This window comes from Magnolia sinica, chromosome 10, assembly GCF_029962835.1.
Source record: "Magnolia sinica isolate HGM2019 chromosome 10, MsV1, whole genome shotgun sequence".
NCBI classification, from domain to species: domain Eukaryota; kingdom Viridiplantae; phylum Streptophyta; class Magnoliopsida; order Magnoliales; family Magnoliaceae; genus Magnolia; species Magnolia sinica.
This window is the reverse complement of record NC_080582.1, coordinates 75,164,345-75,225,292: the sequence shown is the minus strand read 5'-3', so window position 1 is coordinate 75,225,292 and position 60,948 is coordinate 75,164,345. Positions and strand designations below refer to the sequence as shown.

General features: G+C 40.8%; 2 protein-coding genes and 2 long non-coding RNA genes across 6 annotated transcripts; all 4 read left to right on the top strand.

Moving 5' to 3' along the window:
- The first annotated feature begins 16,953 nt into the window (after positions 1-16,953).
- On the top strand, positions 16,954-21,887 carry LOC131217015 (pentatricopeptide repeat-containing protein At4g14850). 2 transcript variants are annotated; one of them, XR_009157156.1, is made up of 3 exons: positions 16,954-18,758; positions 19,956-21,244; positions 21,435-21,887. XR_009157156.1 is itself a non-coding variant. In XM_058211698.1 (2 exons), exons 1-2 carry the CDS (start codon positions 17,152-17,154, stop codon positions 20,419-20,421), a joined length of 2,073 nt encoding a protein of 690 aa, XP_058067681.1. In that variant the 5' UTR covers positions 16,954-17,151; the 3' UTR covers positions 20,422-21,887. The 2 variants fall into 2 exon arrangements, 1 of the variants encoding a protein (XP_058067681.1); XM_058211698.1 differs by having other exon boundaries at positions 19,956-21,887.
- An 821-nt stretch (positions 21,888-22,708) lies between these two features.
- On the top strand, positions 22,709-24,732 carry LOC131257541 (uncharacterized). Of its 2 annotated transcripts, XR_009177486.1 has the most exons (5): positions 22,709-22,822; positions 22,865-23,132; positions 23,412-23,600; positions 23,663-23,749; positions 24,649-24,732. It is a non-coding gene; the product is annotated as an uncharacterized LOC131257541 (long non-coding RNA). The 2 variants fall into 2 exon arrangements; XR_009177485.1 differs by lacking the exon at positions 24,649-24,732 and having other exon boundaries at positions 23,663-24,141.
- A 1,217-nt stretch (positions 24,733-25,949) lies between these two features.
- Positions 25,950-27,134, top strand: LOC131217014 (uncharacterized). The gene is made up of 3 exons (XR_009157155.1): positions 25,950-26,059; positions 26,530-26,603; positions 26,848-27,134. It is a non-coding gene; the product is annotated as an uncharacterized LOC131217014 (long non-coding RNA).
- A 4,948-nt stretch (positions 27,135-32,082) lies between these two features.
- LOC131217013 (uncharacterized) lies at positions 32,083-33,816 on the top strand. The gene is made up of 6 exons (XM_058211696.1): positions 32,083-32,212; positions 32,313-32,405; positions 32,481-32,588; positions 32,691-33,086; positions 33,188-33,469; positions 33,580-33,816. The coding sequence occupies exons 1-6, from the start codon at positions 32,162-32,164 to the stop codon at positions 33,598-33,600; spliced, it is 951 nt and encodes a 316-aa protein (XP_058067679.1). The 5' UTR covers positions 32,083-32,161; the 3' UTR covers positions 33,601-33,816.
- Positions 33,817-60,948: the final 27,132 nt, after the last annotated feature.

Sequence of the window (60,948 nt, the reverse complement as noted above, 5' to 3'; positions counted from 1 at the left end):
TTTTTGAAAAAAATTCAAATTGGATAATGAAAATGGAAAGCACCGTCGAACATTGCCATCACCGTTAGGAAATACAAAAGATTTTTTTTTTTAATAATAAAAACTGGCTATGTGGCAGTCTATCAGGCTGGACTAATGAGACTCTTGGAGTCAGCAAGTCTCTGACTCCCGGAAACAGAGGATTCGGACTCTTTTTGAAAATATGCTTTTGGTATTTTGCGGCCAACACGATGTTTTTGTCTTGGAAACGGATTGGCTACTCCTCCCGCCACCGGCCAATGGTGGGTGGTCTGCTCTGTGGACCCTCACCATGATGTATTTGTTTCATCCATGCCATCCATCTATTTTTCTAGAACATTTTAACATAGAGACCAAAAATAAGGTATATTCTAATCTCAAGTGAACCACATTACAGAAACGATGTTGAATGCATGTCGACCATTAAAAGCTTTTTGGGCCATAAAAGTTGTGAATCAAGCTAATATTTCATTTTTTTCTTCATCGAGTCTGTATGACCTAATCAATGATTGGATGTCAAATAAACGGTACAATGGGCCTTGGTAGGATTTTAATGGTGGATATCCAATCGCTATTGTTTTCTGTGGTGTGGTCCACCGAGATTTATATCCATCTCATTTTTGTCACGCCCCAAACCCGAAAATCGGATTCACAAATCTCGATCGCCGAATCCAGTGCCAACAACCTCCGTAGTACTCCATTCTCGCCTCCCAGCGACATTACGTTCCGATCTTGGGATCCTACAAGGAGGATTTTCCAACGTACATTTATCTCATAGGAAGCATAACCACAAGTTTACCTAAATCACAAAGGCAACATCATCATCACATATCCACTAATATAAACATTTGAATACAGTGCTAAAAGGGAAATACATATGACAAAACCAAAGCTCTAGAGGTCCGCTACATGCTCCAAGCTTAACGCTGCTGCAACCTGATGCCACCTACGGGCATCTATTGTGCATAAGCTTATAAAAAGCTTAGAGGGTGGTGAAAATGTGTGCACAAGATAAGTACCAAGCACATAGATACAACGCCGTAATCATACAATATCGAAAATATTGGTAAGTTCATGAATCATACGATATCAGAGTAAGCGGAAATGAGTCAATCAATATCAGAATACACGATACAGATCAAATATGCAAATAAGGAGTCATAAAGAGCTAAATATCAGATGTCGATGATGCAATGCAATATATAACTCCCGATGAGTTCACGTATAGCGTTCGCCATACGTAGACAATATAAATGCAGAAACACAATAATCCAAAATGCCATATGCCGCGGATGTAATGCAATATGCGATGCGAATAAAATGACCAAGCTGGAGTGTGAAGCTAGGATGATAGTATGTAGTATCACAGGCTATGAGGTCTATTATAAGGGACTTCTATCCAAACCGGTCTCATACCTAATTTGGATAGTCAGACTCATTGTGGTAAACTCCTAATCTCAAGTTAGTCGTGAACCCCAACCAAAATCCTCGCCATTGCGAAGGTACATGTAACAAATAGTTGCACACCACCAGCCCGAGTGGATAGTGAATAAAGGAATGAATGAGTATGCAATTCCTGCTCTACAAATCAGTATTGTACATCTCTGGGATCATCACCAAGGTCTAGTATACTCTACATGCAATCGCCGCTCACTGACGCACGACCATGCAAGTGGAAGAGACCTCACCGATAGCGGACCCACCAATACCTATCCCATGTCAATAGCGGACCCATTCATGAGCTGGTCAAACTTAGCCTAGCTATGGCCCCTACCCACGGGCGGGTAAGGCCATACCCCCTCCTAACTAACCACAACACAGTGAGAGACGAGGCCTCCCGGTATTCTGCACTTAGGCGCTCATGTATCCATTTGGTCTCGACATTGGGGCATCTCCGGCCACAGGTTTAGGGACTTTCACCCATGGACATCCAAAGTGCCCGGATGCTCAAACTAAACATTTTGGTATCCCATCTAGTTATCCACGACATGCTTGTGGAGGCTACGGCCACTGATGTCGCTAGGGTATACGATAATCACAACACACAATGCAAGATACATGAGTTATACAACCAGTCATGCATCAATCCTATACCGTGCGCTCATGTGAGATAACCTCCACTATCGGAGTCTCATAACAACTTGCCCAATGAAATATGCAATGGTCAACTACATCTCATAACAAATATGCGATGATGCGTATGGCATGTATTATGATCTTTTTCTGTTGTCACATACTTATAATCGGTTTCGAAAACGGCATCGACAATTGGCCTCAACATGTGGACATTTAACCAATATTGCCTCAAGGAATGGCCCACATAGAGCTAACATATAGTGGACTTATGGCCTCCCACAAGGGCCTAATATACAACACCATGGGCCTCATCGCTGACCCTCAAATGCATCATAATGGCCCTCATCACATAGGACACATACATTACATAGGCCTTAAATGCATCAAGCCGAGGTCGAATGCTCATCGAATGGGCCTCAAATATGGGCCACATATACATCACAATGGTCCTCGACAATCGGCCTCGATTTCCATCCTCGACAATCGGAATCGGCCTTAATAATCGAATCGACCTCAATAATAATCGAGATCGGCCTCGACAATCGGAATCGGCCTCGATAATCGGCGCGATAATCAACATCGATAATCGGCTAAACAAGGTGGGGTCCATATATGAATAGCCGATCGAACCATAAAATAAAGATCGGCCCTCGGCCGTGGTTATATCAAACCCGATAGCGCGAAACCATCCGTCTAATATCGAATGGGGCCCACCGATTAGGGTTAACCCACTAAAAGAATAATGAAAATGGGCCTAACAAGGCTTTGGGAAGGTCACAATGTGGATGTGTAACCATCATTGTCCATCAATGTGGACCTTTAACCAACATTGCTCCCAAGGAATGACGCTCATAGGTCCAATCGTATAATGGGCCCACGGTCTCATATAAGGGCCTAATATACATAATCATGGGCCTCAATTACATCGCATATACGCTTCACATTAGGCCTCACTCATGGGCCAGTGTACATAACATCAGGCCGTATCAACGGGTCGAATCAAATAGACCAAATCAAATGGGCCGGTACAAAGGGGTCAAATCAATTGGGCCGATTAAATGGGCTGATACAAATGGGCCGAGTCAATGAGTCGACTCAAATGAGCTAAGTCAATTGGGCCGATCAAATGGGCCGATACAAATGAGCCGAGTCAATGATCAAAATATCATTTGGACCACATCATAAATAGCAGTGAAAATAGTGATTTTCACTATTAGAAAATTTCATAGAGATGGGCCGATTCTAATGGGCCGATACAAATGGGCCGAGTCAATGGGTCCACTCAAATGGGCCGATACAAATGAGCCGACTAAAATGGGCTAACTAAAATTGGCTAAGTCAATTGGGTTGATCAAATGGGCTGATACAAATGAGTCGAGTCAATGGGCCGACTCAAATGGGCCGATCAAATGGGCCGATACAAATGGACCGAGTCAATGGGCCGACTCAAATAGGCCAAGTCAATGGGTCAAATCAAATAAGCTGATATAAATGGGCCGACTCAAATGGGACTCAAATGGGCCAAGTCAATTAGGCTGAAAATTATATTTTAAGGATCATTTGGACCATACCACAAATAATAGTGGTAATAAAGATTTCCACCTTTAAATTCCAGTGGGCCCTACCATAGCATTTAATTTCCATCCAGTCTATTTATAAGTTCACAAAGACCAAGTATTAAGAGGATAAACAAGTATCATATTGGTCCAAAACTTCTGTACCCAAAGGGTTTCAATGGTAGACGTCCAAACCTACTGTTTTCTGTAGTGTGGTCCACATGATATTAGATCTGTCTTATTTTCAGTCTTAAGCCTTAAGACGAGTCTGCCAAGTGGATGGACGGTTTAGATATATCATATACACCAGCGGGCCCCATAGAATTGCTGGTGTCATGGGGTCCATTGATGGATGGTATGATGCAGCACATGCATATAGTACATACATCATGATGGGGCCGCGCCTGGCACCGTCCAAACGGGCGAAGCAGACGAAGCACATATATGCAGGTGGGGTCCACGAGCGTGGCCAGTGGCCAGCGAGACAGATGGATGGACGGCTGGATGGAAAACATCTATCATAGTGGGGCGTACGTGGCACTGTCCAGATGAAACACATACAATCACGGTGGATCCCACCAGAACTTGCTGACATCAACTTCACAGCAGCAGCGCTGTGTGAGGTACGCCATCCAATCCGATCATCAGGTGGGTCCACGTGAGTGTGGCCCACCATAACATTTATTTAAATATAATATAATATATTATACAATATTATATATTATATTTACATAAATAAAATAAAACGGCAGAAGGCTGCCCAGAAAATCTGGACGGTGCTGATTTACCTATTAAAGGTGGGTCCCATGTGGAAGTGGCCCACCATATTACATATATTAATAATATAATATTAGTATATTATATGCTATATACTGAAATATAATATAATATAATATATATATATATACACACACACGTGTGTGTGAGAGGGAGTGAAGTGCCAGCGTTATCAGCGCCTGGATGGACGGCTGATGGTGGGTCCCACATATTTGGATGGTTGTGATGCAACACATACATCATGTGGTGGGGCCCACAGATCTAGCTGACGGTCCAGCATCTACATGCTGCTGGACGTCAAACTGATGGACGGTTCAGATTCAATGTACACATGAGGTGGGTCCACATGTGTGGGACCCACCAGGTTAGCTTGTTAGTATACACCCACGTCAGTACACGTACTTCATGTTAGCCACCCCCATTAGGGATCGATACCAAGACCCCAAGTGTTGAAACGAGGTATCTCCACTCAGTCTACCAGTTGAGCTATGGATATGGGTATATCCAGACCCTGGATAGCCCGGATATAGGTGCACTTCATGGTGGAGTCCCACCATTCATGATGGATGGTGCAAATGAAACACAAATTGGTGGGGCCCACTTCATCAAAACGGATAGAAAGAGAGAGAGAGAGAGAGAGAGAGAGAGAGAGAGAGACGGTGATGGAGGGACCCCGCCACTATGGGTCCCTCATGATTACAACATATACATCATAATGGGTCCCACCTACAAGTGGACCCTCAAATGCAACTCGACGGTAGAACACCCACCTATCGGCCTCTTTCTTTAGCTCCTTGGACTCTTATGCTCCTTGCCTTTACTTTTGATGGAGGTTGATGGTGATTGGAAGGTTGAGATGGGAGATGAGAAGGTGGGCCACACTTAGTATTTGGAAGAGAGCTTAGATATTGGAGCTCTCATGGAATTGGAGAGTAAAGATAGAAATGAGAGAGAGAGAGGTGATGGGATGATATGGATGGGTGTTGTAAGGAAGGCAATAGGGAGGTAAGGTCTTGTTTGAAACTTTTGTAAAAGAGGGATGGGTAGGGGAGAGAGAGTTGACTTTGTGGAGGAAGAGGAATGGGTGTTGGTACTTTAAGTATGGAGTATACTTGACTTGGTTGATTGATTGATTGATGGAACACGTTGTAGAGATTTTCTCGAGATTCGCAACGCACGGCATTTTTCTCGAAATAAATGCGGGCCTACATCTTCTAGCTTGGGTATCGGATCGATGTGCGAGTCACAGCGTTGGAACCGCGGCAACAGCGCGGTCGCTAGGGTACAAGTTTCGAGTTGAGTCAACTCTAATATGCGGGACCCAGCTTAGGATCGTGTGCAAACGTCGGATACGGGTCAAGGGTTGCCGAAATTCGATCGAGAGGACCGCGATATGAGGGCGGTCCAGGAGACGACGGAGGGGTTGGGGTGGAGAGAGAGGAGGGAGAGGGCCGAGGACGGGAGGTCGAGTTTGGAGTAGAAGTTGATGAGGTGGTTGGAGAGGAAGGATGGGAGAGGAGCGTGGAGGGTCTTGACGATTCGGGCGTGGGTGGCTCGGCCGAGTCGGAGGGAGTGAGTTGAAATGGCTGACTCGATGACGGAGGCGAGGGCGTTGGGAGAAAGGGAGGTGGGCATGATGGGTGGTGGAGAATGTTCATGGCGGGAGATGATGATGGTGGTGGTGGTGGGGCATGGACGTGGGTTTGGTTATCGAGGCCCACTGCTCGAGTAACGTGGGACGTGAATTTCCTGCAAACGGTTGTAAGGAGTCCATGCAACGAAAAGCTCTGTGTGGCCCACCGTCATGTACGGGTCACATCCCCTTCGTCCATCGTCCTGCCGCCTCATGGCATGAGTCAGTTATACTCCCCCTGCCACCAGCACCGTGGGGATAAAGCCCTAAAATGATCTGTAAAAATGGATGAACGGAATGGATGAAACACATACATCGGTGAAGCCCACAGATCACCGACCACCAGCCACGGTGCTGGTGGCAGGGGGAGTATAACTGACTCATGCCATGAGGCGGCAGGACGATGGACGAAGGGGATGTGACCCGTACATGACGGTGGGCCACACAGAGCTTTTCGTTGCATGGACTCCTTACAACCGTTTGCAGGAAATTCACGTCCCACGTTACTCGAGCAGTGGGCCTCGATAACCAAACCCACGTCCATGCCCCACCACCACCACCATCATCATCTCCCGCCATGAACATTCTCCACCACCCATCATGCCCACCTCCCTTTCTCCCATCGCCCGAATGCCTCACAGAGCATACGTGGCAGTCAACCATTAGTAAACAAGGATTCAAAATCTTAACCGTCGCCACGTGTCCACTAAAGACTAGTCCGTGAGCGAAAAATCCCGAAGATGCGACGCTTCAGATGTGGAGGTTATGATTTCAACGGTGCATGTGAAGAGTGTGGTAGAGGAAATGGTTGATCTTCCAAATATCATTACTCTCCGAGTCCGCATTTGACCTCGAAGAGTAGGGGGCTTCTTTTATGGGAAGATCTGAGCCCTTGCAATTCCAAGGATCGACCTCCTCTTAATCCGAGTGGATATGCAAAAGGATAGTTTGAGATGACAATACTGTTAAAGAGAGCTTCTCAGCTCAATTACAATTACTCTCCCGATCCGAGGCTGATAGTCGGATCATAATCAAGCTCAGACCACCCCACTGACGCCTGACCGGAATGACTCAACTACAATCCCACGTTAAAGGAGGACTTAGCAAGACAGGTCCATCGTCCGTCTTGGAGCTCGAAGAAGAGACCTGCAGGGCACTCAACAAAAAGAGTCAAGTCACATTCCGTCCGATTATATGGACCACATCACATGAAAATGGTTAGTAATGAACAACCATTATTCTCATATCTCAGGTCTTGTGGGCCACAGAGAACTCATATCAGCATAAGGTTATCGTCTTCCCAAAGGATGAACGGATTAGATCTACTTTCTAGTAGATCCAATGACAAATCCCATCCACATCACTCTCTCCAAATGAATACGACGTAGCTTCTCTCCAACATAAAAGGTAGCTTCTCTCCGGCATAAAAGGTCATACCAATGCTGATGGATCCAAAGCAAGGGCATTTTTATCTTTTTTTCTTGCAACTTCTCATTTAGAGGGTTATAGAAAAAATATTTTTGGTATGAGTCTGGATCCTCTGTTTCCTGGAGTCAAAGAGTCGCTGACTCTAGGAATCTCATTAGTCCAGCTTGACAGACTGCCACGTAAGCAGTTTTTATTATTATTTTTAAAAAAAATATATCTTCTGTATTTCTTAACAGCGACGGCAGCGTTTGACGGTGCTTTCCATTTTCGTTCTCCAATCTGAATTAATAGTGATTGGATATCCACCGCTAAAATCCTCCCAAGGCCCACTGTACTGTTTATTTGACATCAATCTGTTGATTAGGTCATATAGACCTGAATGAAGGGAAAAAACAAAGATCAGCTTAATCCAAAACTTTTATGGCCCTCAAAAAGTTTTTAATGGTCTACATTCAATCAACACTGATTCCTGTGATGTGGTACCACTTGAGAATGGGATATGCCTCATTTTTAGTCTCACACTGTAAAATGATCCAGAAAAATAGACGGACGAACATGAATGAAACACATAAATCATGTAGGGCCCACAGAGTACCGACTACTAGCCATTGGCTAGTGGCAGGGGGAGTAGCCAATCCGTTCTCATATTTGTGACGGGGCATTCATAGGATGGGCCTCACAGTGCCCGTATATCAGGGGAGCTAAACGCGTAAGAAAATGGACGGTTTGAGACAACTTGCTTGTGTGGCTCGCATGTTGAGTTGGTTAGCCTGAGTTTTAGGATACGAGACATGCACCACGAGTACCACCCTATCGAGCAGAGGAAGCATCGTTCGGACGTCTCCCGTGACCCATGTGGCTGTCCACCATAGGTCCTGCGACAGTTCGAGATCTTAACTGTCGCCACGCGTCCGCTGAAGGTTAACCTGCGGACGAAAACCTCGAGGATGTATCTCTTCAAATATAGAAATCATAATTGCGACAGCATGCGTGGAGGATACGATAGTGGGAGCTGTTGATCTTTCGCACGAGTTTACTCTCTGAGTCCGTGCCAACTAATTACAATAACACTTGTTATGGGAAGATCCGAACCCTTGCAATTTCGAGGATCGACACCCTCTTAATCCGATCGGATATGCAAAAGGACAGTTTGAGATGACAAGTGCAGTTGAAGAGAGCTTCTCGACTCGATCACAATTACTCTCCTGATCCAAGACTAACAGTCAGATTAAAATCTTATCAGACCATCCCACTGACGTCTGACTTGAATGACTCAACCAGAACCCCTCGTTGAGGAAGGATTCAACAAGACAGTCCATCGTCCGCCTTGGAGCTTGAAGGAGAGACATATGGGGCACTCAAGAGATAAAAACCAAGTCACGTCCCTTCCATACCGTAGCTCAGCTTGGACTCATAACACCGTCAGCGTTTAACAGCAAAGGCCCGTGCTTGCACCAGTCAGGGCCTCTTCTGTGGGCCACAGAGAACTCATATCAGCATAAGGTTATCGTCTTCCGAAAGGATGAACGGATTAGATCTACTTTCCAGTAGATCCAATGACAAATCCCATCCACATCACTCTCTCCAAATGAATACGACGTAGCTTCTCTCCAACATAAAAGGTAGCTTCTCTCCGGCATAAAAGGTCATACCAATGCTGATGGATCCAAAGCAAGGGCATTTTTATCTTTTTTTTCTTGCAACTTCTCATTTAGAGGGTTATATAAAAAATATTATTGGAATGAGTCTGGATCCTCTATGTTTGGCAGTACAAAGAGGTTATTCTGGTCAAAATCCCCGCGTATAACTTGGATACGGATTGGCTACTCCTGCCACCAGCCAATGGCTGGTGATCGGTGCTCTGTGGACCCCACCATGATGTATTTGTTTCATCCATGCCGTCCATCTATTTTTCTAGATCATTTTATGATATGAGACAAAAAATGAGATATATCCTAATCTCAAGGACCACATTATATAAAACAATGTTGAATGCATGTCGACCATTAAAAACCTTTTGGGGCCATAAAAGTTGTGATCAAGCTGATATTTCTTTTTCCCTTAATCGAGTCTGTATGACCTAATCAATGATTGGATGTCAAATAAACAAAAGATACAGTAGGCCTTAGGAGGGTTTTAATGGTGGATATCCATTCGCTATTGTTTTCCTACGGTGTGGTCCACCCGAGACTTATATCCTTCTCATTTTTGGGATAAAAGCCCTAAAATGATTTGTAAAAATGGATGAACGGAATGGATGAAAAACATACATCGGGTGGGGCCACAGATCACCGACCACCACCCACGGGGCTGATGGTGGGGAGTAACCAATCCGTTCTCGTCTTCTGTCCAGGATGAGGCGGCAGGACGATGGACGAAGGGGATGTGACCCGTACATGACGGTGGGCCACACAGAGCTTTTCGTTGCATGGACTCCTTACAACCGTTTGCAGGAAATTCACGTCCCACGTTACTCGAGCAGTGGGCCTCGATAACCAAACCCACGTCCATGCCCCACCACCACCACCATCATCATCTCCCGCCATGAACATTCTCCACCACCCATCATGCCCACCTCCCTTTCTCCCAACGCCCTCGCCTCCGTCATCGAGTCAGCCATTTCAACTCACTCCCTCCGACTCGGCCGAGCCACCCACGCCCGAATCGTCGCCACGCGTCCGCTGAAGGTTAACCTGCGGACGAAAACCTCGAGGATGTATCTCTTCAAATATAGAAATCATAATTGCGACAGCATGCGTGGAGGATACGATAGTGGGAGCTGTTGATCTTTCGCACGAGTTTACTCTCTGAGTCTTGATTAAAACAACTAATTACAATAACACTTGTTATGGGAAGATCCGAACCCTTGCAATTTCGAGGATCGACACCCTCTTAATCCGATCGGATATGCAAAAGGACAGTTTGAGATGACAAGTGCAGTTGAAGAGAGCTTCTCGACAAGGCCCGTGCTTGCACCAGTTAGGGCCTCTTCCGACAGGAGTCCCGAGCCAAACCCGAGCCGAGGCAGGGGTGGAACGTGGATATCTCGTGCTAAAATGGGAAACTACCATAAGAGGACATGACCGGATATTTCGCTCGCAGATACGCATGACACACCACACAATCCTTGGATTGCGTACAATATCCTCACGATTCGCAGATCCCCCTGATTGAGCGAATCGTGCCGAGATTAATGGACATAGACCATCCAATACGTAGGTATAAGTACAAGGGAACCTCATTGCTACATAGACGCAATATTTCACACTTTCTCTCTACATTTAACTAAGACTCAGATTCTCTAACTTGACTTAGGCATCGAAGGGTCTCATATCTTAGTAAGGTTATCGTCTTCCGAAAGGATGAACGGATTAGATCTACTTTCTAGTAGATCCAATGACAAATCCCATCCACATCACTCTCTCCAAATGAATACGACGTAGCTTCTCTCCAACATAAAAGGTAGCTTCTCTCCGGCATAAAAGGTCATACCAATGCTGATGGATCCAAAGCAAGGGCATTTTTATCTTTTTTTCTTGCAACTTCTCATTTAGAGGGTTATAGAAAAAATATTTTTGGTATGAGTCTGGATCCTCTGTTTCCTGGAGTCAAAGAGTCGCTGACTCTAGGAATCTCATTAGTCCAGCTTGACAGACTGCCACGTAAGCAGTTATTATTATTATTTTTAAAAAAAATATATCTTCTGTATTTCTTAACGGCGATGGTAGTGTTTGACGGTGCTTTCCATTTTTGTTCTCCAATCTGAATTTTTTTCAGAAATTTCTTCTCTTGTCAAAATTTGTGGAATCTAATTTGAAATTCCTTCCTACTTTACAGATGGATTCGATCAAAGCTGCCGCTGGAAGAAAAAACCTCTTTTTTCTTTTGACTATTGGAGGCCCCTCCTTCCTCAATCTCTCTTGCCCATTTTTATTCATTCAATTCACGACAGGCTGCCTGCAATGATCTGTAAAAATGGATGAACGGAATGGATGAAACACATACATCGGTGAAGCCCACAGATCACCGAACACCAGCCACGGTGCTGGTGGCAGGGGGAGTAGCCAATCCATTCTCGTATAACTGACTCATGCCATGAGGCGGCAGGACGATGGGTGAAGGGGATGTGACCCGTACATGACGGTGGGCCACACAGAGCTTTTCGTTGCATGGACTCCTTACAACCGTTTGCAGGAAATTCACGTCCCACGTTACTCGAGCAGTGGGCCTCGATAACCAAACCCACGTCCATGCCCCACCACCACCACCATCATCATCTCCAGCCATGAACATTCTCCACCACCCATCATGCCCACCTCCCTCTCTCCCAACGCCCTCGCCTCCGTCATCGAGTCAGCCATTTCAACTCACTCCCTCCGACTCGGCCGAGCCGTCGCCACGCGTCCGCTGAAGGTTAACCTGCGGACGAAAACCCCGAGGATATATCTCTTCAAATATAGAAATCATAATTGCGACAGCATGTGTGGAGGATACGATAGTGGGAGCTGTTGATCTTTCGCACGAGTTTACTCTCTAAGTCCGTAAAACAACTAATTACAATAACACTTGTTATGGGAAGATCCGAACCCTTGCAATTTCGAGGATCGACACCCTCTTAATCCGATCGGATATGCAAAAGGACAGTTTGAGATGACAAGTGCAGTTGAAGAGAGCTTCTCGACTCGATCACAATTACTCTCCTGATCCAAGACTAACAGTCAGATTAAAATCTTATCAGACCATCCCACTGACGTCTGACTTGAATGACTCAACCAGAACCCCTCGTTGAGGAAGGATTCAACAAGACAGTCCATCGTCCGCCTTGGATTGTGAACGATATCTCCACGATCCAAAAATTCCATTGATTGAACGAATCGTGCCGAGATTAACGGACCCAATCCGTCCAATGGTCAAGTATAAATACAAGGGAAACCCTATTGCTACAGGTACACAACATCTTGCACTCTCCCTTTACTCTTCAACTTAGACCCAGATTCCCTTGACCTGACTTAGGCATCAGAGGGTCCCCCGGCTTATCCAGGGTCTCTTTGCTTGTTAGTGTGCAGACTCGAGACGTTAAAGCAAGTCGAACCTCGAGAGTTGAAGTGGAGAGCCATCCACATCACTCTCTCCAAATGAATACGACGTAGCTTCTCTCCAACATAAAAGGTAGCTTCTCTCCGGCATAAAAGGTCATACCAATGCTGATGGATCCAAAGCAAGGGCATTTTTATCTTTTTTTTCTTGCAACTTCTCATTTAGAGGGTTATATAAAAAATATTATTGGAATGAGTCTGGATCCTCTGTTTCCTGGAGTCAAAGAGTCGCTGACTCTAGGAATCTCATTAGTCCAGCTTGACAGACTGCCACGTAAGCAGTTTTTATTATTATTTTTAAAAAAAATATATCTTCTGTATTTCAGAGCCGTCCATTTTTTGACCTCAACATATGGTATGAACCTAAAAATTATATATATCTCAATCTCAAGTGGACCACATTATAGAAAATAGTATTGATTAAATGTTGACCGATAAAAAAATTTTGGGCGCCATAAAAGTTTTAGATCAAGCTGATCTTTGTTTTTTTCCCTTCATCTATGTCTGTATGACCTAATCAACAGATTGGATGTCAAATAAACAGTACAGTGGGCCTTAGGAGGGTTTTAATGGTGGATATCCATTCGCTATTGTTTTCCTGTGGTGTGGTCCTACTGAGACTTATATCCTTATCATTTTTGGGATCAAGCCCTAAAATGATCTGTAAAAATGGATGAACGGAATGGATGAAACACATACATCGGTGAAGCCCACAGATCACCGACCACCAGCCACGGTGCTGGTGGCAGGGGGAGTATAACTGACTCATGCCATGAGGCGGCAGGACGATGGACGAAGGGGATGTGACCCGTACATGACGGTGGGCCACACAGAGCTTTTCGTTGCATGGACTCCTTACAACCGTTTGCAGGAAATTCACGTCCCACGTTACTCGAGCAGTGGGCCTCGATAACCAAACCCACGTCCATGCCCCACCACCACCACCATCATCATCTCCCGCCATGAACATTCTCCACCACCCATCATGCCCACCTCCCTTTCTCCCAACGCCCTCGCCTCCGTCATCGAGTCAGCCATTTCAACTCACTCCCTCCGACTCGGCCGAGCCACCCACGACTGAAGGCCGGCCTGTGGACAGAAAGCCCCGAGGACGCGACACTTTAAATGCTGAAACTATGATGACAACGGCATGCGTGGAGGACACGACAGAGGAAACAATTAATCTTCTGTACATATTTACTCTCCGAGCCTGTATCTGAACTCGAAGAGTAGGGGGCTTCTTTTATGGGAAGATCTGAGCCCTTGCAATTCCAAGGATCGACCTCCTCTTAATCCGAGTGGATATGCAAAAGGATAGTTTGAGATGACAATACTGTTAAAGAGAGCTTCTCAGCTCAAACCAACAGTAAAGGCATGTGTCCACATTAGTTAGGGCCTCTCGCTGAATGTCCCGAGCCGAGGCTGAAGCAGACGCTTCAAGCACTAAAACAAGAAACTACCTTAAGCATATATGACCGATTACCTCGCCCACAGATACGCACGATACACTACACGATTCTTGGATTGCGTACAATATCTCCACGATCCAAAAATCCCACTGATTGAGCAAATCGTGCCGAGATTAACGGACCCAGTCCGCCCGATGATCAGGTATAAATACAGTGAAGACCCCATTGCTAAGGGACGTAACATCTTGCACTCTCCCTCTACTCCCTAACTTAGACCCAGATTCCCTTGACCTGACTTGGGCATCGGAGGGTCCCCCGGCTTAGCCAGGGTCTCCTTTGCTCATTGCGAGTGAGTAAGTTCAAGGGGCTGAAGCGATTCGAAGCTCGCGAGTCGAAGCGGGGAGTCGTCTAGATTTTGTCCTCAACATTTTTGGCGAAGCACCGTCAAACACTGACCTCACCGTCACGTGGCAGTCTATCAAGCCGGACCAATGAGATTTATGGAGTCAGCCAATCTCTTACTCCAGGAGATCCGAACTCTATTGGAATATATGCTTTTGGTATGTTTGGCTGTACCAAGAGGTTATCCTGGTCAAAATCCCCGCGTATAACTTGGAAACGGATTGGCTACTCCTGCCACCACCCAATAGCTGGTGGTCGGTGCTCTGTGGACCCCACCATGATGTATTTGTTTCATCCATGCCGTCCATCTATTTTTCTAGATCATTTTATGATATGAGACAAAAAATGAGATATATCCTAATCTCAAGTGAACCACTTAAAGGAAACCGTATTGAATGCATGTCGACCATTAAAAACTTTTTAGAGGCCATAGAAGTTGTGGATCAAGCTGATATTTCTTTTTTTTTCCCTTAATCTGAGTCTGTATGACCTAATCAACAGATTGGATGTCAAATAAACAGTACAGTGGGCCTTAGGAGGGTTTTAATGGTGGATATCCATTCGCTATTGTTTTCCTGTGGTGTGGTCCTCCTGAGACTTATATTCTTATCATTTTTGGGATCAAGTCCTAAAATGATCTGTAAAAATGGATGAACGGAATGGATGAAACACATACATCGGTGAAGCCCACAGATCACCGAACACCAGCCACGGTGCTGGTGGCAGGGGGAGTAGCCAATCCATTCTCGTATAACTGACTCATGCCATGAGGCGGCAGGACGATGGGTGAAGGGGATGTGACCCGTACATGACGGTGGGCCACACAGAGCTTTTCGTTGCATGGACTCCTTACAACCGTTTGCAGGAAATTCACGTCCCACGTTACTCGAGCAGTGGGCCTCGATAACCAAACCCACGTCCATGCCCCACCACCACCACCATCATCATCTCCAGCCATGAACATTCTCCACCACCCATCATGCCCACCTCCCTCTCTCCCAACGCCCTCGCCTCCGTCATCGAGTCAGCCATTTCAACTCACTCCCTCCGACTCGGCCGAGCCACCCACGCCCGAATCGTCAAGACCCTCCACGCTCCTCTCCCATCGTTCCTCTCCAACCACCTCATCAACTTCTACTCCAAACTAATGTTATAAGAATCAATTAAAATTGATTAAAACAACTAATTACAATAACACTTGTTATGGGAAGATCCGAACCCTTGCAATTTCGAGGATCGACACCCTCTTAATCCGATCGGATATGCAAAAGGACAGTTTGAGATGACAAGTGCAGTTGAAGAGAGCTTCTCGACTTGATCACAGTTACTCTCCCGATCCAAGACTGACAGTCGGATTAGAATCCTATCAGACTGTCCCACTGACGTCTGACTTGAATGACTCAAGCAGAACCCCTGTTGAGGAAGGATTCAACAAGACAGTCCATCGTCCGCCTCGAAGCTCGAAGGAGAGACGTACAGGGCACTCAAGAGATAAAAACCTCCATGATTCGCAAAATCCCGTTGATGGAACAAATTGTGTCGAGATTGACGGACCCAGTCCGTCCAATGATCAGGCATAAATACAAGGGAAACCCCATTGCTACAGATACGCAACATCTTACACTCTCCCTTGGTTCCTCAACTTAGACTCAGATTCCCTTGACCTGACTTAGGCATCGGAAGGTCCCCCGGCTTAACCAGGGTCTCCTTTGCTTGTTAGTGTGCAGGCTCGAAACGTTGAAGCGAGTCGGACCTCGATATTTGAAGTGGAGAGCCGTCCACACTCTCTCCAAATGAATACGACGTAGCTTCTCTCCAACATAAAAGGTAGCTTCTCTCCGGCATAAAAGGTCATACCAATGCTGATGGATCCAAAGCAAGGGCATTTTTATCTTTTTTTTCTTGCAACTAGGAAACAGAGGATTCGAACTCTATTGGAATATATGCTTTTGGTATGTTTGGCTGTACCAAGAGGTTATCTTGGCTGTTTTACTTTGAAACGGATTGGCTACTCCTCCTGCCACCAGCCAATGGCTGGTGGTGGTGTTCTGTGGACCCCACCATGATGTATTTGTTTCATCTACGCCGTCCATCTATTTTTCTAGATCATTTTATAATATGAGACAAAAATAAGGTATATCTTGATCTCAGGTGAACCACATTATAGAAAAGAAGTGTTGAATGCATGTCGACCATTAAAAACTTTTTAGAGGCCATAGAAGTTGTGGATCAAGCTGATATTTCTTTTTTTTTCCCTTAATCTGAGTCTGTATGACCTAATCAACAGATTGGATGTCAAATAAACAGTACAGTGGGCCTTAGGAGGGTTTTAATGGTGGATATCCATTCGCTATTATTTTCTGCGTGTGGTCCACCGAGACTTATATCCTTATCATTTTTGGGATCAAGCCCTAAAATGATCGTAAAAATGGATGAACGGAACGGATGAAACACATACATCGGTGAAGCCCACAGATCACCAACCACCAGCCACTGGTGGCAGGGGGAGTAGCCAATCCATTCTCGTATAACTGACTCATGCCATGAGGCGGCAGGACGATGGACGAAGGGGATGTGACCCGTACATGACGGTGGGCCACACAGAGCTTTTCGTTGCATGGACTCCTTACAACCGTTTGCAGGAAATTCACGTCCCACGTTACTCGAGCAGTGGGCCTCGATAACCAAACCCACGTCCATGCCCCACCACCACCACCATCATCATCTCCAGCCATGAACATTCTCCACCACCCATCATGCCCACCTCCCTCTCTCCCAACGCCCTCGCCTCCGTCATCGAGTCAGCCATTTCAACTCACTCCCTCCGACTCGGCCGAGCCACCCACGCCCGAATCGTCAAGACCCTCCACGCTCCTCTCCCATCGTTCCTCTCCAACCACCTCATCAACTTCTACTCCAAACTCGACCTCCCGTCCTCGGCCCTCTCCCTCCTCTCTCTCCACCCCAACCCCTCCGTCGTCTCCTGGACCGCCCTCATATCCGGTTCCGTCCAGAATGGCCGGTTCAACTTGGCACTCCTGCTCTTCTCTAATATGCGCCTCTCCTCCATACAACCCAACGACTTCACCTTCCCTTGCGTCTTCAAGGCCTCCGCTGCTCTTCGCTTCCCCGTAATGGGGAAGCAGCTTCACGCGCTCGCTGTTAAGGCGGGGCAGATATCTGATGTCTTTGTTGCCTGCAGCGCCTTTGATATGTACTCTAAAACTGGCTTGAGGGAGGACGCACGGAAGCTGTTCGACGAAATGCCTGAACGGAATGTGGCGACGTGGAACGCGTATATAACGAATGCTGTCCTCGATGGCCACCCCTTTGTGGCTGTTGGCGCTTTTATCAGCTTCCGACGGCTCTCCAGTGGTGAGCCGAATTCGATCACGTTCTGTGCATTTCTGAATGCGTGCTCGGACACATCGAATTTGCGGCTTGGATGTCAGCTTCATGGGTTCATAATCCGTAATGGGTCTGAAGCGGATGTGTCGGTTGCAAATGGGCTTGTTGATTTCTATGGGAAGTGCCGCCAGGTTGACTCAGCAGCGGCAGTGTTTGATGGGATTCTGAAGCGCAATGACGTTTCTTGGTGCTCAATGGTTGTTGTGTATGTGCAGAATGATGAGGATGAGAAAGCTTTATTGACATTCTTGCGAGCACGAAAGGAGGGTCTTGAACCAACGGATTTCATGCTTTCGAGCATTCTCAGTGCCTGTGCTGGGCTTGCCGGGCTGGAGCTTGGGAAGTCCGTGCATGGGCTCGCTGTTAAGGCATGTGTTGATGGGAACTTATATGTGGGGAGTGCACTTGTTGACATGTATGGTAAATGTGGCTGCATCAAAGATTCTGAGAAAGCGTTCGATGAAGTGCCTGAGAGAAATTTGATCACTTGGAATGCAATGATTGGTGGGTATGCACACCATGGGCATGCTGATTTGGCTCTTACAACATTCCAGGAGATGATATGTGGTGGCAGCGGCAGCACTTGCACCGTGCTGCCTAATTATGTGACATTGGTGTGCGTGCTGTCTGCATGTAGTCGCTCTGGATCAGTTGAGGTAGGGATTGAGATTTTTGAGTCAATGGAAAGGAAGTATGGGATCGAGCCACGGGCTGAGCATTATGCATGTGTGGTGGACTTGCTAGGGCGAGCCGGGATGGTTGATCGTGCATATAAGTTTATAAAGGATATGCCAATACGGCCAACAGTATCGGTCTGGGGTGCGCTACTAGGAGCTTGCAGGGTACATGGGAAACCTGAGTTGGGGCAGGTTGCAGCTGAGAAGTTATTCGAACTCGACCCACACGACTCCGGCAACCATGTCCTGCTTTCGAACATGTTTGCTGCTGCTGGCAGGTAAGATATTACAGTTGGATTATGCAGTTACTGGGTTGATTTAACCTAATGTTTTAGGATCAAGGAGAATGATTATATGCATTTGAACCCATACGTTTGATCTGTGTGGGGACTACTGTGATGTATGTAGAATCCAAACTGTGCATCTGGTGGGACTCCTCATGGGAATTGTACATCTCCAGAATCACCCCTCTCAAAAAATTCAGGTGGGACACACCACAAGGAGCAAGTACAATCATTCCTACGGCCTATGTAGTCAATTGCGGCGACCCACCTAAGTTTTGGAATGTCTTGAGTCTAGGTGTGTCCCTTAATCCTAGCAGGATGCACTTGATGACCGGGTTGGGTAATACATACATGAAATCACATGCCATCTGAATTATGGAAGTTTCTATGGTAGTCTGTACCCTCTCCAGTCTCCCATTGTTCCCTTTGGTGTGACCCACTTGAGTGATTGATCAAGCTAGATCTTGGGATCTAGGCCTAATATTGACGGCTGAATCTGATGGACATGTTGGATGGAACTCACACATAATGGTGGACTCCACGCACATCGAATATATGATAATTACCATCACCATGTGTTCGAATGTATCCAGTCATTCTCCTAGGATCAAAAGGCTTCTTCTGTATGAAGATGGTAAGGGTGCAAATGGGCCCCACCAGCTGGATGGATTTTCAGGATGGGCTTATTTTAGGCCAGACCTGGGCTGAGTACAAGCGTTTCTTTGTGATGGGACCTCATTATCTTCAGATTTTCTAAGCATTGTACCAGGATCGGGCCTAAATGTGCCTGATGACCTGACAAGGTTAGCCAATCAAGCCTGATCAGATCCGCAGAAACAAACACTATGGGTGTTGATTGGGCTTGTGCCTGTGTCCCTAGGCCCCATCTGGCAAACGCCTAAAAGTGAATTGATCTAGTTTTAGTTAACAGTAATTATGTATTAGAGATCTTGAGCTCCAATACATAATTCCTGTTAACATAAACACAAGATCTCTAATACATAATCATTTCTAACTAAAATGAGATGAAGCCATTTTTTAGGCGTCTACCAAACAGGGCTTAGCTTTTAGATAGGGCTGACTCAAAACTTATATATAGGCTATGATACTATTTCCTTATAGTTGGCATTGGGTAGTCATACATTTGATTATCATATTTTAGTTAACTTACATGCTGAGAAATTACACTAGGTGGGAAGAAGCCACAGATGTAAGGAAGGAGATGAATGAAGTGGGGATCAAGAAAGGTCCAGGATGCAGCTGGATCACCGTGAAAAACATGGTCCACGTTTTTCAGGCGAAGGACACTACCCACATGAGGAATGCCGAGATACAGGCCATGTTGGCAAGATTGAGGAGAGAGATGAAGGCGGCTGGGTACATCCCTGACACCAATTTCGCCCTCTATGATCTAGAGGAGGAAGAGAAAGAGACGGAGGTGTTCTACCATAGCGAGAAGTTAGCGTTGGCCTTTGGACTGATATCCATCCCTTGTGGTGTCCCAATAAGGATCACCAAGAACCTTAGGGTGTGCGGAGATTGCCATAGTGCCTTCAAGTTCATCTCAGGCATCGTTCACAGGGAGATCATTGTGAGGGACAATAACAGGTTTCATCATTTCAAGGATAACCAATGTTCTTGTAGAGATTACTGGTGACGATTCTTAATCTTGTTCATACATTTATATAAGATATGTGGGTGAAGATAGATTTGTGGAAGGAATTTATAAGAGGTGACATTGATTATGTCGATTCCTTGGAAAAAAAGGTACTTGGGTTACCTAGAGGAAATGCCCTAGCATGCTTGAAATGTCAGATTGTCAAGATATGGTTGTTGACAGAGTGGAATGGCTGAAAGGAATTCGCGTAGCTGATCAGAATTACTTGGGATGAGGCTTAGATGATGATGGTTTATGTCCTGATGTGGCTGCTTAAAACCGGAGCCGGCTCAGATTATGTTGGATGAAACGTTGGAGAAGCAGCTCGATCCAACTATATGTATCTACCATGCGTTTGCTGAGGTGGGAAATATGGGCAGAATTTTGAATTTGATTAACAGGATGAGGGAAGTTGGGTATGGCCTCGGCAGATCTGCTTTTCTTGCAATTCTTGATAAAAATCATTGTTTTGGGGCCTCCCTGAAAGTGTGTTGGAAATGTGGACTGAAATGAGGAAGCATGATATTGCTTCCGACTCCAAACATGACATCGTGCCAGTTGAATGGATGGCTTGATACAGATAGGGAATGCTACAATGAAATGTAATCTAGAGGATTTCATGATGATCCTATGATAAAATCATGGAAAAGGAACGGTGTCGGGTATGAAAGCATGGAGACCTGTCATGACCGTAGGGTCATAGACACCATGGTTAAGCATTTTGAAGAGTGAAAGAGGCTGGAGTTTGAAACAAAAGTTCGCGTTTGGATGGGAATCGAATTGTGGAAATTCAATTTAATAAGGTGGGAATGAGCTAAACAAGGTTAGGTCCTCTCTACTTGTAAGCAATTGAGATTGTTCCAATTCCTACTTGAAAAATACCAAGTTATTCACCATTTTAAATTAAAATGGCCCCACTTCGATTTTGGCTATTTACTCTATATTTAGTTACATTTGCTATTCAGGCTAACTGAGCATCCAAACACACCCAAAACGACATTGTCTTATGACAGTTTGTTGAAAAGCTGAAGCATGGATTTACATCTTCACAACATGTTGCCAGAAAGCATGACACAGAGGCTTACAGACGTCCGGGTTTCATCTGGTTGTGTTACTATGTTAATCTGCATTGAAGACGTAGATCGCTTGCTTTCTCTAACGCTGATGACTTGACTGACCAATCCCCATTGATGAAAGGCCTTGATTCAACCTCCTTGATCATTTACCATGAAACTCATGTTGTCCGGTTGCAAGCTTCATTTTGGGACGCAAGATCTTGAGATGTCCTGATATAAGCCTCGAGGTAAAACCCTTGTCCTTCAATCTCAAATTATTATCGTATATGGTTAACAATTCCAGCCGTGTATTCATTTAGTTTCAAACTGTTCCTAATGTAACAATATTCTTTAGTGGACCTTATGAATGTTGTGGTCAATAGTCATTTATTTCATCTCCTGTTTTATAGATCTCTTAGACGTTCTTTCTGGGCCATATGAATGATATGATGCTTAACTGTGATTTTTTTAGTTAAATTCTTGCTAATTTCCTCTTGTAGTTGACAAAATGCAAAGAAATTTTGGGTCTGTTTGGGTAGGCGATGCTACTAAATTGATGAGTAAGCCTAACCTTCATCTTGGTAGGCCCTACACCCTCCAAGTCAGATTTTGCCACCCTAAATTGGCGCTTTCCTCCGCATGGATGAAATTACTGGACTTCTACATTTATGCAGAGGAAAGCACCACTTTAACTTTGCGAATTTGAAAGGAGGGCATGGGCCCCGCACAAATCGGGATTAGACTTAATCTTGATTATGTGGGATTCCCTACCCAAATGGACCCTTATGCATGGACTTAAAATGGTGGAATCACTTTACTGAAACATGCAAGCCCTGCAAGAGAAACATGGGCCGCATCATAAAAGATTACATGGGTTGAAAGCCAGGATGGTCTATTCATCAGCTGGGACACGCTGTGGGCGGCTAATGGTTTGATTTAGTATATGTGTGTGGCCCACCTGATGGGTGGGTTTTTCCAAAATTTTCATTCCAAGGTGAACTTCATGGTATTGCCTGCCTTTTTCCACGCCCTCATATGTGAAAGTTATGTGAACATTTTCTCTTTGGAGACTTGACCAGTGGCGGCTACAACAAACCGCCAGTGTACATGTAAAATCAGTGGCGTTTTTACGTGGCCGCCAGTGTATAGAAAAGCCAGCGCCGCTGAATTCTGAAATTAAAAAAAAGAGGGCTTTTTCCCCCACTTCCCCAAATCGCCCCATCCCCAAATCGATCGCGCGCGCCATTTCTCTCCTAAAACCCTTCTTCCCTCCTCTCCCAAATCGCGCCTCTTTTAGTCCACAATAACCGACTGAAAGTCTCTCTCTCTCTCTCTCTCTCTCCAACGTCTCTCGATCTCCCTCTTTTAGTCCACCAACCGACTGAAAGTCTCTCTCTCTCTCCAACGTCTCTCGATCTCCCTCTTTTAGTCCACCAACCGACTGAAAGTCTCTCTCTCTCTCTCTCTCTCTCTCTCTCTCTCTCCAACGTCTCTCGATCTCCCTTTTCCACTCCGGTCTCTCTTGATATGGCTTCCATTTCCATTGCTTGTTGAAGATGCTTATCTCTCGGCCATTGCCCGGCGAGAAGGCCCGCAAGAGGAAGAAGCACCAGAAACAGCCGCAGCAGTAGCTCCTCTTCTCCAACAGCCGCAGCAGTATGCTACTCTCTCTCTCTCTCTCTCTCTCTCTCTCTCTCTCTCTCCTGGTTTCAAAATGTATGAAATGTCTTGCAGAGTGTGATGGATGATACGCAAGCACTTAGAAATTGCATACATGTCATACATGGTGGAAAAATCTGATCAAGCACACGTGTGGCTGAGTGTGGATGGACAGGGACAGCACTCTCCACATGTGTGGAACTAGCAAACCTCCTGAATGCTGAAATGTTGCATTTATAGTTCTGTAAATTATTCAATTAATTTTTATATGGACAGGGACAACACTCTCCACATGGGCAGGGACAACACGCTACTTGTTTGATGAAATGCTTTAGCCAAATCCTTTTTTGGATGAAACCGTGCTATCAATTGGACTTGAGACCACCTTTCTCAATTGGGATCAGCGACCAAGTCAATGTTATAAAGACAACTGGTCTGGAAATCTAGGAAGATATAGTGTTCATGGTTTGGTGCAGATACACTATGAAACAACTGGTCCGGAAATCTGGGAAGATACATGTGGCAAGGTGGATATGTTTGTTGCAGGCATTGGAACTGGTGAAACTATTTCTGGCGTTGGCTATTTTCTGAAAGACAAAAATCCTAACATAAAGGTATAATATGATGATGTATTTTATGGTCGGAGTGGCTTTAGGAACGATTCCAGGGCTGGCCCACCATGAGCTGAGTTGGTTTGAGGCCTTTCCAGGCCAATTACATGAATGTCCAAACAGGACAGGCTGGGCCAACTTGTCAGGCCTTTAGGGTCCTTGGACGCATTGTTGACTGTCTTGAATACCTGCAATGTTCGTTTCCTCAAAAACCAATTGGATTTGTTTTTGGGGTCTCTCCTATTTGTTACCTAAATCATCGATTGAGTCCCAAACCAATGATTGCAGGTGGCATCCAAACACAAATATACAAGCAGCAAGACAGATATATTTGTTGTGGGGAATGTAACTGGTGGAACTATTCTGATGTTTGTTCATTTTCTAAATAAAAAATAAAATAAAATAAAATAAAATAAAAATCTTATATTTGGTCATTTTCTGAATGGGGGAAAAATCCTAACATAAGGGTATCATATGACGACTCATTCCAATGTTGCAAGGCTTGATCGAGGCCTTTCTGGCCCGTTTGGCAAGTACTAGGACAGGCTTGCGAACTTGTCCGGCCTTTAGGGGGCTGGGTCTATGGGCTGGCAAGAGCTGTCCTAACCAGTTGCAACACAACTTTTTGCCTAAAATCACTTTGTAAATTACTGGATATTTTAGTTCTGGATTGTTGGGTCATGGAGTTTCGTATATTTAGCCCTTTCTTTATTTCACGCATACACGGTGATGTTCCAAATTATTGCCGCGGATCCTTTGGAAAGCAATGTACTTTCACAAGGAAAGCCTGGTAAAAGCAAAGATGACTGTTTGGATGTTTTCTCCTCAGATAATCATGCTTTTAGGTGGTTTATGCATTTGTGCTTTCTTTCTTTCTAAGTTGTGTCATCACAATCACTCAGGTCCACATAAGATTCAAGGTATTGGAGCAGGTTTTGTACCCGGGAATTTAGACCTTGAAGTTGTTGATGAAGTCATAGAGGTATGGTTTTCTTCCACCCTTATTTATTCCTGCTATGTTTTGGGACATACGGTATGGATGAATGCTTGGTTCACTAGTCTTTTCAAAATGACAGATCACTTTGCTCTGTTTTTGTTTTGATATATTTTCATGCTTCTTGATCAGCAAGATGTGACTTGGTGACCAAGTTTTGTTGTTATTGGCGATTGCAATTGGATGCATGTCTTTTTTGGTGTTAGTGTAAATATTATTGAGTAAATGTTCTATATTCTTTAGTTCCTTCTTACTGTTGGGAAAGATAGTAAATTTTATTTTTTTTTTCATGTGTTGTTTCAACTTGTTACAGTTCATTGGAATAAGCGATGCTTGTTGGTTTGTTAAACACATGATAGCAAACCACATGTTTGTGATGTAGGTTGAGGTATTACGTTTCTTTTCTTTTTCTCTCTTTTTTATTTAATAATGCAAGTTTCTATTTGGATGTACCCTGAGGCCTGCAGAACACTTGCAGTACTGATTCAGGAGATGGATACTAATCATCAGCTGCCCATTGTTCGAGGCATTGAGAGAAATAGGAAACATTACATGTTCGCCTCTGTTTCGAGGTTCCTTTTCAATAGGACTTGAAAATGTAAATGGATGGATAATTAGGGTGGAAACAAATGATGCCTGCTCAGTTCCTCCAACCAAGGGACATCCAATATGCTAGAAGAGGGTTTGATCTATGGCTTGAATGAACTTGGTTAGCATGGGATGCTTAGAAGCATGGAATGAACTGTAAGGTACTGATTTGTTTTGCTGCTACTCAGCGGTTTGAGTAGTTTTGTTCTATGATTTAAGTGTTAATCAGTCAGTTTCAGAGCAATATTGGTAGCTAATTTTTGTTTTGCTGCTACTCAGCAGTTAATTGATTATATAGCTTCATGGTTGTTTGAGTAGTTTTGTTCTATGATTAACTCATTTGAACATTCTGGATTTATAGTTTTAACGGTTAATTGATTTGTGATGTGCATTTGTTTATTCATGTTTAGGAATGACTTTTTATTGCAGAACAAAAATACTATTCAAAACTAGATAGCGACATGAACTTGTTGGGGTTATGATTCTATATGATGACTTCATGCTATCAATCTTTCTTTTGCCATTGCCAACTTCGCAATTGTTGAGTTTTCATCATTTTATATCGAGACTAATACTCCAGTCATTCATATTTGAGTTATTAATGTTCCATCAGTTTTTGTTCTTCATTGAAATGCCTATGTTTGTGTAAGAGAGACAAGAAGTTGTCATCGAAAAGGTTGTTCGAAATAAACACAAATGTGTCACAATTGTGAAAGGCCTTGAACTCTTTGGTGAGCAATGTCCATTGTCCACTGCAATTCTTTTTCATTTTTAGTTCAAAAGTTTGATGGAATCCCTTTGTTTGCTAGAAGTTTCTAATTTTGTTTTATAACTCCACATGATGCATGGCTTATTGTTTCAAGTGTTAAACTGAGCGAGGCTTCAAAGAAGCTTGGAAAAAAATTCGTAAGAGTGGGTTTGTTGTAACCTTTCAGTGAAAAAAATAAAATCATTAACATTACCTGATGATGATGATTTGTGATTTCTCTCCATTTCCTCCTGTAATATAATGGATTGGGTCTTGTACCAATTGTGCCATGCTGACACTTGTACATGAGCTTTACTACACACACGTGTGGCTTAGCAAATCTATGTTTTTCATTTTTATTTTTTTTGGCTTAGAATGACATGTTCAAAAACATCAATGTAGTAGTATCTATGCCTATAACTAAGCTATTTTCTCTTTATATGCTTTGCTCAGGTATTTGCACTTGACATTCTTACCTCCTATTGCACATGGTATCATAAAGGCCGAGGCCCCTCACTTACATTAAGGTAATTTTTTCTTATTCCTAGTTTTAAGCTATTTTTTTTCCCTCTTGGGATTGCTAGCTTGGGAGAACACCTGACCATGGATTGTATGGCCTACCTGGAACTATCATTTACAATGAGAAAATTTACAAAGATCTCATACTTGGAACTATCATTTAGTGTTGTTTATGCAATAGATGAGGAAATTTACAAAGACCTTTGGAGTCTATGCTTTGGTTTTTATGGTTTGATCCATTTTTGGTTTCAGGACATCAATTTTCACTATTGGGTGGATTTCTGTAGAAATGTTTGCCTTTTGTGATTTTTGATGCTCATATAATGGTAGTGGAGTAAAATTCTTCCAAGAAACATTCCACTGGTGTGCAAGACTTATCTTGGTTATGGCGTTCTTGAAGTAATTCAACAAGAGAGGTACTTGTGTTCTCAGTACTTTTAGTTGTGCAGATTAAACATTTCTCCAGTTATTTTGGCTAGGGTTACTTAATATATCTTGGCTAAAACCATTCTGTGTAGATTGAAGAGGTGATGGGATGTCTTTTTAGGGGGACATGTTATTATTGTAACTTGGCTTCCTTTGCTAAATGAACGGATGATAATGGGGCTTGTTTAAATTATATTAGGAAGCTTTGTCAGACCCAGAATGTATTTTCACTTACCCGTCTGAGTGGTTAAGGAAGATACTTATGGATAAGAGTTGGATTCATCTGCCAAGGTATCCATTTAGAAACTTCTCATCTTAGTTGTTGTGGCTTAGTGGTCAAGATGCGTTCTTTTGACATATCCTCTAATTTTATTGTCTGATTTAGGGTCAGCGACGCATACTTAAATGGAGCTGCGAAATTTACAGATTTTGCATTTGCAAATGCAAGTAATAGAGGGAGGATCCGATGTCCATGTGAGAACTGTAACAATAACTTCTGGGTGTCTCGAGAAGTAGCATATGATCATATCGTGTGTGACGGATTTAATACAAGTTACACCTACTGGCGTTTCCATGGGGAGGTTACGTCTTCTTCCATGCCTGCTACCACAAATGTCGTAGGCGATAATCCAGATCCACACGATGATATGCACGGATTGTTACATGATGTGTTCGGTATTTCAAATCTAAATGGTGAAGAGAGTGATGCAAGCCACACATCATATGGACCTACACATGGGCAGAATACTGAAGCACAACAATTTTTCAAATTGGTAGAAGATGCTGATCAGGAATTGTACCCGGGATGTAAGAAATTCACTAAGCTTTCTTTCGTTATGAAACTATATCACATAAAGTGCCTTGGTGGATGGAGTGATAAATCATTCACCATGTTACTTGAATTGTTGAAGGAGGCTCTTCCCGAGGGTGAAATGTTGTCAAAGTCTTTCTATGAAACCAAGAAGATTATTGGGGAGTTAGGCCTCAAATATAACAAAATTGATGCATGTCCCAATGATTGTATGTTGTACTGGAAGGAGGCCATCAATGAGCAATCATGTACTATATGTGGTACTTCCAGATGGAAAATGGCTGAACATTAGTCAAATGGTGAGGGATCTTCTTCATCTGCATAGGATAAAAAAATTTCAGCTAAGATATTGCGTCATTTTCCCTTGAAACCAAGGCTTCAAAGGTTGTTTATGTCATCAAAAACAGCTTCCTCTATGAAATGGGATGAAGTAGGATGCAAAGACGATGGAACATTAAGGCATCCTACTGATTCCCCAGCGTGAAAAACTTTTGACCACAACCATCCAAGCTTTTCTTCGGACGGTCATAATGTTAGACTTGGGTTAGCAGCTGACGGTTTCAATCTATTCAGGACAATGAGTATTGCTCACAGCACATGGCCTATTATTTTGATACCATATAACTTACCACCATGGATGTGTATGAAGCAACCTAATCTCATATTGTCCTTACTTATTCCTGGCCCTTATGGACGCAGTAATGACATTGATGTGTATATGCAACCTTTGATAGATGAGTTAAAGGAATTGTGGGAGGTTGGTGCAGACACTTATGATGCCTCAAGCAATGAGACATTTCGATTACGTGCGTCATTGTTGTGGATTATCAATGACTTCCCTGCATATGCAAACTTGTCTGGATGGAGCACTAAAGGACGTCTCGCTTGTCCTTGTTGTAATAAGGACACTTCGTCTAAATGGTTAAAACATGGTCGAAAGTTTTGTTATATGGGTCATCGTCGATTTTTAGAACATGATCATAAGTTTAGAACTGATAGCAGATCCTTTGATGGCACGGAAGAATTTGGCGAGGCGCCAACTCCATTATTTGGTTCTGATGTGTTGGCCCAGTTGCAGGGAATTAATGTCACCTTTGGGAAGACTGTAGGCAGTCATGGGCATAAGAGAAGACGAGAAGACAATGAGGAAGAAAGATATAACTGTAAAAAGAAGAGCATTTTCTTTGATTTGCCATAGTGGGAGCATAATCTATTGCGTTATAATTTGGACGTGATGCATATTGAAAAGAATGTATGTGACAATGTGCTTGCGATGCTGTTGAATATTGTAGGGAAAACAAAGGATAGTGTAAAGGCACGTCTTGACCTACAAGATATGGGTATAAGACAAACATTAAACCCAAAACAACTTTCATTTAACAAGACATATTTGCCACCCGCATGCTTTACTATGTCACCAAGTGAGAAGGATGATTTTTGTAAAATCTTAAAGCGGGTGAAAGTTCCAGATGGTTATACAGCTAATATTTCACGTTGTGTGCATCTGAAAGAGCATAAAATTTCAGGACTCAAGAGCCACGACTGTCATATTATGATGTAGCAACTACTTCTAATTGCGATACGAACAACATTACCTAAGAACATAACCTCAGTCTTACTTGAATTGAGCGGATTCTTTAGAGAATTATGTTCCAAAGTTGGTCAAGTAAGAGACTTTAACTGATTGGAATCTCAAATTGTGTTAACACTTTGTCATTTAGAAAAGATCTTTCCACCAGTTTTTTTTTTTGATATTATGGTGCATTTGACCATTCATTTAGCGGGTGAGGCAAAAATAGCTGGACCGGTACAATATCGATGGATGTACCCCATTGAGAGGTGCGTGTTAATGTTTAGAAATTAAAATTATTTGCCATTCTATGCTAGTCATGCTAATCGAGCATATATTTTTAAACTTTTTAATATTGGTGATCACAGATATCTACTCACATTAAAGTCATATGTGCGTAATAGAAGTCGGCCCGAGGGATCAATTGCGGAAGGGTACTTGGCAGAAGAATGCTTAACATTCTGCTCGAGGTACCTGCATGGTATAGAGACAAGGTTCAATCAGCCAATACGGAATGATGACTATGCCAACACTGTTATAGAAGAACAATCCTCTATTTTCCCACTAGTAGGTTGTGCATTAGGGAAGTCTGAGGATTGTGTACTGGATAACATTACATCTGCACAGGCACATCGAAATGTCCTGCCATGAACTCAGCCCATTTCTTGAGTAAGCCAACTATAGGACTTAATTTATGCATAGATAAATTTACTCTTTAAAAAAAAATAAAAAAATTGCTAAAACTAATGACTTTTACGGAGAACATATGAATGTTGTTAAGCGGATGAATCGTTGCGCACGGCCAAGGGACATAGAACGCATTCACAATGATACATTTTATAAATGGTTTAGTGATCGTATAAGTAGTCGATTTGATAAGTTTAAGGACATGTGCATGCTTTTTTTATATAAAAAAAAATTATTATTCAAACATGAGCTTTTGAATGAATATTTTCGGTATCTGAATAGGTTGAACAGTTGCGCCATGAAAGGAATGAGCAGGTTTCAGAAGACCTTAGATGGCTACCTCGGGGTCCTAGTATGGCAAGAAGATATAAGGGTTTTATTGTAAACGACTTCAGATTTCACACCAAAGATTTTGAGAAAAAAAGAAAAACTCAACATAGTGGAGTTGTTGTGACTACAATGACATCAAGCTTTGCAAGTGTCAATGATAGAAATCCTATTGCAGGAGACGTAACATACTATGGTGTATTGACGGACATCATAGAACTGGAATATTGTGGTACTCGGAAGGTTGTATTATTTAGGTGTGATTGGGTTGATGTTCGATCTCAAGGCAGGGGTGTTAAGAAGGATGGGTTGGGGTTCACGCTTGTGAATTTGAAACGATTATGCCATACAGGTCAACATTTGTCTGATGAACCATTTGTGTTTGCATCTCAAGCTGAGCAGGTGTTTTACGTACAAGACCTCATCGAGAAGGATTGGCATGTTGTAGTGAGGACGAAACCTAGAGACTTATTTGAGATGCATGGGCAAGAGTCTGCAGATGATGTTGATACATTCTTAGGCATGTCGCCCTGCGATGATCAATGTTTGGAGGACCCGAGTGATGACACTATTAGCTGGGAAAGGACAGATGTCGATGATACAACAATTGTCACATATTTACTACCTACCCAGCTGATGGTAGAAGAACAAATAGATGATACTGAGTTATCTGATCCCATTGGAGACGACATTTTGTACAATAATTGATTTCTTAAGTACCATGTTTTCCTAATGTATGAAATAGAAATTAAAATGTCTTTTTTCATATGGTTCTGTTATTTATTTATTCAAAATTGAATCGTCTTATCAACATGCATCTGTTCACTAATGTGACTCAGGTTCTTCTTAAGACATGAAACGTGCTCGTTCTAAACGCATGACTAGGCTACCGATAAGCCTTATGACTGGTGGCATCAATCAGCCTCAGCTACCCGAGACTCATGTGGGTCCCTCTCAGCCTCAGTTGCCCCAGCCTATAGCGGGTCCCTCCCAGCATCAGCCTTCCCCGGCTACATCGGGTCCAGTCCAGCCTTTGTTGCCCGAGTCTACAGCGGGTCCTTCTCATCCCCAGCTTCCCCTGCCTACGGCGGGTCTCTCCCAGAGTTTGCCTCAGGATCCACACCAGACAGTTGATTCATTAGAGGATACTTCTAGTGGTATGTTATGCATTGGTTCTAATATCCTTAAAAATTTAATGTATTTTTTGCTAATGAACTATACAAGTCTGCATATTATTTATGTGCATTTTTTTCAACAGATTTGTTGTTCACGAAGAGAAGGAGTCGAGGCCCCACACGATGCCATCAAGTTTGGAACATGCGTGAAGGGCAACACATTTTTATTACCACCAACAATCTAGGGCAACCTGTTAATGAAATGCTAGCAAGCTGACAAACGTTTTGGGGACAATAGCACGTAATGAGGATTACGCACCCCTTACATATTCTAATTGGAGGGTAGTGCCAAACGAGAAGAAGGATGATATGTACGAACTTGCCATGGTAATGGTGATTTGTTTTATGTATTTTATGTATTTGATTATTTATTCTTTATTCAATATGTGATTGTCTACTTTGTTTATGTGATGTAGTCCAAGTTTCAGTTTGACAAAGAGATTAAATCTTGGGTGTTGATGTCGATTGGAAAAAAAATGGAGGGATTGAAAGTGTGAACTGAAGAAATTCCACTACTCACCTCATGATAATGATGAGGCGCGGCTAGCAGACCTCAATGAGCATGTCCAAATGGATCAGTGGAAGGCCCTCATTGAGTTTTGGAACTCTGAAGAGGGAAAAGTATGTGATGAGTAGTTACTAAAACCTTCATGTTATGAAATTACACAATTGTCTTAAGCTGAAATTTGATAAATTACTCGGTTGATGTGTCACATTTTAGGTCCGTAATAAGATAAATACGGAAAATCGGAGAAAACAACGCATTAGCCACACTACAGGCACGAAGAGCTTTGCGCGAATACGTGAAGAAGAGGTAATTTTTATATTAATCACCTAATAATTTGATGTCAATCTATTTCTCATGTATAACTTATTTAAATAATGATAGAGAAAGAAGAGAGCCAATGGGGAGGATTTGACCCGAGTAGATATGTTCTTGTTGACACATAAACGCAAGAATGGGATGCCTGTGGATGAGGCCTCAGCAAGAGCAATGGTATGTATATGTATCTTCTTATTTTGTTTAATCTTTTAGCACTATAAAATCTAAATTGGTGATTTTTAATTGTAGGAACAATTAAATGAACGAACTTCGTAGCAGCCAGAGGCTTCACAGAACAGCACTGCGGGGAAAGATATATTCTCAGAAGTCATGGGTGACGAACGACATGGCCGTGCCCGCGCTTACGGGTTAGGTCCCTCTCCTTCTGATATATGGGGCACAACATCCCACAGTGTCCAGTCCCAAGGGATGACCTCCAATGCTCAGAAGAGAGATGAGCAATATGAGGAATTGCATGCTGAAATATCTTCCCTAAGAGAAACTATGGCTGAAAGAGATGCTCAAATATCTTCACTAAGAGAAACTATGACAACATTTATGGCTGCCATAACGAATCCAAGCATTAATCTAGCTACATTATTAGGTGTTTCAGCTAATCCCAACTTGAACCAACCCTCCTCATCATCAAGCCACTTGGTTCCAACCCCTCAGGTAATTATAATATATACATGTATATTTTTATGTGTAATATGTTTTCAATTATACATAGTTCGAGCTGTATACAAGAATTGACATTGATTTATCATTTGTAGAGAGACTTGGCGAATAAGGGGAATTCTACGAGTTGCACTAATGTGACTCAAGTTCTTCTTAAGAGTATTGTAAGGCCTGGGGATACTGTAGCTAAAGGAACCGTTTTGAGCACGGATCCATTGACAAAAGTAGGGGGGCAAAAACTTGGAGTTGGTTTCTGGGAAGTATCTGTTCAAGTGGCAATGGTACGTGATGAGGATTTGATAAGGACCCATGGACGATATAAAACAATTGGGGATGCAATTGGAACGAGTATTGCTTGGCCCACTACTTTATGTATGGTAAGTTTTTATTTTTTATTTTTTATTTTATTATTATTATTTTTTAAGCAATAGAACTTATTGTATGAGATTGTGAATAGTAATTGATTTATTTTTGTTATTTTTTATAGGTTGCAGACAGAAATGGATGATGACTACATGAGAGAAGTTTTTATTAAGTATTTGGAACTGTAAACATCTTTTGTAAGTGGGGGTAGTAGGGATCTGTGGTTTCAGACTTTTGGATTGAGTTAGACACATCTAAACAGTTTATTTTTATCTTAGTTTAATTATAGAGGGCACATCTAAACTCATCTAATCTCTTTAATTTAATCTTAGTTTTATAAGATTATGATTTGTGATTTGAATTTTGCATTTGCATGTCTTTAATTTAATCTCTTCTGTTTCTTTTCTTTTTCTTTTTCTTTTTCTTTTTTTTTTTTTTTTTTTTTTTTTTACATGTGGTCACTTAGTCATCATATTTGTAGGGTAAGAGTTCCTATCATACCTTTTAGTAAATTTGCATATAAGTCTTAGGCTCCATTTGGTCATCACATCAATCTTTATGAATATAATTTTTTCTCAAACCAAATGGAGCTTAAGCCCTTTTTTAACTCCGCCAATGCAACTTCTTGCATTGCCGGTCCCAAGCCCGGGTAAAGGAGGAGGGAAAAGGGCGTCAAGGTGAGTTGTGTCATTTTCTTCCATTTTATGTCTTTTGTGATAGTATTCAATTAAGTTTAAGTTTAATACACTCATAAAATGTTTCTTCATGGCAGCCTTACGTTGACTTGGCGAATAGCTATGGCACTGGGAAAATGTCAGAATTAGAGAGTTGTCTTGAGACAAACATGGAGAAGTTCAAAACTGTGAGTTCTCTATCTTGAATTAGTTTTCCTTACTTTTTGCCAAAGCTTGGTAGTCAACATGTTACTAAAAGGCAGGCCACACTTATACCATTGGTGGGCAGAACATGACATGATGTTTCTTCTGTTGATCATTTTATAATGCCTATTTGTATTTGTGTATATATAATTTTATTCTGCTTTAATGGTTATTAGTTTAGAGTACATTTGGTTGCCACTAAAGAGATTTTTCTTCATATTTCATAATTTACAGAAACCTACTAAGAGCCTAAGAGTAGAAATTCCAAAGTCATAAATTTGTTTTTCTATGCCTGTGAAATGCTCATGAGCCAAATGTAGCTTGAATGACTTTCTGATGTAAGATGTTAGAAACTATTCATGAAATGTAGGTTCCAGGGTGTGTTAGAAACTATGCAGGACTTATCGAACCAGGAAATGCTGTAAATGGCCTACTGATTCTTCTTGAAGTTAACTTTGCACAAAAGTATTTCCTTCATCTATTCCCATGAAGAGTTGTTGCTCTGAGAAGAATCAAGAACTGCTTTATATGCAGGATTTGATGCTGCAGTAGCAGCTAATACACCAACCGGTTCACCAGCAAGAGAACTTCCAGGACTATTTTCGTCCACCTGTCCATACTCAAATTGAATTATACAATTGCTGCAGAGGTTTCTCACTGTCCCATCATAACAGATAACGACATCTCTAAGTGTGGCCATTAGATTTTTAAACAAAGTTCCTGGTTCAGTAAGTCCTCTGGAAGAACGGATCAACACTTCCCTGGATGATATGGAATGGACCAACTCTTCATAGGGGGTCAGACCTTGAAAAAAGGAGCTCTTAACTAACCCAAATGCCTCAGAAGGATAGTCAACACCATTAACAGAATACTTATTTTGGAAGTGGAAACTCATATCCTCAACCAAACGCCTTGAATAAAACTTCCCTCGGTCATAAAGTTGAAGCCCCAAAAAGCCAAGTTGTTGAACAACCTTACTGATAGCTGAATCATTTTTAGAATCTATCAAATTACCCAAAGCAGATAACTTTAGAATACGAGTCACGATAGGCAGTTTTACAGTTTTCAGGTAGCTTTCCACTTGCAACTCTACAAGTTCATTGTAATTTGATCTCAAGTGAAGCAGCAAAGGTGATATGTCCTGGATCATTCAATCAGTGTGTTTTTCGCATGGTAGTCCATCATGTTCTGGACTAGGCAGTTCAGATTGATGGATTGAACTGTTCAAATGGATAGATGAGACTAGGAGAACTGTAACTTATAATGCTCTGAGAGCACTGGAGAATTTCCCTAATATAAAATATCTAAAATAGATAGCTGAAGTGCTATTGTCCAATGGTTGAGATCCTTGCTATCCAAGTGAACACCCAAGTCCAGTACAGTCCAGTAAAAAGTACAAATTTACAGGACAACTCAACCTAGAATGCAGCTGAGTCGAGTTCACTAGGTCAGATGCCTAGTCAAGTCATCGAGTTTTGGAACTATGTCCGAGAGGAGCTAAGATGATGATGGTGGGTCTATCAAACCACCTAATAAATCAGGTCTGGGCAGATTACCAGCCTTCTAATCCTATGGATTAGGATACCAACTAACACTTCCTCTCACACAGCTGCTCATCTTGAAATACTTGAGATATCATGGTGCGATCCATGGACGTGGCTGACTGAAACGAGCGCTACAAAGCTAGGGTCAGCACATGCACATTAGTGGCTGCACTCATCACCACTATCACCTTTACTACCGCATTCACAATGCCAGGTGGGTACAAGAATGACAACCCAAACCAAGGGGCTGCAATCCTCGTGAAGCATTGTTCATTCAAAGCTTTCTTGTTCTCAAATACAATCACATTATATTGCTCACTTATCGTCGTTGTCTGCTTCATCTGGGCATGGGGTCATCACATGAGTTTTACGTGATGTGCTTATGTGGGGCCATCGGCTTACGATCATTGCATGCCTGGTGCTGATGGTTTCATTCATGGCAGTTGTCTATGCAGTGGTTGCACCAGAGTGCTTGTGGCTACCTATTTTGATCTTGGCTATTGGTTGTAGTGGGCCATTCCTTGTCTACTATGTACTATTTGTAAAACAGTCCACAGAGGACCTGTATGGTGAGCCTTAAGCAAAGCAAGTTCTGGTAAAACTGGTGAAACACATAGCCAATTGTTGCGCAGTCGCTTTGTTCAAGAAAAAAGTCCTAAACATGAGTTTCAGTGACAATAAAGAATCATGCACCAGTTGTAAATTCAGACTACCACTATGAGAACCACAGATTTGCTTTTCAACACTAAACAGCTCCAAAACTTCTGCCTTTGCTAGTAGAGACTATGGATAAAATATATGAACACAATCCCCATCAAAATCCGCACCTAGGGGAGCACAAATAAGAGGATTGATCTTAACAGTATGGTCATCATGCACATAGATAGAAAATGATTGTAATGAATGTTTATGAGTACTAGGTGGCCTATTAATGAAAACAATGTCTCCGTCCATAATACGCCTATTTATGATTTGACCAACTTTCAAATCTGATTTAGTTTACTTTGATTCTCTTTTTTCCAATTCAGTTTTGAAAAATTTGAATGTTGGAGAAGTGCTACTGTGATTTGTCTGGATGTATTTAAGTGACTATTTTGTGTGTTCTCTACACCATAATGAAGGACCACAGCTGGTCACAGAAAGTTGTGAGGTGCATTGGACACAAAAAGCTGAAATATTATGCTTTTGTACTATTTCAATTCCCAAATGGAAACATTGACTGTATGCTAGTGACAAAGGTGGGTGTAAATTGTGGCTGCTCCCTTTTTGAAATTATTGCTTGGTAGCTTCATCTGTCAAACATACTTCCTTAACATGGGTTTTATAAGATAGTTCCAGAATATACTTGTACTATACTGCATTCGGTTCCACAAGAAAGAGGCGCTCAACTATCGGGCCTATCTTTCTTTCAGTTTTGATGTGTTAAAAACTGAATCAGCAAACTGAAGAATGCAACCGGTGTAGTAAACTGCAGTTAATTGAATGGAAAAAAAATATCTGTTTTGTATACAAGAATCCAGGTTGTATACACTAAAATGATTATAAAAAAATAAAAATAAAATCTTTTCATGCACTAGATGATAACTAAACCAACCCATTGGTGCAAACTTTTAAATGGTTACATGATTTTGCATCTCCATGGATTACACGAAGGACATGTGAAATCCAAGGCGAAAGAGGTAAAAAAAAAAAAACAATAATCATCTAATGATGATTTTCAAGAGAATTATTGAAAGATGGATTCCAATTTTGAGTTCTTGTTTGGGTAATAAGTGGAAATCTCATGTTCCTCTCACAATGCTCACCTAGTTTCTTCTGCCAAGAATCCAAATTCTGGAAAAGTGTAAGGATTGCTTGTTGGAATCCACCATTTTCTCATCGACAATAGTTGGGGATGGAACCTACACCTTTGCTTCATCAACAGGAACTAGGAGAATGTGCAAACTTTTTCTCATCAACAAAAAGTAGGAAAAGACTCTTCAACATGTTTTTCCATCAGAAAAAGCTCACATTATTAGTATTGACATGCTTGAACAGTAACTGCTTACATCTGAAGTGTACGTCCTCACAAAAATAATACAACCCTTCTCTATGAAGGGGAAATTTGATGACAATGGATGCTCACATGTGCGTGTGTGTGCATTGCACATCTTCATCTCAATGCTTAATTCTCATTGTGAGTTACTGCATTCAAGGAGTAGTTGCAGAAATAATTTTCGAATGGATACAAAAAAGGTTGCTGATACTCGTTCGAAAGAGGAAGCAGTGAGAAGGTCACTCACCGTGGATTCCTTGTTGCCTCTCCCTTAATGTTGTTTTGTTCTCACCCTTTTCTCTCTCTTTATAAAGCTTTGGTTATCTTTAAAAGATGGGGAAAAAAAAGGAAAAAGAAAGAAAGAAAGGAAAAGAAAAAGAAGAGATTTTTTATTTTTTTTAATGAAAGATGAATCTTCTTTTGGTTATTAAAAGATAAAATGTCTTCTTTACATAGCCAGGCAAGGAAAAGCAGATTGCAAGCATTATAATATTGTATTAGGTTATAACTTCTTTCAACATGTTAATGGTCACATCCCTTGTTGGTTCTGTTTATTATATGCAATTTCTTAGATGACTTGATGCTTGTTTGTTCCTATAGAAGATCTCATGTGCTTGTTAGCCTAAAGCTACAAATGTTATTTTCCACAGTCGATGCACCAACATCGCATGGGTTCCTGAAAGTGAAAGCACTTTTGTCGTTGCTCATGCTGATGGAAACTTATATGTGTATGAAAGAGTAAGAACTGCCTGTTTCTGAGAAGTTAGAAGGTCAAAGTGCCTATGAATCATCTGCAACGTGTGTGTGTGTGTGTGTGTGTGTGTGTGTTTAAATCATAAAAATATATTGTAAAATGAATAGCACTGTGTCTCTAACTAATAGAAGGCTAGATTTTCTTTTAAAAAAATTGTAAATGCATAATTGATAATATGATTCTTATAGTAAAGGTGAACTGAATGATCCTTTTTTTAAGGCAAAATGTTAACACAAATATGATAGGATATAAATAGCAACATATCCCATTTGGGAACAAAAGAAAAGAAAAGAAAAAGTACACACACTGTGTGTGTGTGGAAACCCAAAAGGAAAAGATTTTATATATATATATATATATATATATATATATATATATATATATCCAATCCCATTTAGGAAACCAAAAAAGAAAGAAAAGAAAAGCAGTTCCTAGAAGTTGGAATGTGAATCATTAGAACGAGAATCATGATTCCTTCAAGAATCCAGGCTGAAAGCACAAATCCAGGGATTGAAGAGGAAACTTCAGTTGAAATGGATGAATCCTACAACTAAGGCCTGACCCTAAATTGCACCAAAAGCCTGGCCAAAGGCCACCAACTATAGCGAGTATATGAAAACAAATGACCACTTCACGGTCCTATTAGCCATATTTTACAAGAAAGGTGATCTAGATTCTATAGTTGAAGACAACAAGCCGACATTGGTGACCATCTGCCCAAGTCTTGCATGAATAACAAGTAACCATCTACACAAACATGGCCAAAAGACTAGATTCTACTTCGAAAAATACCCTAAGGTACTTCAAATCATGGTTGGAATGCAGCACTTCAAATAGCACATGTGCTTAATTTCAATCACTCACCTCCACCTTAAACACTCTTCATGACAATTTTGCTTGCTAATGTATTGTACTATAGAAAGAGAACCTTCTACAAGTCCACAATAACTACAGTTCCCACCTTTCACGGCCTTCGATTGGGCTGCTGGAAAGGGGTGCTACATAAGACATGGGGGATCCTAGTGCTTTCCATGCCCTCCGCTGATAACAGGGCGAGGACAATAGTTCTCACAGGCTATGTATCTCTTCCGATTATAGAAAACAATGAGAAGTTGATGAAAATAGTTCTCACAGACTACAAATCTTTTCACATGGCCAAAAGCTGGCTTTCTTTTAACAGTTTGTGAATCTGCATGGACTGCATGATACTTAAGTTTCTTATTTGTCTTAGAACAAGGATTGCATTGGCGATTCTTCATTCCTTGTCATCAACGGCCAATCTCAGTTTTCTGTTGCACATGCACGATCTAACAAGGTAATTTGGCCCTGATCTTTTCCAGCCATTTTGAGTTGTCAAAATATATCATCAGCCCTATTGCATCAAATCAAATGAGTGCCAGTCAGACAATTATTTTTGCACCATGCATCTAGGCACTAATATCTTTTGACCTTTCAAAAAACAAGCCTAGAATTTGTTCTAACTGAATATTCAGATGCATGTTTGCATATTTAGGAATAATAAATTTTCCCTTAATGGGGCCTAAAAGCACATATCGTTGACTCAGGGAAACATGGAGAAAATTGTGGATCCATCCATCCATCATGATGCGTGCATACACACATTCACAAACACACCTCATCCATCCATCCGTGCAAGCATACATACATCCATCCATACTCCATCCATTCATGCATGCATATACACACATAAAAACATGGATTTCATCATACAACCATGCACCCATTAAAAATTGTAGTGCACTTTGCATTTTTGAAAACCAGTTCCATTTTCTTTTTTTTTAAGACTGAGAATTTATTCCTCATTGTGGCAGGCATACACGAACAAGCTGGAGAACAAGGTTTCACGTCTGGAAGAAGAGAATGAAAGGCTCAAGAAGCAGAAGGTCGGCATTTCATCTCTCCTTGCGATTTTTTTTTCTAAATGGGGTTGCAGGACCATGCAGAGTTGGTTATATCTAATTTTTGGTCGGATATTGCCTGCGAATTAGATTGTGTTTGTTTTCCTTTTGGTTACATTTTAAGGCATCTTATGTTAAAAAAGCTAGGATTCAGTGGCCTTATTGTTGTTTTTTGTTTGTTTTTCATTAGTTTCTCATAGCAAGTTGCGATTTTGGTTCATTTCCTTTTGCTATTGAAATGTTAGGAATTTACTTAGCATTTAGAAACAGCCGGCTGCTCCTTGTTTATTTTTCTTTGTTGGATAGACTTGGTAGAAGAGAAGTATCTTGTCCTAGCTTCTTAGGGTCTGCTTCAAGGATCTTTTTTTTCTTGGTTGCCAAAATTCCTATCTAGGACCCTATCTTGTGCGAGTGAAAATGCCATCTTGTCCATTATCACCACCTCTATCATGGTCTTGTTAGAGTATCTAAGGGCCCGTTTGGCCGGGTGGATTGGAAGGGATTGAATGGTATTAGGATGGATGGCATGGATTTCTAGGTAATGATGGTGTTGTCAGTGGATTGTCTTGAGCTCCATGGGATTGCTATATCCAGTCTATTTGGCACACCTGGCCAATCCGGGGATTAAACCTTCCCATCCCTTCCAATCCCACGAACCAAACATGTCCCAGGCAAATTTGAACGGATTAGGGTGGATTGGATGGGATTTAAAGGTAATGATGGTGTTGTCAGTGGATTGTCTTAAGATCCATGGGATTGGGATCAGATTACCGACTCTGTTTGGCACGCCCGGCCAATCCCGGGATTTAACTTCCAATCCCTTCCAATTCAACCGGCCAAACGGGCCCTAAGGTAAATTAATGGAATCTTACGAATATGAATGAACTGAATCAATCATATTTATCATCTACATTCTGACTGTTGAGTTTTCTTATTTCTTCAGGTTTTGGATGCTTCTTGTACATGCTTGACTAGCAACGAAATCCACTTCAAGAATATCAGGTGATGACTTATGTTTGCTTTTTCTTTCTAAATTTTTCATACTTGGTGTGTTTTTCTTACTGGTTTTCTTTTACAAGGCCAATTTTTGTTTCCTTTGTTGCTTATGATTTGCAATACCTGCCAGCAAGCAATTGAGTAGGGGTTGTATTGTGGTGCTTGTAAGCCTTGTAGCACCGTATAGTTTGATACAATGACAATTTATTCATGTGATTGAAGTTCCAATTGAAGGCAAATCATTAAGAAAAAAGGAAATGAAAAAAGAAAGAAAAGAGAAGAAAAGTTCCAATTGATACAATGACAATTTTTTTTTACTGTGACACTTTCCCAACTATAGAGGTGACTTGTGAAGCTGATTGTCCTTTTATTTTCTTGTTTGTCATAGGCTTGATTGTTTATAAAGGTTCAAGTCTTCAACAAATAGAGGACTTGGTTCTGCAGCACTCTACAGCTCCAAGCAGTATAATCTCAATGCTGTGCCACTTACCGAATCAGCTATGCTTCTCAGCCCATTGCAGGGAAACTTCCCAGGGAGGAATTTAGGCTCATTGCAAGAAAAGGGCCTACATCACACATAGTGGACACGTGACCATGGCCAGTGAGGTTGGTGTTGTAGACATTTGCCAGAAGATGTGGCTAGGAAAGGAAGACATGATCGGTCTAGAAGGGGACCGTACTGAAACAGTTCATGTGAAATGCTAGGAAAGGAAGACATTTATAGTTTGTTTTGAAAACTTTAAATAGACCATTAATTGTAATTTTGTTGATATTGTGCTAATTGTTGTCTTGATGAATGTTAGATTATTGGGTAATTCAATCATAGGTTTTTGATAGTTATGCAGATAGAAATTTGATAGTTAGATTGATGGAGATTTGATTGTAGGACAGCAAATATAAGAAAGGATCAGTTAGAATTAACAGGAATTTGTGTGAAAGGATTAGTAAAGAATCAAGAAGAATTTCTATTATCGGCACTTTCAGCGGCGTCTTTGAAAGCTTTTAGCGGCGTTTCACTGATCTTTTCGCAGCACTTGCTACATCTTTTAACGGCATTTTTAGTACCTTTAGCGGCATTTCTAACATGTGTGTGGCCCACCTGTTGGGTGGGTTTTTCCAAAATTTTCATTCCAAGGTGAACTTCATGGTATTGCCTACCTTTTTCCACGCCCTCATATGTGAAAGTTATGTGAACATTTTCTCTTTGGAGACTTGACTTGAAATTAGAAGTTAGCACTCAAAAATCATCCACTGGTTGCCCAGCACATGATGAATTTAGGACGTCATCTCAAGTGGGCCACACCATAAGAAACAGTTGAGATTGATCGCCCACCATTGAAACCATCTTGGTTTATGCGGGAGTTTTGGATGAGGCTGATATTTATGTTTTCCCTTCATCCTAGGTGGAATCAATGGTTGGATAGCAAATAAATACAACGGTGGCCCTCGAGATTGTTTCAGAGCTGGGGTGGATGCTGTTTGGCTAGTGGCCCCAACACCAGCCGGGCGCCAGCTAGCTGGTGTCAAAGCTCTGTGGGCCCCACCATGGTGTATATGTATTTATCCACTTCATCCATCCATTTTTGCATCTTATGTTAATACATGAGCCCAAAAATGAGGCAGATCCAAATCACAGGTGGACCACACCACAGGAAAACAGTATTGATTTAACGTCCACGATTAAAACTTCTTAGGGCCCAGTGCAATGTTTATTTCCCATCCAACCTGTTGATAAGGTGACGCATCCTGGATAAAGGGAAAACACAAATATCAGCTTGATCCAAAACTTCTGTGGCCCTCAAAAAGTTTTCAACGGTAAGTGTTGAATCCCCACTGTTCTTCTTGTAGTGTGGTCCACTTGAGATTTAGATCTACCTCATTTTTTAGCTCATGTTTTAAAATGAGCTGGAAAATGGATGAACAGCGTAGATAAAGCACATACATCATGCTGGGGCCAACAGCTTTGACATCAACTAGCTGGCTAGTGTTGGGGTCGGGTCACTAGCCAAACCGCGTCCCCGCTGGGTATATCCATCACCACTGTTTTTTTTTTGTTTTTTTTTTGTGGGGTCCACTTGAGTTTTGGATCTATCTCATGTTTTGGCCATTGTCCTAAAATGAGGGGGAGACATGGGGTTCAGGCAAGTGATTCATGCATATATCTGCTTACAACCTGTCCAACCAGTGAACGGTCCTGATCTCCTACATCCATAGGTACACTCCAGGACTCAGCTAATGCACGGACTGGAGTCCTGTACAATACCTAGGGCTATCAATGGGCCCGGCTCGGGTCAGACAAAATCAAATTTTTCAATAGACTCGCACATGTACAGCCCTAGTCACCCCAAGACTGTGGGTCCCATCATGCTGTAAATGTAAAATTCAGTCTATCAGGTTGATCAGGTTTTGTTTTAGATTTTTGGCCCTGAAGACAAAAATCAGCTGGATCCACGGCTGAGATTAAACAGACCGTAGCTAATTTGTGTGGGGCATCATGGTGTGTGTCTTTCATCACACCCGTTAATCAGGTACAGCTCACTGGGATGATGGAAGATACAAAAGTCAACCTGATAAAAGACTCAGGTGGGCCACACGTGTCCTGGGAGAAATTTTATATCGTTTCCATTAGTGTGGGTCATATGAGATTTTAGTCATGCTTATCTTCTGAATGCACAGTCCAAATAATGGTTCTCACCTGATGAACGATGTGGATTTTACGTATACAATATGGTGGACCCCATAGAGCTTGCGTGTTGTCAAACAGGTGTGGTAGATGATTCCGGTCAAAGGACTCGGTGGGTGGTGTCGGGTGCTGAACCGGCCCAACCCGGTCAGTGACTCGTGGTACCGAACTGTATTCGGTCCGACCGACGGAGTCTTCAAACCCGACGCGGTTTGGCCGGTGACCCGAAATCAGCCAGCGGTGTCAAAGCTATGTGGACTCCACCATAATGTATTTGTTTTATCCACGCTGTCCATACATTTGTTCAGCTCATTTTATGGGATGTATCAAAAAACGAGGTATATTCAAATTTCAGGTGGACCACACCATAGAAAGCAGTGAGAATTGAAAGTTCACCGTTGAAAACTTTTGGGGGGCGACAGAAGTTTTGAATCAAGCTGATATTTGTGTTTTCCCTAATTCCATGTCTTTGTGACCTTATCAATAGGTTGGATGGCAAACAAACATTACAGTGAGCCCTGAGTTTTTAAAGGTGGACGTTCAATCAACACTGTTTTCCTGTCGTATGGTCCACTTGAGATTTCGACCTGCCTCATTTTTGGGTTCATCCACTGAAATGATCTGAAAAAATGGATAGACAGCATGGATAAAACACATACATCATGGTGTGGCCCACAGAGCTTTGACATCAGCTAGCTGGCTGGTATTGTGTCACCAGCCAAACTGCGTAAAACCATGATTCGGGTCCCCGTACTCCGCTAAGAAACACGTAGTCCCATGACAACTACCACGTGTCCAACAAGAGGAAGCCTGCATGGCTCCCACGTAGCAAGAAATCTCTCTATCTATCAACGTACTCTCGCTTGTAAGAAGAGGAGAGAGAGAGAGAGAGAGAGAGAGAGAGAGAGTATATGGCTGAGAAGAAAGGGAACGAGGACATGAAGGGCGCAGGAGCTGAAACGTCGAAGAGGGCTTATGGCCATCAGTCGAGTGAAGTACTTCACCAACGGCGCAAGTTACCCTTGTCCCCTCTTCAAATGGCTGTGGCTGGGTTTTTAATAGTCGGCGCCGTTGGCTACTTCACCCTCTACGCCAAGGCCAAGCCAGATGCAACTGCTCTTGATGTCGCCAAGGTCGCAACCGGTTCTTCCGACGACGATCGCAACCGTCGATCTAAGTAGATACTTGTGTCCAACTAATCGACACCTGCTTTTTCTTTTTTCTTTTTTTCTTTTTCTTGAGCGGTGAGTCTTGGATGTGTGATTTTATAAGCCTTTTGACGGCTGAGATTGGCCCCTGGTGCATGTTAGCAGCTAGCAATAGTCAACAAATTTCAGTCTTGTTTTAACCCTCATCCAACTTTTTCCTTCGGTGTGGCTCAAGTTAAGCACGGATCAGTCTGATTTTTGGCCCTGGGCTCAAGAGATGGGTGATGGAACTAATGGTCGGTGTGGATTGTACATGCACATCATGGTGGACACCATAACAAATCAAGGGTGGGCGTCCTACTCCTAGATGTTTCCTTGTTGTGGCCCACCTGAATAAGGTATCTGCCTGGATTTTGATCCCTACACCTGAAATGCGATCACGCACCTGATGGTTTGTGGATTTGGAAACACATCATGGTGGAGATCACTCGAGTGGACGCACCCCTTTGCTCGCACGCCCTGGAAACCGCACACCACCCAAATTCAATTGGTGTGGTCCACAGAAATCACGGATGGGCCTAATTTTTTGGGCCTCAGATATTAATTTTGACAAGGTAGCTGATTGTTGGAGTGGATTTCACGTAATCACGGTATGACCAGTAAAAATATTATAAAATATAAACGGTGGACAGTCTGTTTCCTTTCACGCACCCTGTCCATCCTGTGGCCCCCCAAAAACTCGGGTGGGCCAGACCATGCCATGGGGATGGGTAGTCCTCCCATTGTATGGTTAGGATTGTTAGATCAGTGTCATTTGTGGTGGGCGGCCCTCAAAGATATAACCTACCAAATGGTTGGGTCGGATTACAAATTCAAGGATGAAAAAGAAAGGTCATTCAGGAGATAATTAGGCCAGATAATGAAAAGCCATAATTCGTGATTAGGGTTATCTCTCAATGAAATTGGTACAATTAAGCCACGTGCAGCAGGAAAATTGAGTCTAAAATTCATACCCTAACGAAAATGGAGCTATTGGTCTTACTGAATTTTGCCATGTTGTCTTCTTCTTCAAAGTTCCATTCAAAGTTTTGTGGGGGAATGCCAATTGTAGTTGTTGCTGTCATTTTCTACACTAGATGCACGGGTATGCGAGAATTGAAATTACGACTTCAATTCAAACTGAATAACAATGACTCCAAGTACCAAGGTAGGTAGGTAGACACGTAGTGTATGACCAAGATTTAAATAGATTGGTTGCGTGTTCAATCACTTGCTTAATGCATAAAATCGGATTAGGCGATATTTAGATGGTGGAGTTCGTACAACAACTAGCCGTTTTCTAGCTGTTGGGCTAGCCATGCAGCAGTTACAGCTGGCCCTGCACTAATGGTCGCGAAGAGCAACAATAAGACACATTTTCGATTGATTAACTGAATCCAGTGTGCGAGCGTAGATTCAAATTATAGCTAGAAACTACCAGCTACTTAGTTACCGCTATACATTATGCTACACAATGTAAATGGGGAGCTTGAAATGTAAAGTTTACATTATAGAATGTAATTAATTTGCTTGACAAGGAAAGTAAAGGATTCCATTATAGAATGTAATTTGCTTGACAAGGAAAGTAAAGGATTATACTATGGAATGTAATTTTGATAAGATAATTAAAAGATAGATTTTGGTTTGTTTTAGTTGGTATAAGACGATCTTTGATCCAACTATATGGATCATTCTCATGTTTCGACAGTTACCATAATCAATCTCCACTACTTGAATTCACTTGCTTCTTCTCTTGTCATGTACCCTGTAATCGTTCACACACAACTTATTCATTTATCACTTAAGTAATACACAACACTACCTGATGCGCTCCAGCTATGCTTATCGATAAATCTTCCCCGTACATATTTGCAGATCTTCAAATGCACTATGTGAATCCATACAAATCACGCGTAACTCTCCTTGATTGGTTATTGCAGGGGATGGCGATAATAGGGGTGAACAATAGTACCAACAACTTTTAGGAGATTTCGCATTAGCAAGATATAACCACTTTTCTTTCTATCTTTCTTTCTTCTTGTTTGTTTGTTTGTTTTTTTTTTTTTTTTTTTTTTTTAAATTTAATTTTTAAGGTTGAGAGTCATCTAAGGTGTTCCATAATAATAATGGTGATCATAACGGCTACTATCGTTACCGTTACAATACGTGTTTTATTGACCATTGTGTGACCGTAATGGCCATTGTGTGACCATATGGGCCATTGTCATTACATTACGATATATGTTTCAATGGCCATTATGGCTTTTTTTAATTTTTATGAAAAAACTTTTCAGCCTATAATACCTGCCTTTTTTATTTTTATGAAAAAAGACTTTCTAAACTATTATAGGAACGTTGTAGCTCATTTTTTTTTTCCTATAAAGGCCATTCCCTTACGCTGCCTTTACCTAACACCCTGATTTGGAATACCATGACGTTACCCTACATAGGTAATGGGAGCCTCTTGTGAGGGTCAGTTTTTAAAGATTTTATTTATTTTTTGGAATCAACAAAGAATGTTTTTGTTGCATTGTCTTTTACTGGTAAAAGTAAATGGATGGAAGCCATGAATGAGATAGCCAGCTTTGACAATCTCCGTGAACTCATCGCTGTGGTACAATATTGATGGAAGCGAATGGTTTTGTAAAACTTAGAAAAATTCATGAGTTGAAGGGTTGTGACGTGACGATAAATTAGTGTGATGATCAAATGAATAAACCATATGAATCTGTTCGTTCTACTCAAAAGATAAAGCAAAAAATCTGAATACAACAAAGAAGAAATATATATATATATATATATAGAGAGAGAGAGAGAGAGAGAGAGAGAGAGAGAGAGACTGAGAGTGTTGAAGTAAATTATAGTCACTATTTTAAATTACAAGTCACTATCTTAAAAAGAGATTCACCCCTACAAGGAATATCCTTAATGCCTGGGTCCTAACAACTTTGCCCCTGGGTTCTAATATAACAGTTTAATTTTTTCATCTCCTTTTCAATGTGGAACTAAACTCAATACTAAAATTCAAAGAGGATAATCAAAACCATAAGATAAGAAAAAAAATAAAATTTTAAATTTATTTTTTCCTAACGGTGCAACGTTGAACCCTTCTAGTAGGTTGTAAGAATAACCTGGCGCAAAAATCAGCTCCATCTACTCATTTGTTGAGGCAAACATAGAAAATGATGCCTAGCCGTTAATATTCAATGAGTGGATATGGCTGATTTTTGCACCATCCCCATGACCCTATTAGACAGGTTGAACGTTGCAAAACACATGAAAATACGAAGTTATTTGCTTGGTGGACTGTAACTTATAGTCCAACTGATTGGACTTTAGACTTTCTCTATATATGTATGTGTGTGCGCATGCATGTGTATGCGTTGAAGTAGTCTTTGCATCATTTACATGTGCATTCCATTGGTAACTGATTGTTTTTGGTCCATCGTAAACAAAAAAGCCACTAAATCTATGAGAAGATGTTTGAAAATAAATTATAATTCTTTTCATATGACGGTATGTACGGTTTCCATTGTCGGTGGCTCTCTTTGGGCTTCTTGTGAACAAGGAAAACTACTACATGCATGAAAATTAGATAGAAAATTTTCTAATCCTATCTTTGTATGTGGGTGACTTTTTATTTTTATTTTTATTTTTTGCACGCAATAGTTTGCTGATAACCAGATACTAAGAGGTGCTACTAAGCCTACTTGTGGTTGAATTTTGAAAAACATTAATTGTCATTGAATTTTGAAATGAAAGGCACTGGTATATAACTTACATCTTGGGAGTCAAATCAAAAGGAACCATTTTAAAAAGTTGTGCTTATCTTAATAGACTCTTAAAATACATTTCCAATTGTTTAGAATGTTTGCATGGCTTAGCCGACAGAGAAGAATCTCAGGTTGGGTGAAGTATGCATTCCAAGAATGATTTAGAAATGGAGAAAATGTGTAAAGAACTTTATTCTGATGTATGTACGTATGTGATACTATGCATCAGTCACAACATTTTGGACATCATGGTTCTAGTTAGGAATTTCCAATCAAAACTAGGGTTTAAACAAAGCTATCAAGAGAATTTTCACTACTAGATAAGGGATTAGAATCTTCATGTTGTCTATCACCAAGGTGATGAGAGTAGATGAATACCCTGATATTAATTAAGGAGGAGATGATGAGAGCATTAGTTTACATTTTTTGTAAACTTTTACAGTAAGGGAGAGTAATTAATTTCATGCCTTAGCCAGAAACAGACCTCTTCATTCTCATCTGTAAAGGCCAAAAATCTTGCCTATGGTGTTGTGGTGTAAGTCATATGGTTAAGGTTTATTAGCTAGTCTGAGAGTTTTCATGAGCCCCTTGAGTATTGGTAGAATGATATTTAAAGATCTCACATGCCTAATATGGAGTTCAAATGTATATGAAATGAGGTATCACTTCATTAGGGGTAGATAACCGACAGTGAGGTTTCTACTTGTATTTATACATGGGAATGTTGGCGGACTCATTTTGACTAAGCCACTATGATGAGACTCATTTTTCTCATGTTAGGGGTATGGGACTACGAAAGGTTTGACTCTATTTTTGAGCCAGGTGGAAGATTGTTGGATTATATGCGTTATACCTATATTAACACACAAATATTTATATTCTTATGATCATTGGGTGATTATATGATGAGTTTTGGGTGTTTGGTTCTGATCATTTGTGCAAGTTGATGATGAATATGGTTAAAGGTTCGATGATTGTTGATTAAATGCTCGTCTTTGATGATTGTTTATTAAGGGCTATTCGTTTTAAAATCTGATTTTATTTTTGGAATTGTAGGGGATTGTTGTGTTTTTAAGAAAAATAAAAATAAATTTCAAAAATAAAAGTTATTTTTAGAAAGTAAATAAATATATTAATTATTTAAACTTTCCATAAATAGTGTGTGTAGCTTGTCGGTAAGAGAAGGGGTTCTTCCTTATGCAACCAGGGTTTAAATCTCCTCGATGACGGTGCGAAGCACCGTTCACGCATGTGGCGAGGGCTGTATGGCTGCTTGGGCGCTTTTTGGCGCTATATTAGGCGCACTTAGCACTTCGCATCATCTCAAGGAGTAAAAAGATAGTCTTTTTGACACATGGTTCAAAATTTTTTGGCCATGGTACAACTGTAGGGCTGTAGGGCTGCTTGGGCTCTTTTTGGCGCTTTATTAGGCGCACTTAGCACTTCATGTGGATACAGTTTTTCCTGTTGGATAACTGCTTCTGTCTGAATGGGTACAGAAATAACTGTCATAGGACAAAGAGTCATGTCCTTTCATGGAAGGCAATTATTTGCTGTGAATGGGTATGGATTTCTTGAAGAGGCACTTTAGCACCTCTTCAGGAAGAAATCCATAACCTTTCAATTAATATAAATCCTGGATACTATAATCTAGAAGATAATACTCTTAATCCTTGAGATTATATCATCTTCTGTGCAATTACTCTCGATCTGATCTCTTGCTGAATCGAAGAGAGCGTCTTAAGGCATATCGGTGTCAAAACTAGAGATCTGTTCAACACTTAAATGTGCAAATTTTCGTGTTGAAAATCGGATTGAGAGTTCATTGTATCCTGAAGACAATTTACAGATTTCCTTCGTTTGCACTTGCTGGAAATTCCAGAAAAAGGGCAGCAAATTTGTCTTGAGAAATTGACTGTTCAAGTCGAGCCTTGAACCCGATAGATTTGATCATTTTGTTATCGTTTTCTTCTATCCTCCGTTGTGTACAAGAAACTCTTATATTTCTAAAATTCTAACAAAATAAACATTATAATTAGCCCTAGGAAGTTTTTAATGGTGGGCGTTCTATCACCACTATTCTCTCATGATATATATCGAAGGACCGAAACATCTTCAAGACCTATGAAGGTATAACAACTAAACAAGAAGTGAAGATGGGTAATAACGTTCGTGCGAATGTTGTTGAAAAAGGAACAGTAGAGCTTCAGTTTACATCAGACAAAAGACTGACACTAACAAATGTATTACATGTACCTGACATGTCTAAAAATCTAGTGTCAGGCGATCTTCTCAATAAGAGAGGATTCAAAATAGTGATTGAGTCTGATAAGTTGATTATCACCAAGAATGGTATGTTTGTAGGCAAAGGATATTCATGTAATGGTATGATTAAACTGAATATTAATAATAATAATGATGTTTCCGTTTATATAGTGGATTCTGTATCTTTATGGCATGCTAGACTAGGTCATGTTAATTATCATTCAATGAAAAGAATGATGATCCTAGGCCTTCTACCAAATCATGAAATTCAACAAGAAGGGAAATGTGATGTGTGTGCCTATTCTAAAATAACTAGAAAATCATTTGGGACTGGCATGAAAAAATCACAACCCTTGGAGTTAATTCATTTCAATATCTGTGATTTAAATAATTCCTTAACTCGTGGAGGAAAAAGGTATTTTATCACATTTATCGATGACTTCACTAGATTTTTCTATATATACTTGATAAAATCTAAAGATGAAGCCTTTGAAAAGTTTAAGCTTTATAAGGCCGAGGTGAAAAATCAGTTGAATATAAAGATTAAAGCCCTCAGAAGTGATAGATGGGGTGAATACTCTTCTAATGAATTCAACGACTTTTGTGAATCAAATGGTATAATCCATGAATTTACGGCACCTTACACACCTCAGCAAAATGGCCTAGCAGAATGCAAAAATAGGACATTAGTTGAGATGATCAACTGTATGATATTAAATTCTGGATTACCACTGAATTTGTCGGGGGAAGCATTGTTAACAGCAAACCGTATTCTAAATGCTATCCCACACAAAAAATTGAATATCTCCCCATATGAATTATGAAAAAAGAAAAAACCATATCTTCATTACTTCAAGGTGTGGGGAAGTATAGCAGAAGTCAGGATTATTGATTCTAAGAGAGTAAAGTTAGGTCCTAGAGGAATCGGGTGTACTTTTGTGGATTATGCGATTCATAGTCCCGTATATAGATTCCTAGTCCTAGAACAAACCTCTTTTGCTGTCAAAAACATGATTATAAAGTCTAGGGATGCTATATTTTTTGAAAATATAGTATATAAAGACTATATAAATAATCACACAAAAAGGTAAGTTGATGAAAATATAATAGATCCAATGAACGAAGAACCTAACAACTTTCATGATAAATCTAACACTCATCCAGAAGGAAATGAACCAAGAAGATCGAAAAGGGTAAGAAAAGAAACATCGTTTGGCCCAGATTTCCATATGTTCCTTATAGAAGGTGATAGAAATGAAATACGAAAGGAGATTACTCTACCACTAAGTATTGAAAGTGATCCATCAACACTTAATGAAGCTCTCTTATCTCCTTATGCACAGTTTTGGATGGAATCCATAGATGACGAAATGGATTCCATAGTCTTAAATAACACTTGGTATTTGGCCGATCTTCCACCAGGTTCAAAGTCTATAGAATGTAAGTGGATTTTTAAAAAAAGGTTCAATCCTGATGGAACTATAAATAAGTTTAAAGCTCGATTGGTAGCCAAATGATTTAAACAAAAGGAAGGTATCGATTTTTTCGATACATATGCTCCTGTTGCTCGAATATCTATCATTAAGACTTTAATTGCTCTTGCAGCAATTCACCACCTAGTAATCCATTAAATGGATGTCAAAATAACATTCTTAAATGGTGATCTAGATGAGGAAGTCTATATGGAACAACCTGAAGGGTTTGTTCAACCCGGGCAAGAGAAGAAAGTGTGTAAACTGGTCAAATCTCTCTATGGGCTCAAGCAAGCTCCTAAGCAATGACATGAGAAGTTTGATCAAGTAGTACAATCTAATGGTTTTAGACTAAACCAAGAAGATAAGTGCATATATATTAAAGGTCAAATCATTATCTGTCTATATGTAGATGATATGCTAATATTTAGACCAAATGAGGACTGTGTGAAAGAAACTAAAAAGTTTCTAAGTACCAACTTCGACATGAATGATATAGGTAAAGTTGATATAATATTAGGTATTAAGATTTATAATCTTAATAATGAAATAGCCTTAACACAATCTCATTACCTAGAGAAAGTATTAAAGAAGTTTAATCACTATAATGGTAAACCGGTTTCAACCCTATTTGACCCAAGTATTAAATTGGTTAAAAATGCTGGAAGATGTAAAGAGCAACAAGAATATGCGAGTGTTATTGGGAGTTTAATGTATGCAATGAATTGCACTAGACCCGATATAGCATTCATAGTAAGAATGCTAAGCAGATATACCAGTAATCCACGATAAATATACTGGAATGCGATTTCAATAGTTTTGAAGTATCTAAAAGGAACCATAAACTATGGACTACACTATAAATTATATCACGCTGTACTTGAAGGGTATAATGATATAAGATGGAATGCAGATAGCATAGAATCTAAATCTACAAGTGGCTGGATATTCACTCTTGGAGGAGGAACAATATCATGGGCATTTAAGAAACAAACGTGCATATCTTACTCTACAATGGAAAGTGAGTTTATTGCACTTGGCACTACTTGTAAAGAAGGTGAATGGCTAAGATACCTACTGTTGGAAATCACGTATTGGCCAAAACCTACTCTTGTCATATCTATCTTTTGCGATAGTCAGGCTACTCTTTGTCGTGCTATGAGTAAGACATATAATGGTAAGTATAGAAATGAAGGTCTAAGGGATAAATTTGTTAAAGGATTGCTCAGAGATGGAGTAATTACACTGGAATATGTTAAATCCATCCTAAACTTAGCAGATCCCTTGACAAAAGGTTTATCAAGAGATCAGATAAGAAGAACCACTAAAGGAATGAGACTAAGATCCATAAAAGATGTAACTTTCACTCTTGATGGCAACCCTACCTATGTTTTGAAATATAGGCTAGGTTCAAAGGGACAAACAAGTCAAGTATGTGATTGAAACATACACTAGAAAAATAATTTTTGAGTTTCATTCTTAAAAGTCCAGTGTCTGGTTTCTACATTTCATGAGAGACTGAGTATTAACTCTTAATAGATTTATAAGCAGACTTTGCTGAGATGAAACAGAATAATCTTTGATAGATTTATCTATATGAATAGAGAAGTGAGACCGCTTTTGAAGAGATTGGTATCGTCTCTATAAGAATCATGAAATAAGGATACGCACAAGGCCGGAAATGTGTGAACTTTTAGATCTCCAGTTAAATATGAATAGATGTGTATTTTGTGTCTGGTGAGTCATATAAGGTCTGTGGTTCAAGACTATTGGGCCACTATGTACTTGACGTAACTTTGAGACTCTACATTAAAGGTTCAAATCCAAAAGATACCTTTACTTATGCACCTATTTATATTGATATGCTTTTCATTCTAGAATCTAATTTTATTTTTGAAATTGTGGGGGATTGTTGTGTTTTTTAGAATAAAAATAAATTTCAAAAATAAAAGTTATTTTTAGAAAGTAAATAAATATATTAATTATTTAAACTTTTCATAAATAATGTGTATAGCTAGTCGGTAAGAGAAGGGGTTTTTGCTTATGCAACCAGGGTTCAAATTTCCTCGAGGACGGTGCGAAGCACCGTCCCCGCATGCGCACGCGTGGCGTGGGTTGTAGGGCTGCTTGGGCGCTTTATTATGTGAACTTAGCACTTCGCAAGGAGCAATAAGAGCCTTAGTCTTTTTGGCACACGGTTCGATTTTTTGGGCCATGGTACCCTAATGTTTTATTACCTTTTTTTGCTAATTGAGAGTAATTGTGACATGATTGTACATGTGGCACCTATGCCATGTGTCGCTTATGTGGATACAGTTTTTCCTGTTGGATAACTGCTTCTGTCGAATGGGTATAGAAATAACTGCCATAGGACAAAGAGTCATGTCCTTTCATGGAAGGCAATTATTTGCTGTGAATGGATATGGATTTCTAGAAGAGGCACTTTAGCACCTCTTCAAGAAGAAATCCATAACCTTTCAATTAATATAAATCCTGGATATCCAGAAGATAATACTCTTAATCCTTGAGATTATATCATCTTCTGTACAATTACTATCGATCTGATTTTTTTTTGAACGTGTTAAAGCATATCGGTGTCAAAACTAGAGATCTGTTCAACACTTAAATGTGCAAATTTTTGTGTTGAAAATCGGATTGAGAGTTCATTATATCCTGAAGACAATTTGCAGATTTCCTTCGTTTGCACTTGATGAAAATTTGAAAAAAAAGGCAGCAAATTTGTCTTGAGAAGATTGTTGATTAAATGCTCATCTTTGATAAGTGTTTATTAAGGGCTTGTCTATTTCACAAATATTAATAAAGACCGTGACCATTACAGGTATGCACAATAAGAGAAGTGCTTGATAAGACCTAGTTACATTAAGGTGTACATCCACCTTATCCATGAAGTGATCTAGATAATATGGCATGGTGATTAGCACGAGCTTCTTCGATCGGTAGATCTTGTTGCAATAGGGTGATTGAGTAAATCCCATTTGATGACTACTCATATACCATTGCTTGATCAAATCACTAACTGTTTGATGAATTGATTCAAATCATGTTGTTGTGAGAGGGTTTTGAAGGTGAATCATATGTCAGCAAGATTACGATGGGGTAGGGTGTGACTAATGTGGCGCATTCAATAAAACTTGTTTGGAGAGATGCATTGCATTGTATTAGATGAAATTAACAACTTTATCAGACAATGATCATAGGTGCAGAAATACCATGGTATTTTGACCGTTCAATTCCATGTTTTGAATCCATATCTTCGCTGGAAAATACACTTTTATTTGAAACTATCATTTATTGGATAGTGAAATTGTAATCAACATATCAGATTTCATAATTGATGCCAATCACTTATCATATACAACTCAAGTGTCATATATAAAGGGTGCATATAGATGGACGGGCATGAATAAAACACATGCATCAATATTGTAAAGCTCACAGATGTAATAAAATTCAAAATCCATTGGAAATCCTACTATATTTCTTATTGAGACTGAAAGTTCAGATACTTAAGAGTAATTCAATCTTTTCTATTACTTTAAAATGTTAAATGAAATTTATATCCCACTGAACTCAATTCAATGACATATAATTCTGCAACCTGATGTTTGTAGATTTAACTAGGCAAGATCACAGTGCATCAATAGCTCATACAGGTGAAAATGGCATCTTTAGTGTTTTTTTTTTCCTATAAAATTAAAGAACATCTTGGTTATGCTTGGGAGGTAATAGCTTTTCCAAAACATATTATTTTGGATATTCTTGCTCTGCCTTTTGAGACCATACACCAGTGGAAATGGTTAGTGGATGAAATCTGGACACCTAACGACTTTTTTAAAGCCGTCCACTCCTTTCTTGTCAAGATGGCGCACCTGATGAGTGGACTGTTACGTTGTTTCATTTGCTCTACTTTCACAATGGGCCCACCTTATGGTGCTGCCGGAGGGGTTCCACAGTACTCTTTCTACACGTCACGTGTGGCGTATCTGGAAAAAGGTGCATGTGGGGCCATCAAACCTTATCATATTCACATGGAAAAGTTCTACGCGGATGGGAGCAGGTCGACGCCCCAAATCTGTGTAAGTGGCATCCCATGCTATGGTTTGGTGATCCAGACGGTTGATCTAATGGGCCCCATTGCTGAACGGATGTGTTGTAATTCCATATTGGAAGATCTCAACCATCTGATCTTGTTCATTTCCTTCCAATCGATGCATCATCTTCTTTTTTTTCTGACCCGTCTATTTCCAGAACCATGAATGACACTGTATACGTCTACAACTTCACACTTCAAAAAAGGACAGATCAGATGTTTGGGCCCGTAAAGGCCATGCCAACTTGATGAACGGGTAGATCTTGAACATCTGGTGGGCCCCACATCTTTGATAGAATTGCAGTGTTAAAATGGACTGGTGGTTCATGTTCAACGTATACGTGCTCCCCACATGTTAACCAGAGATGCTAGAGTTTCATACAAAGTAAATTCACGGTTAGGAACTCTAGCCGTTCTTTCATTTTGATATGCTTGTGGCCCACCTGAGGCGTCAAATGTCCTGATTTTTATGTCAGAGAATCTAAACGATGTAGCTCACGTGATGAAAAGCTCAGATCTCATGCATCTATTGTAGTACGTCACATCAGCCCGCATGTAGATGTGTACGGCTCCCCCATTCCAGACATAATTTTACTCTCGTGTCGGCTTACGTAGGGCTTTCTTATCCAGCCAGGTGGGTACGACCCTGACCGGGGGGCCCACCTCTATGTTTGCGTTATATATCATTGTGTCCATCCGTTTAGATAGTTTATTTTAGAACATGGTATTAGAAATGAAGCAAATAAAAATCTCAAGTGGGCCACATCACAGGAAACAATGATCATTGAACACCTATCCTTAAGACATTTCTAGAGTGTACAGTAATGTTTATTTTCCATTCAACCTCTTGACACTATGCCAAAGTTGTGAATTTTTGACGGACCATATCCGTCGCAAAACTAAATCAACGACGGATTTGATTTACATCGTCTGCCCTGTTTGCCGCATGGTAAAAACAATTTTGTAGGATTAAAAAAATAAACCCACCTGAAATATTTGTCTTTATAAACTTTTAGATGGATATGGTTCATCGTTGATCTTAGCAGGAGCGACGGACCTCAAATCTGTCTTTGATGATGAACTTGTTCAGAAATTAGTGACGGATTTGGTCCGTCGCGAAAATTTCTGCAAATTTAAAAAATATATATCACCATATTTTGTCTTTTTTTTTTATATTTTAAAATCTATTACACCTGATAGTCATCCAGAAAAAAGTTTCACGCAATTGTTTATAATAAGAATCCCATTCACAAAATATTAGGTTGAAATAAATACATAGTAAATAGCCAAAATTAAGTCAGCTACTAATGAAATAAGGTAATGTAAAGAATATCATCTACCTTGAAAACTAATCAAATGATCATCATAATTATGTCCCATCAATTAAAACTCAAATCCAGAAGATACTTTTATTCTCAATATTTCTACACATCCAAATGAAACATAACACAATTGAAACAAAAGTGAAATGGTAAAAATGATAGACCTATAAGTTGCTCCCATTGATGTTGCATCGTGAATGCTAGCATGATAGTCCTCTTAAACATTGAGAGACATTGCATTAGTTTTATATAAACACATTTAATAAAATGATAAATGCAATCCCAGGATTTTTGAGTCGTTTACTTGGCTTTTTGCCATAAATTTCTTGAAGTTACCGGTCATAAACATCGAATTTACATTGACCTGAAAAGTATGCAATATTAAACAATTTGACTGAAACTGGAATATCATCAAACAATTTAGCTCCTGAAAAGCAAAGAGAATAAACTCCTAAAGTAACAGCCAAGGAAGAGAAAATAATTGAGAAATATTTTATGAAAAAAAAAATCACCCCACACATGAGACGTGTTGGTGGTATGGCAAGAGGAGATGGCCTTCAGGGTTTCGAAGGAAGAACAACCTGACTGGAATGCTTTAGGAGTGCGAAAAGATTGAGAATCAAATGAGTTAATCTCTGCACATTGTTCATCCTAACCCGACGAGTAGGTTTTGGAAAGATCTTGGGTATTTACATCTCTAGGGAGGGATCTTGAGGAAATATTGATGACTTGGGTTTCATTTATTTACAACATAAAGCAACCACCATGCAGCCATTAAACCAGTGAACGGGAACTGGTTTGGAGGTAGAAGGGTACGAACAAGAGTAGCCGAGTTGGGCGGAAGGTACAATGGTAGGAGTCCAAAAGGTTTAAGTATGGGTTGGAGGTTTTCCTGCCTAAACTATATCACGAGTTATAAAAAGCCCAAAACAACTGCAAAAGGGAAGCTGAGAAGCCTCCAACCAAAGAGTGTGATGGGCATAATATCAATTAAAATCAGATCGGTTTAACAATTCTAACCTTTGACCTGTGAATTGTTTGTTGAAAGGGCATTGTCATTAGGATGCAAGTTCATTTATTGACAAACAATGACCCACTTAATCTAACTGCTGTTAAAGAAACCTAATGAAAGTGCCTGAATGAAAGCTGCTTTAGTAAATTAAGTAGCTTAATGAAAACCTTTTTTTTTTAAGGTCTTGGAATGTGACACCTGTTGGAACCGCGGTATCCGATGGATCTAACCTGATTAAGCTGGGTCCAGTCCCATTTCTTAGACTCATTAAGAAAGCAGGTTAGGTTGGATTGAGGACACGAACCTGGACGAAGTAAAAACACAAACAGCTTGATACAAAACAGCTTTTAACGGTGAGCATTCAATCCCTGATGTGTGGTCCACTTGAGATTTATATGAATTTTATTTTTGGGACCGTCTTTTAAAATAAGCTGGTAAAATAGATGGACAGCATATATATACAACACATACATCAAGAAGGCCCCACGATGAGGGTCGACTTGGCTGGATCGGGGCCAGTATTCATCAGTGGACGGGAGTCGATGGGCCTAGAAAGCCACTCAGGTCGGTGGATTCAAGAGTGTGAGACCCACCGTGATCTATTTGTTTTACATCCACGCCGTGCATCCATTTTTCCAGTTCATTTTAGGGCCTGAGCCCAAAAATGAAATATATCCAAATCTTGGGCGGACCACACCACAGGAAACAGTGTGATTGAATGCCCACCGTTAAAAGCTTCCCAGGACCCACCGTAATGTTTATTTGCCATCCGACCTACTGATAAGGTCACAAATCTGGATGAACGGAGAACAGAAATATAAGTTTGATCTAAAAATTTTGTGGCCCCTATCAAAATTTTAATGGTAGAGGTTCATTCACCAGTAGGGGTGTACATCCAGTCGAACCAAGTAGAGCTGGCCTCTGCCGGACTTGGCCTGGCCACTAGCTGACCTTGGCTCGAACTCGGCTCGGCTCGGTTCGATCAGCAGCTCAGGCCAGTTCAAGCCAAGATCAACTCGAGTTCACTTGTGCAGTATTTTCACAAACACCTGGACCGCGCCTTCAAAATTCCACTGTATGTAAAACAACGGCAATGGTTTTACAGATATTTTATCAAACACCTTCTAAGCAACATAAATAAATAAATAAATAAATAAAAGGATATTTGTTTCATATACATACCTTCCTTACACCCTGATCCATAGCTCAAGTGGTAGACAAAGTGAAAGATACCTCATTTCAACATTGAGGTCTTGGTATCGATTCCTTGGTGGGGGTGGCTAACACTACAGTGTGAACGGTGGGGTGTACTAACAAGCTAACAAATAAAAATAAAAAACTTCCTTGCCACCAGCCAGACTCTGTTGAGTCATTTCATCAAACAGTTGGTGGGCAACATCAATATCAAAGTAACGAGTCACTGAACTAGTTCGATCTGAGTTCAATTCGAGCTTGTTCAATCCGAGTCAAGTCGAGTTGGGGCCGGCTCGAACTTATTTTCGAGCTAAAAAACAAAAAATCAGTTTGACTCGGCTCGAACTC

Excerpts from the sequence above, each read along its gene's own strand:
- LOC131217015 (XM_058211698.1), top strand. The coding sequence starts at position 17,152 with ATGCCCACCTCCCTCTCTCCCAACGCCCTCGCCTCCGTCATCGAGTCA. Across the intron at positions 18,759-19,955 it reads ATGTTTGCTGCTGCTGGCAG|GTGGGAAGAAGCCACAGATG; the intron begins GTAAGATATTAC and ends AAATTACACTAG.
- LOC131217013 (XM_058211696.1), top strand. The coding sequence starts at position 32,162 with ATGGATCAGTGGAAGGCCCTCATTGAGTTTTGGAACTCTGAAGAGGGA. Across the intron at positions 33,087-33,187 it reads ACTTGGTTCCAACCCCTCAG|AGAGACTTGGCGAATAAGGG; the intron begins GTAATTATAATA and ends TATCATTTGTAG. Across the intron at positions 33,470-33,579 it reads GGCCCACTACTTTATGTATG|GTTGCAGACAGAAATGGATG; the intron begins GTAAGTTTTTAT and ends TATTTTTTATAG.